At 37.6% G+C, this 72,089-nt stretch overlaps 1 protein-coding gene across 3 annotated transcripts; it reads left to right on the top strand.

Annotated features, from left to right (window-relative positions):
• Positions 1 to 42,082: 42,082 nt before the first annotated feature.
• On the top strand, positions 42,083 to 49,485 carry Sec61g (SEC61 translocon subunit gamma). Of its 3 annotated transcripts, none has more exons than XM_090332852.1 (4): positions 42,083 to 42,188; positions 43,997 to 44,099; positions 46,289 to 46,391; positions 49,301 to 49,485. In XM_090332852.1, exons 2-4 carry the CDS (start codon positions 44,006 to 44,008, stop codon positions 49,308 to 49,310), a joined length of 207 nt encoding a protein of 68 aa, XP_090188978.1. In that variant the 5' UTR covers positions 42,083 to 42,188; positions 43,997 to 44,005; the 3' UTR covers positions 49,311 to 49,485. The 3 variants fall into 3 exon arrangements, with proteins under 3 accessions (XP_090188978.1, XP_090188977.1, XP_090188979.1); XM_090332851.1 differs by having other exon boundaries at positions 42,087 to 42,188; positions 44,000 to 44,099; XM_090332853.1 differs by lacking the exon at positions 49,301 to 49,485 and having other exon boundaries at positions 42,087 to 42,188; positions 44,000 to 44,099; positions 46,289 to 46,395.
• The last annotated feature ends 22,604 nt before the right edge of the window (positions 49,486 to 72,089 follow it).

Here is a 72,089-nt window from a genome sequence, read left to right as displayed (position 1 = left end):
CCTTCAAAATAAGCTCAATTTTATAGGTATTTTTAGACAGTAAAAGATCACTTTGCATAGTAACAGAAATTTTTCATAATGTCTTAATGTTTGTGTGTGTGTGTGTGTGTGTGTGTGTGTGTGTGTGTGTGTGTGTGTCTGTGTGTGTACTGATCCTGGGGCTTGAACTATGGGCCTGGGTGCTAGCATTTTACTGCTTAAGCCACAGCTCTACTTTGGCTTTTTGCTGGTTAACTGCAGTGGAGGTAAGAGTCTCATGGACTTTCCTGCCAAGGATGGCTTTGAACCTGACTCTGACTACAATCTACAATGGTGGATTAATGTTTGGGATTTTTTTTTGCCAATCCTGGGCTTGAGCTCAGGGCCTGAACACTGTCCTTGGACTTTCTCAAGGCTAGAACTCTACTATTTGAGCTTCAGCACCACTTCCAGCTTTTTTCTATGTATGTGGTACTGAGGAATCGAACCCGGGTCTTTGTGCATGCTAGGCAAGCACTCTACCAAACTCCTGGCCCTGGGATTTTTTTTTTAAGGAATAACTCTGAAAAAGCACATACAACCTTTGAAGAAATGGTTTCTTTTTAAAGAAAACATTGAGTATGCGTTTTCATTTATTTAAAAACTAAGCATCATCCTGCCCATACTGGCCTTTACTTTTGGCCAATAGGGAAATGTGGCTTGTGATATTGCCACAGGAAGCAGGAAAGGAGCAGTAGAGACAGTTGGAAAAGCAATGAGGTGTGCTCAAATTGCTTACAGAGCTATGGTAAAACAGACCTTTCCAGAAGTCACTCCCAGAGATTCTGAATCAGGAGGTTTGTGGCAAACCCAGGAATCTGTATGTTCAAGTTTTCTCCACACATTTCTACTCTGCTGAAATTTTTCCAAAGAGATGAATGCCTAAACACTCATTCTCCTGTTGAAAGATCTTTATGGAACAAGCTGTTTCCAAGAGTTATTTCTGGCTTTGTGAAAAGAGAAGCTCTCACATTTTTCTTTAGGCCTTTTAAAAAACGTCTAGGATCAAATGAGGATTTGATCTACATACATTCACTTGTTCATCCAACAATGATTTATCTAGCAAGTATTTTAAAATAGATATTATTGTGATCACTTCTTTTATGAAGTTTGTATTTGAACAAGGGAAAAATAGAAACAGAAGTAAAGAAGGGATAAAAGAGGAGAAAAAGAAAAGGTCACAGGAGACACAAGGCTCAGAAGGACTTCTCTTCAAAGAAAGTACAAGAACACATGCAAAGTTGCTACATTGTCTCTGAGTAGAAGGCTGGACATTCTTCCCCCTTATAGGCCTGCAGGAATGAGGATGGAGAGTGGCTCATTGACTGAAGGAAACAAAGTTCTGTACAGTTAGCTGCTTGTATTGGAGTAGTGATCCAATGTAAATGGAGACAGCAATAAAAACTAGAGAAAATACTCAGCACAAGTATCAAAGCTGAGTATGGTATTGTAGGCCATATTCCCATGGAAAGAAAGCTGCTAATTTCAGGCCAATCTTGGAACACCTTAAGGAATATTTCAATAAGTGAAATGCAAACCAAAGGGCTAGAGCCATGGATGAAGTGATAGAGTTCTTTCTTAGAATGTTTGAGGCCTTAGAATCAATACAAAGCTCCCCAAAGGAAAAAAAAATCAAGGAATTCTTAAGACTCAATAATTTTGAGTAGTAATTTTACCAATAATGTGATGAAATATAGCCTAATAAAATATGTCAAAATATTTAGCCATTAGGTATGCATACAATACATTCAATATTAATACTTTTTGGACAAATGCAAATTAAGTCCTCACTTGATCACTGGGATGGCTGTCGTTTTACATTGACATTACCAAATAATAACAAGGATATGAAACAAGGAGAATCATCCCATACATGGATGTTAAAGATGTGAAATGGTAAAATTATAACTTAGAAAACATTGGGAAATCCTTATAAAGTTATGTAAATTGTTCTTCATCATATATTTACTATCCAACCTTCAACAGAAAACTGTGTAGAAAACACTTTATTTGAATGTTCATAGTAGTTTTATGAATCAAAGACTGAACACAATGTAGATGCTGAGCAACTCCTGAGTAAATAAATCAACTATAGCAAAGACACTATAATAATACAAGCCCATAAGGAAAGGAGAAGAAAATACTTATTAATACACGAGATTAATTTTTACTTGGGTGAGTAAAAAGTCCAGACAGAGAAAAAGCCTTTAAGTGGAAATTTAATCCACATGATGAAGAATATCTTAAAGGGAAATGATGTAGCTAGAGAAGAAAAGGAGTCCAATACTAACTCTAAAGCCATCCCCTTCAACTATTTTTGTTTCAGGTTAAGCAGAACAAAGATGACCTGAGAAATGAATTTGATAAGGAATGGCATCCAGGTAGAGTGAAAACCAGGAAAGTGGCCTTGAAATCAAGAGGAGTGTGTTTTAATAAGGAATGATGGTAGCCTGGTGCATGTGGTTCACACCTGTAACCTTAGTTCCTCAGGAGGCTGAGCTCTAAGAATCATGATTTGAAGCCAGCCTGAACAGATAAACCCAAGGGATGTGTGAGTAGTGAAACATTTGAAGGAAAGAAATGAAAAATATTAACAATACTTAATGATGATATGACAGGTAAATTGATTGTACTATTACATTTTGTAGAAGGGTGGCTTTAAAATTATAAAAAGAACAAAATGATAAATTATATTAAAATGCAAGGTCTAGGTAAATACTATGAATAGTAATAAGTAATAAAATATAATTCTAAATCTGCAAAAATAAGATATATGGAAAGACAATTTAAACATTATATACTAAGCACTAGATCAACAATTTCTTAATAGTATTTTTGTGAGTATGAAATTATAGACAATCTCAATGGTCTTTTCTTTTCCTGTTGTGGCACTGAGGATTGAACTGATGATTTCAAACTGCTAGGAAAGCACTCAACAACTTGGAGCAAGCCCCAGCTCTTTTGTTTATTACTTTGCTCTTGAGACAGGGTCTCAGTAATTTTGCCCAGGCTGGCCTCAAACAACTCTCTGCCTCCTCCTAATTAGCTATAGTTGCAATCATTCACAACTATGCTCACTTTAAAATGTCTTTCCCCCCTAGCCCCCCCTTGGGCTGACTTTGAACCACAATCCTCAGATCTCAGCCTCCTGAGGAGCTAGGATTAGTGGCGTGAGCCACTGGCTCCTAACTCAGAACTATTTTCTAAATTGAAATGCCTTGCAGGGTAAAAGGGTTACTCCTAATACTAATATCAGAAGATGAGGTGCAATCTGGCGTATCAAAACAAATGGTTGCCATATCAAGACTGGATCTTTCACAATTAAAAAAAAAGCTGTAATAGAAATAAATGGATCTTTTCCAATTAAAAAATAGCTGAAATAGGAATAAAATTAACCCCTCCCCCCAAACAAAAGTTGTAAAAGAAATGAGAAGACCTACTACAAAAGAAACAGCAAATCAGTGACAAATAAGCTGTTACAGATGATGAATGTTATCTAGAAAATCTCCTGTCTTAGGTGTGTGTCTTCAGAAGATGCAGAAAACGGAACTTGCATACGATGAATACACCGGAGCACACAGGCCAGGCTGAGGCAGATATAAAAAATGAGTGAAATGTTTCAACCTCTTTGATAGAAGTTGCTTCCTGCTTGGCATCAGAGTTGAAAATGGATACCCCATTGTTCAACACTGTTTTCTGTCCTATAAACACAGCTACACATTCTTTGGCAGCTAAGTTTATGAATGGATGGGAGCTTGTTAACTTTACACACACACACACACACACACACACACACACACACACACACACACACACACACGGAATAGCCAATAGTTAGGGTGGTGATGTAACACAGAGACTAAAAGCAGAGCAATACTTTATGGAAGTTCGATCCAACTCAGAATCAAACTGTTCAGTGTCTCAGCAGGGTTCTTGGACGTTCTAACCTCTCCTCTGTAAAGAGAGAATCTCATCCCTACTAATGAAAGTTCCTTCATGGAAACAATCCATTAAATAAGACAGGAAAAGTATGTGATTAGAGCCAAGATGACTTGTCCAGAATGACTACATAAAAGATACTGCTTATAGCTGGGCACTAGTGGCTCACACCAGGAGGCTACTCAAAGCCATCCCAGGGGGAAAAAAGTTCTTACGAGGCTTATCTTCAATTAACCATTCAAAAGCCAAAGTGGTGCTGTGCTGTGGCCCAAAATGGTAGATTGCCTGCCGTGTAGAAAAAGAGCTCAGTGACAGTGCCTGAGTTCAAGACCCATGGGCCACCAAAACAAAAACAAAAAACCGCCAAAACTTACTAATTCTCATGCAAGGAAATTGCAAAGAGATGTACAGTCAAATCCTAGAATAAATAATTAAGTTGGCCTTGGCCTATAGTTGGTGAAAACAGTAATAAGAGTAATTATATTAACAGCAATAAAATATCCTATATTAAGCTTATAATATAAGAAACACTATATTAAGAACTCTGCTGTTTGTGTGACATTGCTCACAACAATGATGAGAAGGCATGCTATCTGTATTACTCGAATGAGGAGACACGAAATAACCTGCCCAGATTTGAACTGCCAGTGAATTGGAGAGCTTTGGATAAAATCCAAGTACAGTCTATCAGAAGGCCACATTTTTGATTATCATGCCAAACTCTTGAAGCTTTTTAACCTTAGACAATTATCTAAATAGAAATGTTTTTGAACTCATAGTTTGAAGCAGTCCCACAAGTATACAACTATTATCTAAGTCTGCAATATATATGAAAATATCATAAATGTATGCAATATAATACATAATTCTATAATTTTGATATCAAATATAAAATATTCATATACACAATATAAATACATAAGTGTAGCATATACAAATGTCTATTTGAATACACACTTGCAGGTGCATACACACATATCAAGTGTCATAAATGTCACATGTATGGTATCATATATTTATGACATCAGGGAGATGGACTGAGAAAAAATTCCTTTATGGATATAGTTCTGAAAACAATGTTCTTTTTATACCAATAAATTAATTAGAATATAATTTATAGTAAATATAATTACCTTCTGAATATTCATTGTGCACTGGCTTCTTGCAAAAAAAACCAAAGGCAAAAAACAAAAAAACAACAAAATAATATCCTGACATTTTGAGATCCTTTTTCTCATAAATATACTTTATTTTTCTCAGGAACTTATATCTAAGATTAAAATACATTTAAACAACTGCAAGTAGTAAGTCAATTTCTTAATTCAGGAGAAAGAGCAAAATTTCTTGGTATTTGACATGCATAAAGCAATTTTCAAATTCTGCATGGAATATGGCTATCCACAGTTGGCAGTGAACATAGAACCAATTAGAAAACACACCATGTATTGCTATTTACATACTAGCAAAAGCTAAGCTTTAAAACTCCAGTCCATGAAATGTGTATAATGTTCTCATTCTGTCAACTTAATAAATAAAAGGTGTATGATTCTGATTGTAACATATATTCCCAGCAATGTATTTACATAAAGAAACATATGGCCTGCCAGGGGTCACTCGGCAGTGTAGCTTTGTCCTTTCTCTGGTGATGGGAGCCTGCAAGAGTCAAAATTCTCACGAGCAGCAGGAGCAGGGCAAATCTCATTGGATGTACAGACCAAAAGCAGATGTGGCACAAGTCTTCTGCTTGATGGGGGGATTTCCTGAGCTGACAAGATCTTGTGGCAAAACAAACAGGTATCTATTTTTTTTCAACTTATTAAACAAAGTGTGTAACTTGATAGAGTATATGCAAAGTCAAAGCCATTCTCTTTTCTAAAATGCACCCTTTTCAAAGTGAAGGTGATTATGAACATCTGGAAATATTTTGGGGAATAAATCACGACTCAACTGAACCATTAAATGGCAAGTCTTTTGGCAAGTATTCTATCTTCGCATTACTTAGAAATGATCTTCTGGCAAACCATGAACGACTGCTCTCCTATGAGATCAGCACATAATTTGTTGTATTCTTAGGATTATTTTGCTCAAACTATTTCAAGAGCTTTGCCCAGCAGGAAATGAGTTTAGTGAGAAGTGGAGATGACAGGCCCCACAGTTTCTCAGAGTAGATTTATCAATTGATACTCATGTGAGTAACTGTGCCAAGTCATAAAACTTTACAGGAAATTGTCTTTACATACTTGGTTAGGAATCATTTTCCCACAACAGCAGAGTCAAAGTAAAAAATATGTGAAAAAAAGAGTATTTGATGGAAGCAGAGCAACTCTACCAAGGACAACATGAAAGCAGTAGAATGGGATTAAATATTACTAGCATATTTACCTCAAAGAAAATAGAATAACTGTATCTAGGTCTCTGATAAAGGAACCACATCTTTGTGTCAAGCAGAAAAGGAGAGAGAAGGGAAAAAGAAAAAAAAGTTTCCTGTTTGGGTGCCCACACAAAAACTAGTAATATAGCAAAAGGTGTGTGTGTGTGTAAAGGTAAGAGAAATCTTAAAGAAAGCAATAATTATTATAATTATAATGATGCAAGGAAGAATGTACCAGTAAAAGAAGTGCTTATAAACAAATGAGCCCAAAGACCAATAAGTAATCCATAGAAGGAATCTTTATTAACTTGATTTTCTTTATGTTTTCTTTCATTAATAGTCCTTTAGAAGGCCTAAAGAGCACTCTTTCAACTAACATGTATTTTGGGGCTTCCTCTGAAAAAGAACTCTGATCAGCAAAATTTACAGGGATTTTCTTCAGTGTGGGAGCATTTCTTCAATGATTCATGGGGTTGTTTGGGCAGCCTTGCTTAATTGGTAAGAAAATATTTAAGATGGATAGAAACTCATTTTCTTAGGAAGAAAGGAACTTTTCCCAAAGCTTGGACACAACCACTGGGCATGGGTCAGGAAGTGAAATAGTCTTTAATCACACATATACATGATGAAAGGACAAAATGACATTCTATTCTTAGCTACAAAAGGTACAAGCACCGTTCCTATATTACCTATGAAAACATATCTCATAATCTATGAAGAATTCAGATACATACTAGCTATATGACAATCTTCATGTGTCTTGAAAGATGTCCTTATTTTTTAAAAATTCAGATACTATTTTAAGAACATAAATGGCTTTGTTCCATATGGTAGCCAAGATTTTAAGCAAGTTCACTCCTAAGTCTAGAGAATGTATGTCAGTGGTTATTTCATTAACCTTCCTCATCTGCTCTAGATCTTCGGCCAAAGATTTAAAAACAACAAAAATATCTTCTCATGCATTTAATGTATTTTTGTGTTTGAGTTTTATTATTATTATTTGTTTTGGGTGCTAATACTGGAGCTTAACCTTAGGGCCTGGATATTGTCCCTTAGCTTTTTTATTTTTTAACACTTTTTTGTGCCAGTTGTGGGGCTTGAACTCAGAGCCTGGGCACTGTTCCTTGAGCACTTTTGCTCAAGGCTAATACTCTGCCACTTGAGCCACAGCACCACTTCCGGCTTTTTCTGTTTATGTAATACTGAGGAATTGAACCCATGGCTTAATGCGTGCTAGGCAAGCACTCTACCACTCAGCCATACTCCCAGCCCTCTGTTAGCTGTTTTGCTCTAGGTTGGTACCTTACAGTTTGAGCCACAGCTCCATGTCTTTTTGTTGTTGTTGCTGGTTAATTGGAGATAACAGTCTCAAGATTTTCCTGCCCAGGCTGGCTTGGGTCCATGATTCTCAGGTCTCTACCTCTTGAATAGCTAAAACTACAAGAATAAATCAGTGCCTTTTATTTTTTAGCATATGTTCAAAGAGATTTTATTGTGATATAGCTACAATATGTATAATATGCTTTGACGATTTACCCTGTTACTCTTTCCTATCTTCTCATTCTGTGTTATTTTAATTCATTAAAGATATTTTCATTTATTTTCACTTGGGCTGATTTCCTCTTTGTCTCATTATCTGCTAACTCCTTGAAAATCTTAGCCAACAGAAATATTGTAGAACATTTACAGAACACTTCACTAAAGGATAAAACAATTACTATAATTGAGGATCCAGTTTAGTAAAGGTAAAAAAAGATAACACAATAAATTTATACTGCTTATTGTATAGTTAAAAGAATTTTGAAAGAAAAAAACGCGTTTTCCTCACCTTGTCTGTTAGACTAATGTTACATATGAATTTGTCATTCAATGAATATTTGGGTAACTGTTTGATGCTAATTCATTGTGAAGAGAGGTGGCAAGGTGCATCCACAATGAAAATATGGCCAACTAAACAAAGTCTCCCTAGGCCTCCTTCCTGACCTGGAGAATCCATGTTTAACTGCTACTGGACAGCTTCACTGCATACTTCCTCATCTAGTTTTCCAAACTAAAATACTGGATAATTCTTCCAAAATCTGTTGCACTCACACCTTGCCACCTCTCTGTGATAAATATTTTTTCCATGGTCCACATGTTGCTTCCTCTTTGAAAATCTACCTGCAAGACTGAATAGATGAATTTGTAACATACATCCACCAAAAAATGTCCATTTCTTAGCACCTTCAGTGTCACAATGCCTATATTGTTCAAAGACACATAATTATTTTTCTAAGATTTTCCATTTCCTTACAAATGATGAGGCAATGTCATTCTTTCTGATGGAAGCATATAATTCCATTGTGCATATACCAAATTTTCTTGATCTATTAATTCATTAAGGGGCATCTGAGGTGATCCCATACCTTAGCTATGGTATACAATGATACAATGAATATGGTTTTGCTGTTGGCTTTAGTGTGGCCTAGTTTGTAGTCATTTGGATAAATACCCAGGAATAGGATTTCAGGGTCATAGGAAAGCTCTATGTTTATTTCTTTTTGTCACTATTTTTAATTTCTGTAATCTTTGTCTTGCATATAGGTTTATCTGATTTGGGGAAAGGAAGAGGAATCAGGGAAATGGTGAGACAAAAGGTGAACCAATTCTGCAGCTCTATTCACAAGACACTGTGTTGGAAATGAACTGTACAACTTGGGGGTGAGGAAGGAAGTTGGGAGGGAAAACAGAGAAAATGAGAGTGAGGATGACACTATTCAAAAAGGAATGCACTAATTATTTGATTTATGTAACTCTAACTCCTCTATGTATCACCTTAACAATAAAATTTAACTATAAAAAATGTGCTAAGGATTAGTCAAGGAAGTTTATCAGGAATATTTCCTTCCTTCCTACTCATTTATCTTCTGTATCTCCAACATATAAATTCTTCATAGTTGGATCATAACTAATTCGTGTGTGTGTGTGTGTGTGTGTGTGTGTGTGTGTGTGTGTATGCGGATGTGCACTGGTCATGGGACTTGAACTTAGGGACTGGGTGATTGTCCCTGAGCTTTGGTGCTCAAAGTTAGCATTCTATCACTTGAAGCAGAGCTTCCACTTCAGAGATTTGGGTGGTTAGAGATAAGAGTCTCACAGGATTTCCTGCCTGGGCTGGCTTTGAACTATGATCCTTATATTTCAGCTTCCTGAATTGCTAGGGTGATAGGAATGAGCCAGCAGTGCCACAACTGATTGAACTTACTAATTCTTACTTTCATTATTTTATGACCATTTTTCTTTTATCTGTAATTATCGACTTAACATAAAATGTCTGATACATAAGCAACGATTCCATTGTCCACTCTAAAAGTGTTTTTAAAGATATGTCTAAATGTTGAAGAACCAAATTAAGAAGGTAAAAGTGGGGGCCAGGAGTTTGGCCTAGTGTTTAAAGTACTTGCCTAGCATGCACAAAGACTTGGGTTCGATTCCTCGGTACCACATACATACAAAAAAAAAAAAAGCTGGAAGTGGTGCTGAGGCTCAAGTGGTAGAGCTCTAGCCTTGAGAAAAGTCCAAGGACAGTGCTCAGGCCCTGAGCTTAAGCCCAGGACTGGCAAAAAAAAAAAAAAAAGAAGGTAAAAGTGTTTCAGTACCCAAATCTGACTTAAGTTACTTGTGTTTTAAGAGATATGGATACATAACATGTAACAGTGTGCTGTGGTGGAGTCCTTCCAGGAAAGGATTTTTGAAGGAATTATTTTCTTAGTAATTACTTTTCAGTTCCTTAACAGAAGTCTGAATGATGTTTAGGAGAGCAATCACTAGCCAAGTTCAGAGTTATGTGGGGGTGGCAAAGAAATATCTGTATTCTACAGCATTCTCATTCCTGGAAATATATAAGAAACTTTTAGAATGCCACACTAAGGTATTAAGGTTTTCCTAATAAGTAAGAAAAAAATACCTGGGTTGGGTAAAAGCTCTGCTATTAAAAATATTTTCCCAATATCTCCTACTTGAAAGCATGTTGCAATTTTATTTCACATTATTTTTTTTTGTATGTGTATGCTGATCCTTGAGTTTGCACTCAGGGTCTGAATGTTTTCCCCGAGCTTTGGATGATCAATAATGCTCTACAATTTGAGCCACAGCTTCAATACCAGCCTTTTGCAGTTTATTGGAGATAAGAGTCAAAACTTTCCTGGCCAAGATGGCTTCATACCTGGATACTGAAGTCTCAGCATTCTAAGCAGCTAGCCTCACAGGTATGAGTCACTAGTGCCTGGCTTGCAAGATTAAAAAACATATGTGAATCTTTACAAGCATGTTTAAACTTGCTATGTCCTAGTTCCACAACCCGTTTATTTGTTTGTTTTTGTGCTGGTCCTCGGGCTTACACTCAGGAGGTGTTATTCTTGAAGTCTATCCTGTGCCGCTTATACCACAGTTCCATGATTGGCTTTTGGGTGCTTAAAGTCTTCTTGACTTTCCTGCCAGGACTTGCTCTAACCTGCCACCCTCAGCCTTCTGAGTAACAAGGATTACAGGTATGAGCAACCAGTGCCCAGGCAGCCCACTGTTTTTTGTTTTTTTCATATATTTTTATTGTAACTAATAGAGGGGTTACATTATATTCACCAGATAGAAGGTGCATTACATACATGCACATACATGGATACCATTTCTCATGTTTTGGTCCCCATTTCCCTCCAACCCACCCCCATCCCTCATCTTGTTTTTTCCCCCTTCCTTCTTCAATTTCAAATAACCAAATATGCATTTATCCAATATATCAGATAATAAAGAGAAATACAGAACAATATGAGATAACCAAGGGACAGCAAAAGAGATGAGCAATAACATAGTACATTAAGGACAACAATCACTCATTATGCGGCTTTTGTTTTTATATCCTAGAGGTCCTTTCATTTAGGGTCATACTGTATGGCCTTATGTATGTAGGTTTTGCTCTACTGCAAATCTCTGCTAGGAGAGCCCAAGGTTTCTTCTGATTATGACAAATCAGGGAAACCATTAAGTCTATGTTCCTTTGAGTCTGGCTTACTTCACTTAATATGATCTTTTCTAAGTCTTTCCACTTCCTAACAAATGGGGCAATGTCATTCTTTCTGACAGCAGCATAGAATTCCATTGTGTACAAATACCACATCTTGTTGATCCACTCATCAACTGAGGGACATCTGGGTTGGTTCCATGTCTTTGCTATGGTAATGCAATGAACATCGCTGTGCTAGTGGATTTAGTATGTCCTTGTTTCTGCATGATTGGGTAAAGGCCAAATAGTGGAATTGCTGGGTCATAGGGGAGTTCTATGTTTAGCCTTTTGAGGAACTGCCATACTGCTTTCCATAGTGGTTGAACCAGTTTGCACTCCCACCAACAGTATAATAGTGATCCCTCCTGGCCACATCCCCTCCAGCATCTGTTATTATTCATTTTCCTAATCCTGGCCATTCTAACTGGAGTGAGGTGGAATCTTAGGGTTGTTTTGATTTGCATTTCTTTTATGACCAGAGATGTTGAGCATTTCTTCATGTGTCTATAGGCCATTTTTTGTTTCTTTTTCAGAGAAGACTCTCTTTAAGTCTTTGGCCCATCTTTTAATGGGATGCTTGTTACTTTGGAGATTAGTTTTGTAGTAATTCAATTTTTTGAGCTGTTGATATATTTTAGATATGAGGCCTTTATAGTGAAGATTTTCTCCCATTCTGTAGGCTTCCTATTTAATTTACTAGCTATGTCCTTTGCCCTACAGAAGCTCTGCAGTTTAATGCAGTCCCATTTATCCAGCCTTTCGCTGATTTGTTGTGTTTCTTGTTTTTTTTTTTTTTTTTTTTGCCAGTCCTGGGCTTCAGCTCAGGGCCTGAGCACTGTCCTTGGACTTTCTCAAGGCTAGAGCTCTACCACTTGAGCCTCAGCACCACTCCTAGCTTTTTTTTTCTATGTATGTGGTACCGAGGAATCGAACCCAGGTCTTCGTGCATACTAGGCAAGCACTCTATCACTAGGCCAAACTCCCGCCCGTGTTTCTTGGTCTTTATTGAGAAAGTTTCGACCTGTGCCAAGGAGGCCTAGTGTGTCTCCTATTCCTTCTTGTAAAGTTTTCAGTGTGTCGGCTTTTACCTGGAGGTCTTTGATCCATTTGGAGTTAATTCTAGTGCAGGGTGACAGAGAAGGATCCAACTTCAGTTTTCTGCAGGTGCTTAACCCGTTCTGCCAGCTCCACTTGTTGAAGAGGCTATCTTTCTCCCATTCTATTTTTTTGACTCCCTCATCAAAGATTAGGTGGCCATAGGTCTGTGGTTTAATATCTGGATCCTCAATTCTATTCCATTGGTCTTCAGGCCTATTCTTGTGCCAGTACCAAGCTGTTTTGATAATTACAGCTCTGTAATAGAGTCTAAAGTTTGGTATTGAAATTCCTCCTGCGCTGTTCTTTTGGATTGCCTCTTCTATTTCTTTAAAGAATGACATTGGGATATTGAGGGGTATTGCGTTGAATTTGTAGATAGCCCCAGGCAAGATTGTCATTTTCATGATGTTGATTCTTCCAATCAAGGAGCATGGGAGGTTTTTCCATTTCCTCAGTTCTGCTTTAATTTCCTTTTTCAGGGTTTTAAAGTTTTCATCAAAAAGGTCCTTTACATTCTTGGTTAAGATAATTCCTAGGTACTTTATTTTCTTTGAAGCTATTGCAAAAGGAGTTGCTTTCCTGATTGTTGCCTCGTTCCTCTCACTGTTGGCATAGAGGAAGGCAGTTGATTTTTGAGGGTTAATTTTATATCCTGCTACCTTTCCGAAGTTTTGAATCAGCTCAAGGAGCTTGGGAGTGGAGTCTATAGGATTCTTTAAATACAGAATCATGTCATCTGCAAAGAGGGAAGGTTTCACTTCTTCTTTCCCTATTTGGATCCCCTTTATGCTTGCTTCTTGCCTTATTGCTCTGGCTAGGAATTCTAATACTATGTTAAAGAGGAGTGGAGAGAATGCAGCTCACTGTTTTTAATCCATAATTTTTGAACCTACAAAAGGATAAAGTTGAAACATCAGAAACCAAAATAGCATTGGATGCTTTACCATCCAAAGATCTCAGTGGCTAGTCTTTAAGTCTTTCACATACATGCCTTGGTTTACCTGGGACAAGAGACATTATACAGCCACCTGCCAACCAAAAAGATCTTGGGTGAGAATTCAAAATTCTAGAATATCATCTTTCTGTACCCACTTTACTTCTGTCTCCAACTTCTCCCTTTTCTTGGTGCCCTGGAGACCTCAGCTTTTGGCCTCCAATCTCTTTGTGACTTAAGTTACATGAAGGGTCAATCACTTCTTGGTCTCTGGGTCAGGGGCAAAAGCAAATCCTGATTCAGTACCACAGCATCCACTGGGGTTGAGTATTTTTTTAATATTTTTTATTGTAATTAATAAAAGGGTTACATGATATTTGCCAGATAGAAGGTGCATTAATTTACATACATTGATACCCTTTCACATGTCTTGGTACCCATTACACTCCCTCCCACACCCGCCCCTCATCTTGTTTTCCACCCTTCCCTATCCAATTTCAAATAACCAAATATAAATATATCCAATATATCAGATATCAAAGTGAGATACGGTAACAATATGATATAACCAAGGGACAGCAAAAGAGATGAGAGATAACATAGTACATTAAGAACAACAATCATTCATTATATGGCTTTTGTTTCAATATCCTGGAGGTCCTTTCAATTAGCTTCATACTAAATGGCCTTATGTATGTAGGTTTTGCTCTATTGCAAATCTCTGCTAGGAGAGCCCAAGGTTTCCACTGATTATGACAAATGAGCCTAAGTTCCTTTGAGTCTGGCTTACTTCACTTAATAAGATTTTTTCTAAGTCTTTCCATTTCCTAACAAATGGGTTGATGTCATTTTTTCTGACAGCAGCATAGAATTCCATTGTGTACAAATACCACATCTTGTTGATTCACTCATCAATTGAGGGACATCTAGGTTGGTTCCATATCTTTGCTATGGTGAATAATGCTGCAATGAACATCGTTGTGCTAGTGGATTTAGTATGCCCTAGTTTCTGGATGGTTGGGTAAATGCCTAGTAGTGGAATTGCTGGGTCATAGGGGAGCTCTATGTTTAGTCCTTTGAGGCACTGCCATACTGCTTTCCATAGAGGTTGAACGAGTTTGCACTCCCACCAACAGTGTAGTAGTGATCGGGGTTGAGTATTCTTATCCTCCCAGTGAACTTGGGCTTTCTTACTTTCTGAAATCTAGCGCATGTCCTGGTGAATTTATTGATATTACATACACTTAGATGAGGTACACTATCAAAATTTCTCTTGGTTAAAAGCTCATTTACACATTCTTTTTGCCTGAATTAATGTTCACCACAGCTTTGTGCTGAACATTTGTTGAGGCCTGGTTCCTGCCTTGGAATGCCTTTTAGGGAACATGGAACATAGTGACAATAAACCGAATTGTGTTTGTGACAGCAGTCCAGTGACAAGGGTGGACCCTGCTGCACCATTCCGAGGGAAAGCACAGGAGTCCACAAGGTGGGATTGAGGAAAGTGGAGTGTGCACTGATTGAGGGAAGGAAATGAGGAGAAATGGGAAATGGAATTTAGATCCCGTTCAACCTCTGGCGCTCGGGATCTCAGGTGGGGAGTTTGGCATCTGTGCTGAAGATGGAGGTAGAATTGAAGCTTCTCTAAATAAAAAAAAAAAGCAGTCATGGATGGAAAATGGAAAAACAGGCTGTGGAATGCCACTTTGGCTTGCCTAAGTCTAGAAAAACAAAACACACTGTTTCCAGAATGGTGCTCTGGCATGTCTTTTTCATAACTCAACTTTGTTGTTGAAGCATTTTTTTTTGCAATATGGCCTAATGCCTAGAGGGAATGAATGCCGAGTGCCTAGAGTGAATGGAGAGTAAATAAATATAGACTAAAACTATTTTATATGATGTCATTGCTGACTATATACATTAATTTACAATGCAGCTCCTATGAGAAATTTTAGTTTTACATCTATCAATTCAAACACAGGATTACCCCCTCTCAGGCATATAAGTTCAAAGTAATATATTCAGGCCCAAGATAAACCTGTTAAAAGAGAATTCTGCAGAAAATTCCACTTCTTCCCTTCTGCCCTGAGCAGTAGCCAACACCTAAAAAAATGTAGACTTACAATTGGTGTTCAGTCTAGACTCAGATTAGGCAGAGTAATAATTCCGTTTTCTGTAGAACAGAGACATTCTTTATGCCCACAGCTTTTCTAGTGGAAGCGATGAAGAGTTGCTTGGGAAAGGTGTTTGTTGGCAATAGTCCTCTTTCTCCACAAACAAACGAGGAGCAGACCTGCCTCCCCAGCCAGCAATTAGTGACCATTTATTACTTGAGCATACCCTAATAACCTGTCAAAGTACTTGTTCCTAGTATATCAGAGCTATTTGGAAAGGTTTCTGATAAGCACAGTTTGGAATCATCTTTTGAGCTGCCCACCAGGATGTATTATTGCTCACTAATGGTTTGGTTACCCAAAGAGATGACACCAAAAATAAATGGTGGCTTATGCCTGTAATCCTAGCCACCCAGGAGGCTGAGAGCTGAGGATCACAGTACAAAGCCAGCTCAACTCAGTGGAGGAAAGCCCATGAAACTCTTATCATCAATTAAGAGTCAAAAAAAAAAAAAAGCCAGAAGTGGAGCTGTGGCTTAAATTGTAGAATGGTAACCTTAAGCAGAGGCTCAGAGACAGCACCCAGGCCTTGAGTTCAAGTTCCAGGTGGGCACCAAAACCAAAATAAAACATATATATTTATATACATATATATATATATCTTATGTAGTTCAAGAACATTTTGATTTGTGCATAGTAGAATCTCAGCAAATATATTCGTTTATTGATCATTGAAAAAGTTATCTCCAGTTTTTTGTTGCTGTTGTTGTTGTTTTGTCAGTAGGGGAGCTTGAAGTCTGGGCTTAAGTGTTGTTCCTGAACTCTTCAGCTCAAGGCTACTGCCCTACTCATGGGCCTGAGCATTGTTCCTGAGCAATTCAACTCAAGGCTACCACTCTACATCTTGAGCCACAGCCCCACTTCCCATTTTCTAATGATTAATTGGAGATAAGAGTCTCTGGTTCTTTAGTGCCTGGGCTGGCTTTGACCGTGATCCTCAGGTCTCAGCCTCCTTGAGTAGCTAGGATTACAGGCGTGAGCCACCACGGCTAGCTAAATGATCTCTAGTTTTAAAAAGAAACTAAGAATTAATCAAGTTAATGCAAAGTTATAAAATAAAATAAAAATTCAAGAAAATGAGAAAGGGGTGACATTGATCTAGATGCATTATACATATGGAATTTTAACCTCCTTACACAACTACATAATAATAAAAATTTAAAGAGAGAAGATTCACTAAGTAATCTGTATAGGGATTGTACAAAGAAATTTAACTTCTGGATTAAAATCTACAAAGGGTAGAGATAGGATCTAAATACTGCTAAAGAAGAACCGAAATCTAGATGTGTCACACACTGATCTCCTGGTACACTGTTACTGGGAATACAGTGAAAATGTGTTGACACCACTGTTGTTGCTGTTGCTTTAGCTATAAGGCACACAGCAGAATCCATTGATAATGGACAAATAATGAAGTCCTAATTGTATTTTCCTCAGTGTTTATGGAGAATTGAAAATGATTGTTTAGAGTACAACTGGAAACATTTCTTTCAATATAAGTACTCTGAAAAAATGCAGAGCCTAGGCTTCCTGCTTATCTGTTTTGTAATAATTTGAATTTTTTTGGTGGGTCATGGGGCTTGCACTTGGCCTGGTACCGTCCTTAAGCTCTTCAGCTCAAAGCTACCACCCTACCCTTGAGCCAAGCCATATTTCCCATTTTCTAGAGGTTAATTGGATATAAGCGTCTCAAGTCCTTTTGTGCCTGGGCTGGCTTTGAACCTTGATCCTCAGATCTCAGCCTCCTGAGAAGCTAGGATTATAGGTGTGAGCTACTGCACACCCAGCTTGAATTTGTTTAAAAAATAAAAATGTCGGGGATGGGAGTTTGGCCTAGTGGTAGAGTACTTGCCTATCATGCATGAAGACCCTGGTTCGATTCCTCAGTACCACATACATAGAAAAAAGCCGGAAGTGGTACTGAGGCTCAAGTGGTAGAGCTCTAGCCTTGAGAAAGTCCGAAGACAGTGCTCAGGCCCTGAGCTCAAGCCCAGGACTGGCAAAAAAAAAAAATATATATATATATATATATATGTATATATCTTCCTGTCTGGGAAGAGGCTGAACTCATTATGAATTCATTTATCTGTTGAGATTTCTCTGAGATTAAAAATAATCTTAATCCTTTTCATATTGGATTTTTATTGAGGTAGTTATCCATAGAAATAAACACTTTCCAAAGCTGTGAACAAAGCACTCATATATAAACATCTTTATCTCCAAAGTCCTAACCCTGAGTCTGCAAAATCAGAGGACACTGCCCAACTGGAGTTCTGAGAATACATGTTTGAGGCTTTGATAGGGTGTCCTGGCTCCATGAAATCCCTAAATTTGTTTACCAAATGTATTATATTTGTGTAAGCATATGTTCCAGGGAGCAGATTCGGTCTCAAAGAGGTACTTGTCTCTAAAACAATCACTTCAGAGAATTTTCTCAAAATGCTATTCCTTTTTTTATAGTTTCCAAAACATCATAGCCTTTTTAAATCTTATGCTTTAAGTCATTTCAAGGAATCCCCTTTTATAGCCGTAACATGAAATCAGATTCCTTCTGCATGATTTTTTTTAACCATGGAATATGCCTCATTTGCACCAAACAAATAATGATCTCTTTTCTTTGATCTCACTGTAGTTTTCTTCTTCAGCTATTGTGATATTGTAGTAGCATTCATATATGTTGAGATTTCTGATGGAATGAGAAGCCCAGCCTCTGACACATTTGTGTATCTCAGTGTTCAGCATGGCTTCTGAAATGGTGCCCAAATATATATAAAATTCAATCAATTCAACGGCTCTCTTTTCCCTTCACTTCTTTTATACACAAAGCACCCCACTTTCTGACTTGTAACATGAAGTTTCCTATCTCCTCAAGCACACATCAACTTTTCCGTAGGCTTTTTAATCTACCACATAGGACAATTTCAAGAAATACAGGTAATAATGGAGAAGTCAACTTTGTGTTTACAGTCTGTTTTTGTTCTTTCTCAATTATTTTGACACAATTGACTAAACAAATAAAGAATTTGGGAGTGTGCAATGATCAAATAGTAATTTAACAGATAATTAGAACACTGTTACTCTTCTGGATGTAGTCAGAAGTTGGTCACTCTGCTGATGTTTGATATTTTAGTAGTATGTCCAAACAAATTAAACTGCTTGCCTTATACGCATGGCTATTTCTTTGTGTGTGTGTGTGTGTGTGTGTGTGTGTGTGTGTGTGTGTGTGTGTGTGTGCTGTTGTTGTTGTTGTATGTATATATGTGTGTTTTGGGACTAGAACCCAAGGCCCGTGTTGAGGCCTCTACCATTGAGCCATGCTCTCACCTTGGATTTCTTGTTAACTCTCTCTTTCAAGTTCATCAAAATCTAGTCAAGGGTTGGAGATAGAGCTTAGTGGCACAGAACTTGGTGAGCATACTTGAGGCCTTGCATGATATTTGCCAGATAGATGGTGCATTAATTCCCATACATTGATACCCTTTCACATGTCTTGGTCCCCATTTCCCTCCCTCTACGCCCAACCCTCATCTTGTTTTACCCCCTTCCCTATCCAATTTCAAATAACCAAATACAAATATATCCGATATATCAGGTAGCAAAGTGAGATAGTGTAACAATATGAAATAACCAAGGGACAGCAAAAGAGATGAGAGATAACATAGTACCTTAAGAACAACAATCATTCATTATATGGCTTATGTTTCTATATCCTAGAGATCCTTTCATTTAGCGTCATACTATATGGCCTTTTGTATCAAGGTTTTGCCCTATTGCAGATCTCTGCTAGGAGAGCCCAAGGTTTCTTCTGATTATGACAAATGAGGGAAACCATTGAGCCTAAGTTCCTTTGAGTCTGGCTTACTTCACTTAATAGGATTTTTTCTAAGTCTTTCCATTTCCTTACAAATAGGTCGATGTCATTCTTTCTGACAGCAGCATAGAATTCCATTGTGTACAAATACCACATCTTGTTGATCCACCCATCAACTGAGGGACATCTAGGTTGGTTCCATATCTTTGCTATGGTAAATAGTGCTGCAATGAACATTGTTGTGCTGGTGGATTTAGTATGTCCTTGTTTCTGGATAATTGGGTAAACGCATGACTATTTCTATATATTTCCTTTTGACTGAAAAGGTGTCACATATAAAGCTTGATCCTAAAGGAAGATCTGCAGTGACATTTACTTTCCTGACCCTCAGAGCCAAATTAAAGTTTATGTAGATTCTTTCCTTGAAGCGGAAAGAAATATAGGTTTGAGTCAAAATTGCTTTTATGATTCCCATGTGAAAAGGCTAGGCTGAGTTCATGAAGGCTAGGAAGTGCCAGAGGGCACTGCTCTTATATATAGATAATGTATTTCTTTATCCTGAGCCAGCATTCAGCTACAATAAGATCATACCAAGTCAGGAGACAAAGAATGAACCTGCAAAATCTTCAGGATGAGAATATTATTCCTAGGACTGTAGTTTTTAATGCCTGGATATGAAGTTCTAAAAAATAGAGGTGAGTGTGTGTGTGTGTGTGTGTGTGTGTGTGTGTGTGTGGTTGTGTGGTGTGTGTAGGGGAAGGTGATAAACGAACGTGATTTTGACATTAGAAAGAATTTTAAGTAACTTGGGTCCCAGAAAGTTAAAGTTTTCAGGCATAAAATGAAATCCCTGGGCAACTTGGGTTCAGACTTGAGCCAGGAATCTTTCACAGAATGGTTGTAACCCCTGAGCCTGGCTGGAAGTCAACCTGGCATTAGCAGTCAACTGAAGAAATGACTCACTTGGCTGTGAGAAGAATGCTTTGGGTAAGAGCCTGTGCACAATGGGTACCTCTGGCATTCAATGGGAAAATGAAGTACAAGAGTCCTCGCATCCCTTAGTGAAAAGCAGTGTGGAGGCCCCCACAGGTGCCACTGCAGAGGAAAACTTTTGAACTTGAGAAGACAAAGACAATTTGTGGAACAACTCGAGCATGCAAACTTCTCTGAAAAGCATTACCTCGATTCTCCCATGTATAACATCCAGTCAAAGTTAATGTTTTCATACAAGAGTTTGAAACATTAACTTAAAAATAAGCATCTTCAATTACCTTCAAGGATATTTTGCTAAATCTAATACATAGAATTGTCCTATATGTTTGCCAAAATTTACTTTAAACTTTTTCTAGGAAGTTCTTACACAAAATGTTCTTGAAATGGGAGGGGCATATGGCCTAGCAGTGGAGTGCTTGCCTAGAATACATGAAGCCCTGGATTTCATTCCTTGGTACTACATAAACAGAGAAAGCCAGAAGTGGTGCTATAGTTCAAGTGGTAGAGCTCTAGCCTTGAAAAAGCCCAAGGATAGTGCCCAGGCCCTGAGTTCAAGCCCCGGGATGAGCAAAAAAAAAAATTCTTGACAAGTTTTAAGATCAAGTTCATTTGATGCATTTGCAAGGAATCTTTAGGGCTGCACTGTTGTGAAGGTTGTCAGATGATAATTGCCTAATGGCTCGCTGATGAATGAATAGGGAAATATTCTCTACAAAAAAGGAGAGATTTTAGTTGGGTACTGGTGCCTCACATCTATAATCTTAGCTGTTTTGAAGGCCGAGATCTGAGGATCACGGTTCAAAACCAACTAGGGCTGAAAAGTTCATGAGACTCCTATCTCCAATTAGTCACCTAAAAAGAGGTGGAAGTAAAGCGGTGGCTCAAGTGGTAACACACAAGTCTTGAGCAAATAAGCTCAGAGGCAACATCCAGAGCCTAAATTCAAACATTTTGCTTTTTTAAATTTTTCTATGAACAGGAACAAGAGGAGCCCTCCATGACACCTGTCTCAAGGAGACTGCTTCTGTTAAGTTTTGTTTCTTAAAGGCTAGTCTGTGATGGACAGGAGAGTTGAGACACATGGTAAGAGATGAGGCTTGACTCGGAACTTGATGACCCCATTCTCGCCTAATCATCCGGACATTTTAAACAATGGAGATGACATTAGCCTTTTACAAGGAGAGTTGACAGGGAGAAGGTAAGAGGTTTGTGGTGAGGCAAGAGTCAAACAATCCAGAAGAGTCACTATGTGACCTGGAGGAGAACGGCAAGAAAGGGTGAGGAGCGGAGAAACTGTGAAGAGAAAATGACCTCAGGGCTATTGCTGGTTTCTGATGTCCAAAGTGACAGAAAACCTGGGGCCTAGAAGAGAGGGCTGCGCCAACTGAGTTCATGAGATGCGTAGGCAAGGTAGGTAGATGACAAACCTGAGGATCAGATGTGAAGAAGTGGCAGCCGCATTCATTCAAAAGCTTTGCCTTTCCAAAGTTCTGCAAGTGTTGTATTCACTTTCCACTTGTTTATGAGAACACCATAAAGTCATGTTAAAGCAGAGAGAGGACGCGATTTCATGAACCCATCTGAGATGGATTATTGCCCTCACAGTTAATAAGTATGATTTCCTTACATGGTCCAGTTCACATTTTGAGCTTTAGTGCCCTCTTCTGTGAGTCAGGATCATTACTGCTGTGAATGATTTTTATCAAGCTTAGAAAAGGATAAAAATGTAGGAGTTGTAATATACGCTTTCAGTGAGAAAGTAAACTAGAGCAACCACTATGGAAATCACTATGAATGGTTCTCAAAATACTAAAAATAGACCTTCCTTATAATTTTTCATACTATTATTGGACGTATATCTCAAGGAATAGACATCTGCCTAAGTGTGTTTATTGCAGGATGGGTCACAATAGCCAAACGATGGTCTACTAAGGTGTCCAACAAAAAATGAATAAAAGAGAGACAGAAATGAATAACATATATATCACAAAAATTTAGGAGGAGAGATGGGTAGGCAAATATAGAAGGTGATAATTTGAAATACATTTTCAAAGAGGAATGAGTGTGATCCAAACAAATTGCATCTACGAGAAGTAGGTAAGTAATCCACCTACAATTGTTTTCCATAGGGGAGAATGAAAAAAGAAGGAAAGAAAAAAGAGAGGATGAGATTGATAGCAATGTATTATAAATGTGTAAAAATGCAACAATGCAATCACCACCACCCCCATATAAGCAATTAAGCTCGTAAAAAGCACAAGTAAATACTGAGATGGCCATTTCTTTTTGAGACAAGAATCCTCAAGCATCTGTTTTTTTCTCCTCTGCGTTACTATCCCTTCCCTGTGCATTTTTCCTTACTTTGTTAATAAACATTTCTCTTAAAACCAGGACGTTTACTCTTACATGCTGTTCTCCTACTTTGCCTATCTGATCTCTTAGTTGACATGTGATTTTCCTTTGTTATCCATTCTAGAAAATTTAAACTGACTATAGTGATGTTGTAGATTAAGGAATAATATATTGCCACATCTAGTTTTCTACCAAATTCGCACAAACCTTAAAAGCTCAATAAACAATTCATCATAATGTCAATGATCATTTCTGTCCTTTATTTTTGGGCCAGTCTTGAGGCTCAGATTCAGGGCCTCGGCGCTGACCCTGAGCTTTTGAGCTCAAGGCTCAGCAGTTGAGCAGCAGTTCCACTTCTGACTTTTTTTGGTGGTTAATTGGAGATAAGCATCTCATGGACTTTCCTGCCTGTGAGGGCTTCAAACCACAATCCTCAGATCTCAGTCCTCTGAGTAGCTGGGGTCACAGGTATGAGCCATGGCACTTAGCTTTGCCATTTCTACCTAGTCACACTAAGAAGTTGAGGAGGGCAAAGAGCGAAAAATAGATTCCTCTAAACTTGGAAATTGAAAAACTGGAATGTTGGTTAGGATCATTCTAGAGTGACTAATGACTTTACTCAGCTGCGCTGATAAGGAAAGATGTGAGGAACTAGGAAAACATACAGCTGTTGGAAACAACAGCATTACTTAAAGAAAAGAGAAGAGAAGGCAAAGGGAACAAAAGCTAGATGCAGTGGGATTTGGGCTTCTTAGTGAGAAGTGATGCGTGGTCGTAGTGCTTGCTTAGCTTAAAGTAAGAAGAATATTTTGTGGAAAATTATGAGGAATAAGTACTGGCCTTTGATATCAAAACATACTGTAAAGTAATAGAAAATAAATATTAATTTTAAAACAGAATCAGCATGAAAAGACCTCAGAAATTGATCTAAGGTAATATAGGTTAATGAAACATCAATAAAATATCAAGAAAGAGGCCGGGAGTTTGGCCTAGTGGTAGAGTGCCTGCCTAGCAAGCATAAAGACCAGGGTTTGATTCCTCAGTACCACGTACATAGAGTACCACTTATATAGAAAAAACCAGAAATGGTACTGTGGTTCAAGTGGTAGAGCTCTAGCCTTGAGAAAGTCCAAGGATAGCATTCAGGTCATGATCTCAAGCCCCAGGACTGGCAAAAAAATAGCAAGAAAGTAGGGATTATTGGGGTGAAGAAGTGGAGGAGAAGGAGAACAGGAAGGAGAGGAAAGGAGAGAGGACAGGAGAGGAGAAGAGAAGAGGAGGTAGGAAAACAGGGAAGGAGGAGAGTGGGGACTAAGAGAAGAGAGAAGAGGAGGGGAGAGGAGAGGGGAAGGAAGGAGATAATGGGAAAAAGGAGAGTAGTATTTTAGGGGAAAAAATGAACAAGCCTATTAAAACATTTGGCATAATCAGGCTCTGAGATCAAGCTCCATGACCGCCAAAAAAATAATCTCGGCATGTATCATAAACTAAATATCAGGAAAATCATAAATTAGCCTACAGAAGCACAGGATTAGTTACAACTTTAAAGCAATAGTGATATTCTAAGTATTAAAACCATATAAAGAAAGAAACGACAGATCTAAATACACTAAATAGAAAAAGTAAACGATCACAAAGTTATGTAACAACTTTGCTAACCTTTCGCAATTTATCCTAAGAAACAGAAGAAATCTGTTTTTAAAGAAAAGGCTAGGTTCATGAAAACATTAATTATAACATGATTGTAATTAAAGAATAATAAAAACAAAAATTAGTAACTAATCATCACTAAGTGGTATCTTTAGCTATTATCATGGCAGTCTGAAATACTATGAAATAATAAAAATGTTAGAGATAGTAATTACAGTTACAGGTATTTCTGTGGTCAAGGTGAAGTGGTACATAGAAAAGGTAAAACAATTCTCTGAGTGAATCAGGAATATAAGTGAGTTTCCCCCTACAATTTTATATAAGAGTTTAAAATACTCTTTTTCAGTACAGATATGGAAGGTTGAAGCCAAAGAAATGAACAAGGAATGAAGCATAACATAGTCTCTAAGTCAGAATGACAGGCCACTCAGCTTAAAGCACAGCCTAAAATTTCTAGGTTGAGTCTGAGCCCCAAAGAACATTTCCCTTGCACCTTAATTCCCCAACTAGCACCAAAGTTAATTTGTGTTACTCACAGGAAGTAGATTTGCTTAGATGACTGACTGAATTACATCAGATGGGTCCTCTCCCTTATGTTTTGCCCCTCCTTGTAACTACATGCCACCATCATTTCCAGGCAATTATCATTGAAGACAATCAACCTAAGCTTCTTAAATAGATTGAAACTGTTATTTCAAAGTTTGAAAAATAGTTTTGAATCTTCTTAGGACAAAATGGTCTCATAGCACAGCACCCATAACAAACAATTCTACCGATACACTATCTTCTCCCCTCTCCCCTTCTCTCCTCTCTCCTTCCATCTCCTTCCCCTCCCCCTCCTCCTTCTCTTCCACCACTTCTTCTCCTTCTGCTTCTCCTTCTCCCTTCTCATCTTTCTCCCCTTGCCCCCTTTCTCCCGCTACCCTTCTTCATTTTAGTCTTTGTCTTCTTTCTCTCTCTCTTTCAATGTGAATTGCACATTTCTTCCAGCATATGACTAATAGCTGTTTTTTCCAATCATGAATAAACCAAAAAGAAAACATGAAAAATAGAGAAGAACTAGAATTGAGAAACTAGAGAGGAAGAAAGAATGGTGGGAAAGAAAAAGAGATTGTCCAATAACAAAATAAAACTGGAATAGAATAGATAAGAGAGTACCTCAAAGAGGAGCTCTGGAATTTCCACAAATAATCACCAAGAGTTTGGAACAGAGGGAAGGAACTTTGGAGAAATATCCTCGGTTTGAGATTGATAGGTCAGATTTTTAAGTGTACTCAACACACACACACACACACACACACACACACACACACAAATGATGGGTGATGATAGATGTGGTAATTAATTTGACTGTGGTAATTATTACACAATATATATATACATATATTAAATCATCACATTATGCACCTAGATTGGAATGTCTTTCAAACTGGTCTGGCAGCTAAAAGTATATTTCTTTGACATGCAATTGATTAATTTAATAAAAATAAGCCATATAGGCTAAAGGAATTTGACTACCATTCTTCTATTCCATAAGTACCCTGCATTCTAATGTCACTTTGGAAAAGAGGCTCAGGCCTTACAGTATCTCTCATCCTAAAAAGGTAGAACACCAAAATATCAAGACCTTACTGAATGAGAGAAGGAAATTTAAGTTGAAAATTTATTGCTGGGAGTTTCAGCCAAGCAAAGAAAAAGTGGAATTTCACTGTGGAAAACTCCATGAAGAATGACTTCAAGAAGATTAGTGTTTCCGTACAAGACAGGTTGTACCTCATAGAACAATGAGACACAGCTAGAAGTCTCAACTTCTACCAGCTTCCCAGCATTCATTCTCCTTAGAGATCATATTTAAATTTCTCACAAACTAGTTAGGGCCTAATTAATCTGAATGAAGCCAAAGGTAGCACTGACCTGTGCAGAAAAGTCTGCTTGCTGTCTAGCCTAGATTCATGTTCAATGCAAATGTTGTAGCTGGAGCTTTAGTAGGAACAAGAAGGCATGGGTATGCAATGATGCTTCAGAAGCCAAAGAAGAAGTCTTCCTTGCAGATGGTACTGTGGAGTGGTTGTGCCAGTCCTTGACTAGCTGCATTCAGGCTGCTTCCACATGTGAGGAAAAGAAATTCCTATACAGCAAACTATAGTTTGCTATAAAGTAAACTATTGTTTGTGTGATATTGTCAGAAATGTAAACTAATGTAACTACTTTGGAACACAGTATAGGTGTTCCTCAAAAAAAAACAACTATCCAAATAACCATAGAACTATGGTTCTATCTATCCTATGATCCAGCAATCCCACTCCTGGGCATTTATCCAAAAGAGTACAAAGCAGAATACAGTAAAGACACCACCAGCACAGCCATGTACACGACAGCACTATTCACCAAAGCCAAGGTGTGGAATCAGCCAGCTTGCTCCTCAATGGTTGAATGGATAAAGAAAATGTGGTATACACACATACAAACTCAGACACACACATACACACACACACACTCACAGGAATTATTTTGCTCATCCATTAGAAAGAATGATTTTGCATCATTTGTAAAGAAAAGAAATGACCTGGAAATGATCTTAAGTGAAGTAACTCAGTCACAGAGAGATGACGGCTGCATGCGTTCTGTCATATAGGGCAGCTAGAATTAGTTTATAAGTATAGAACTAGACGCTTTCATAGGGAGACAAGTGTACATAAATGTACTAAATGAAATATGATAGATTTGGGGGAGAACTCAAACAGTGCTGTTCCTTAGAAAGGGTAAATCAAAGGCTAACAAAATAAATATCAGAAGTATGTACTTGAAAGGGATGGAATAGGGTGTGTGTGGGGAAACAAACGAAGAGAAGAAAGGGAGGAAATGAAATTCACTGTATATCATACAAATGAAGAAAAGTGAAGGAAGGTTAGGTTGAAAGGAGGGGTAAGAATGCTCAAAATGTAATTTACAATTACATTTGTAAATTGTTTTGTTAAATAACTTCTTCGCACAATTACGTGAAGATAAAAAATTAAAAAATAAAAATTCTTTCTTGTACTTTCTATTAGCTAAGGTTCACTCTTCCTCTGTTGCATTCTTGTCCTTACTCACAGATGGGCTCTGATTCAACACGAAAATGAGGCTCCATCCAGCTCTACAACATCTTCATTTCTGAATGCCTGACCTGCTCTGCCACACTCACTGTGTCTATGACAAGTCCCCAGGAATCCAAAGACCAGGCGTTTAGAGACAGATGACATACTGTTTTTCTAAAGGTACAATGATCACAGTCTGCCTAGAGGAGAAGAGGTGTTGTATGGAATTCAAGGCCTTTCAGCTCTTCCCACACTGTCTTTTCTTTTCGCTTCCTCCTTCCCTCTCTCCCTTCCTTCCTTCCTTTTTTTCTTTCTTTCCTTCTTTCTTTCTTTCTTTCTTTCTTTCTTTCTTTCTTTCTTTCTTTCTTTCTTTCCTTCCTTCCTTCCTTTTTTCTTTTTTTTTCCAGTCCTGCAACTTGAACTCATGGACCAAGCACTGTCCTTGAGTTTTCTCAAGGCTAGAGCTCTACCACTTGAGCCCTATGTGGTACCAAGGAATTGAACACAGGTTTCCTGCATGCTAGGTAAACACTCTACCACTAGGCCAAACTCCCAACTCCCCACTCTGTCTTTTTATACTGTCTCTTCTCCAGGTCCTTTCTTGTACATTATATTCCAAACCCACTAATGATTTGTCCTCTGTGATCCCTATGAGCCTCCGACAGTTTCTTCTGTCAAGAGCATCCTCTCATCTACATGTCCAGCCATGTAGCTGCTTTTATACTTCTGCTTATATGGCATCTTTTCCTCACATACCTCACATACTGCAGAAGATGAAGTTCCATACCAGTCTGCTATATTCATTTCTTGATTTCATCTTATTCCCTTCACAGCATTTATCAGACTGCATTGCAATTACATGTTTACTTGTTTGGCAACTCTTCTAGACAGCAGCAATATTCCCAGAACCCAATAGAACACCATGATTTCCATTGGTAATTGATAAACAACGAACTATATGAAGATATATGCAGATCACGGTTCATTTCAGTGGGTGACCTCTATCATTTCTAGCTTCTCAAAGCTTCAACAAGCTTTTGTGAGACCACCCAGATTCCCACTGGGCCCCAGCTGCAGGTCGTTTCATAGCAACGAATTTGCTGGACTAGATCCCAAATTAAGGGTGGGAATCAGGAAGACTTTCCTGTGGACCACTGGTTTCATTCTTTGTATCCTGTTTGTGTCATCCACCAAATGGAGTAGACATGCTACTCCCTCCCATTCAAGCTGTAAGGAAAAACAATTTTAAAAAGACAAGAGTTCCAACGTCATAAGTTGCAACAAAGGAAAAATAATGGTGCTTTGGAAGAGATTGATGATTTTGACATCTCCAATCCACACTCATTTACTCAGTAGAGCAAACCCTTCTTAGTAAAGTAACACAAAGCACACAAAACATTTGCATTTGAAAAGTCCAAGTCCAAAACCTCAGCCCTGTAAAGAAGCAGCTGTGGTGTAGAAGAAAAAGAAAAGGTTTGGACTAAGATTCTAGAGATCTGGGCTTGAGGCCTGGCTTTGCTTTTCAGTAGATCTGTGACTTTGTTCCCTTCAGCCAGTCTGGGCTTGGGCTTCCTCTTTCGTAAATGAAATGGTGAATTAAATGATTGCTAAAACCTCAAAGCAAGTTAAAAATCTCCTTTTAAGATCTACAGTAGATCCAAGTGGCAGTTTTTAGCCACCTGCAAGCTCCCCCACCTGCTCACATCTACTTGTGTCTGGTGGCAGAACAGTGGGCCACAGGGAAGCATTTTTCATTTGTTTTCTCTATGCTTATCTCAGAGGAAAGAGTGGCTGGAAGCATTTTCAGATCTAGAAATCACTGAAAATAGGTGAGAGGCAAGTCTTAGACTTGGTCCAAAACAGTACAAAAATCTCAGAAGTTCCTCTTGTTTTATGCAACAAAATTGTCTTTCTCAAGAGCACTCGTAAGTCAGACAAATTTTGGTGTGGTCCCTTGCTCACCTATGTGTAACTTCTCTTCATTCCAGTCATTTTGGGGTTCTGTAAGAATGGTCACTAGTGCAGTCCCTTGGTAAATAAGCTGTGCTTCTTCATAGAATTCCTATTATTATTTCCTTAGAATGTTAGGGAAGGCTGTTATTATATTTCAGTTATCAAGTATGAGCTCCTAACAATAGTTAGGTACCTAAATAGCTCCTAAATCCTAACAATAGTTAAAGTTCAATTATATCCTATTCTGTAAACAATGGAAACTTTGTATATAGTATTATTTAATGCCCCGTAGAATCCTTTACAGATTAGCAAAGTAAAGCTAAAATAAAGGAAATAACTTGCCCAAGGAGAAACAGTGGTGGAGCAAAAGCCTGAAGTTAGTGACTGTGACTTTGGTTTGTTACTGGCTCTCCATCCTGCAGGAATCATTTTCATGACTTTTATGTTCTTCATACAAAGAACAAGATTTGTAATGAGGATAGTCTTTATAATTTGAGTCTAGTGAATTCAGAGCCACCTTAGTGGTGGAGGAGTCATATCTTATTCAAGAGGCCTTGAGGTAAGCCCTGCTGATAGAAGATTCTGTCCCCAGCTGTTGTAAACTCTGTTTACCTACTGAGCATTAGAGAGACTGGACAGTGGTAAGATAATTCTGGTTAAAACACAGAGGAAAGAAGCAGTATGGGTCCTATGAAACTATATTCAACTAAGATATAGAAAGTGGTGATCTAGAAAGTGTGGGATAAAGAAAGGCTTCTATACTCAGAGATTGAAAGAAAAGATGATAGTCATCAGAATATTGAAATGAAAAATAAACACAGGGACTGGGTTGTTGGAGCTTAAAGGATATGGATGAGTTGAATCTGAAGAACTTGTAGAGCAGATAAATGGAGCTGTAACAAAGATTTTTCAAAAATGTGAATTATACTGGCATACTGTATATACATTACTTGTTTATTTGAAATAGGGAAGGGAAAGGGGGACAAAAACATGAGAAAGGGTATCAAGGTATGAGAAGCAATGTATCTAGTACCTAATGAATATAATTATAACCCCTCTACACATTATTCTGAGAATAAAATACAATTAAAAATTGAATTAGATTCTATACTTAAGTGAAATTTGAAGCTATGTGAGCAGATGACATTAAAATGATCATGTAAAAATAAATACACAAATAAATAACCAACTTTGGGTAATATGGAATGAAAAATGTTAAGCTGAATGCAAATAAAAATACAAAATAACAGACAAACAAACAACAATAATGTAAAGTATAAAAGAGGCAAGCGATTGAAGTGGGGGATATTAATGTTCTGCAGGTATTTGAATAAACACAAAGAAATCATTACAAATCAAAGATGGAAGAGGAGAAGGGCAAAATAAAACTTGAGCCAGATGTTGCCAAAGAGAATTTTAAGAAAGAGTAGTCACAAATATAAGATTTCTGTTTGTCCCCAACTATCTATTAGTTGATGAGAGTTACTCTAAAATTATTACAACAAAATGTGACTTCAAGAAATTTATAGTGAAATAATTTGTGTAATTTATTTATTATGAGTAATTTTTTTTACTTCCTAAGAGACTGGAAGTAGACATAGTACTTTGGTGGAGGAAAATTATTCCAGCAATAAACCATGCATGATAGTGGCTGCTAAAGAATTATTTTTCTTATTTTCTTATTTTAATGACATACTGAAAATACATCCGACCAATTTTGCAAGTCAATATTCTCTATTCTAAGGGTTATAATTGTGAAATAAGAGCAACTGGGATGTCGACCTAAACTCCAGAGAGCTTTCTTATAATGAGAGATGCTTAAGGGATTAACTTGATAAGTACTTGATTGATGTTTCTGATTGTAGTGTTAGTCATTCTCTTCAGGAGTTAGCTCATTATACACTTTTCCCTCATTTGAGACTTTATTTTTTATTTTTCTAATTTATAACCATCCCCCAAATTGATCATGATGCTGTGAGCATCACAAATATTGACCTTCTAAGAGTGAGAATGACCTTGCTATCATTTGCATTGCCAGAATCATTCAGAACAGATTGTGATCTTGGCTTGTAATAAACAAAATGGAGTGAACATTTCCCTTGGTATCCAGAGGAACTGAATCATGCTTCTCAAAGAATCTTAATATATTCCTCTGACAAAAGTAAAGACAAAGCATGGGTTCTGGTATCAGAAAAGTCCAAGAACCAGTGCACATCAACTTGGCAGATACAATCTGTAAGCAGAGGTGGGGAAGCACAAGGTTTGCTTATAATTCGAAAGTCATGGGAAGAACCCCTCAACCTTACAGGCCTTCAGAAATGGTGCTCAACTTTTAGTTTCTGCTCTCAGAGACAGACCCTGCAAGGAATTTAGACACCCTTTAACTTACTCATTCTACCAAGATTGAATTTCAGGTAAATATAGTTTTTCCTCCCACCCCAAGTTTCAGTTCCTTTTTACTCATTTACTTCTTCAATACCGATTCATTCAGCAGGATGTAACTGACTTAGGAGAGTCAGAGAAGATCTTGCTAATAGAAACAGAAATCATAAAGAACTAGCAGCTGAGTAAAGAAAACAGCAATATGGAATCCTGGATGCAAGGACAGGCATGATACATTTCAGGAAGAGGGAAACACAGGCCAGGACCACAGTGAATGAGCACAACACAATTAGGACTGACCAAAAAGAGGCAATAAGAAGATCCAGCTGGGCACAGTGGCTTACACCTGAAATCCTAGCTGCTCAGGAGGCTGAGATCTGAGATCACAGTTCAATGTCAGCCCAGGTGCTAAAGACCGTGAGACTCTTATCTCCAATTAACCACTAGAAAATGGGGAATGTGGTGAGAACTAAGGGGTAGGGTAGTAGCTGTGAGCTGAAGAGCTTCAGGGACAGAGCCCAGGCCCAGAGTTCGAGCCCCGTACCAGAAGAAGAAGGAGGAGGAGGAGGAGGAGGAGGAGGAGGAGGAGGAGGAGGAGGAGGAGGAGGAGAAGAAGAAGAAGAAGAAGAAGAAGAAGAAGAAGAAGAAGAAGAAGAAGAAGAAAGAAAGAAGATCCACATGAGATTTGACTTTATTGTACCTGTAGAAGAAGTCATAAGAGATATTAAAGTGTAGGACTAACATGACTAACATATTTTGAAGTTTAATGTTGGAGAAGAATGTCACACCAGAGTATTCATTGGTGCCTTGAAAGCAATAGAGAGGCTACCATAGTGATATAGCCAGAATGGAGGAGGCATTACTTTGGAAGCATCAAGTGACTTCTGGACACAGTATGCTAGTTTTTCTGGTACAATAACAAAATGGTGAACATACAAAGAATAAAACATTTGTTTTGCCTCCACTTTTAGAGATCGTAGTCCATCGTCCACTGGCATTGGCCTATAGTAAGGCAGCACACCAGGATGGGAGCATATAAGGGAGTACAACCATTCACTTCATGGCCAGGAGAAAGAAAGGAAGAGGCAGAGATGACAATTCTCAATAAGGGTGCCGCCAGTGACCTACCATCCTCCTGGCAGGCCCCACATACTAAATGTTCAACAACCATTTTTATCACCACTGGGGGAAGCATGGGCATCTAGAGGGGACATTCAAGGACCAGTTAGCTCTTCAAATAACCTGTGTTTGTAACATAAAGGCAACCAGAAATAGAAGACAGACAGACAGAGAGAGACAGGGAGAGAGAGAGCATTAGGAAATGAAGATTGACAAAGACTAGTGCCTCATGCAAATATGAATTTGGAAAGGCAATGTTGGAGAAAGGCAAGTACTTGTGAAATACTCCTGGTAAATTAGTAGTACCCAGTTTCAGTCATTTAGAATCTCCTTTTGGTGAAGTATTACAAACTAGTGCTCACTACAAAAAGGGGATGGAAAATTTTTCACAGCAGGATTTAAAAGAGAATGTTCACAGAGAAAATAAAGCTTATGAAAAGCAAACCCACAATCATTTATTTGCGTTTGTGCCAGTACTGACATTTGAATTCAGGACCTAGGTGCCTTCTACAAGTTTTACTCGACTGGCTTTTTTCCACTTGACCTTCAGTTCCATTTCTGACTTTTTGTTGGTTAACTGGAGACAAGAGGCTTTCCACTATCCCTTCTCAATCTCTTGAGTAGCTAGGATTACAAGTGTGAACCACTGGTGTCTGGCTTTCTCAGCCATTTTATCAATGTTCAAGCCCAAATCCTAAGCTGATGTAGAGGTCCCAAGCCACTAGAATTTACCTCCAAAATTAAAAATCAATCACAAAGATGCAGGTAAATAACACAAAAGAGATGGGGACAAACAATAGCTATTGTAAGGGCCAACCACTTTTCACACAGGACTATTAATCCCTTCTCTCCTGGAAAAACAACTAAAGCATGGAGATTTAGTGGCAAATTAATGGCATTAGGATAAAAGTCAGAGAAGAAAAGAATTGAAGCCTAGAGATACCTGATTCCAGATTCCATTTTCATCTGCCACATTACAGAGAATCTTGGTGAAGCATCAAGCAAGGAGGCAAAGAGCTATTAAGTGAGTAGCCATTGCAGCTCCTTACCTCTCATATATGTGAAGTAGAGGGACCAGTGAGGGAGTTAAGCCCATACAAAGAAGCTGGGATTGCATTATCTTTCTGATTCTTTCCATCTCCTCCTTACATTTAAATTTGTATGGCTGTTCTGAAGTCTTGTCACTTGTTTTGATTCAGTAAGATAAGCCCACTGAGCTTTTCCCTGAGAGCAAACATCATAAAAATGGGAAGCCCAGATACTCTTTCCTGCCTCCATAGGGTTATTTTATTTGTTGTGAATTCAGCAATTATAGCTATTTTCAGCTATGGTTACACATAGCACACACAGCTATGGTGTCTTTCTACAAGATTTGGCCAGTAACTGGCTCTAAGGCTCATCACCAATTCCAGGATGATTTTCCATGTCAAAGCTATGTGAGGTAAGATGTATGTTTCTGCACTGCCCTCTAATGGGTGACCGCTGGAAATGCAAACTAAAGTATCCCAGAGAAATGTCAGACACTCTTCTCAAGATGTTTCTCAGACAGTTCAGTTGAAGAGTAACGAATTTTAGTACACATAAATATCTCATACACCATATATCTTACCAATCCAAATTATTTACCTTCCGACTTTTCTTAACAATTACAAAAAACAAAAGCTCTTGAGATATTTAAAGATGCTAAATGGTATATAATGCAATAAAGCCAATACTTATGATATTAGATAAGATTTACCAAGCTCTTTGGGAAAGAAAGCTTTGAGGAGATTGCTATCAGCAATTTATCAATATCAGATGAAAATGCTACTTAAACTCATTGACATGTATGTCTTCTTTCTTGCAGTAATAACGCCATCTTGTGTTTATTTGAGAATATAGACCTGCATTTTGCAATCTTTTTTTTCTTTTGTAATTTTATTCCAAAACTTCATGCCTGAAAACATATTATAAGATAAAATAAATCTTAATGACTGGTTACCAATTGTATTCAAATCAGTTCCAGGTATTCATGTTAGTGTCCCTTCATGATTTTTCTTTTTTTTCATATTTTTTATTGTAATTAATAGAAGGGTTACATTATATTTGCCAGATAGAAGATGCATTACCTCACATACATCGATACCCTTTCTCATGTCTTGGTCCCCATTTCTCTCCCCCCACCCCAGCCCCTCATCTTGTTTTCCCCCCTTCCCTATCTGATTTCAAATAACCAAATACGCATATATACAATATATCAGATAACCATGAGAAATACTGTAACTATATGAGATAACCAAGGGACAGCAAAAGAGATGAGAGATAACATAGTACATTAAGGACAACAATCACTCATTATATGGCTTTTGTTTCTATATCCTGGAAGTCCTTTCATTTAGCATCATACTATATGGCCTTATGAATCTATGTTTTGTTCTATTGTAAATCTCTGCTAGGAGAGCCCAAGGTTTCTATGATTATAACAAATGAGGGAAACCATTGAGCCTATGTTCCTTTGAGTCTAGCTTACTTCACTTAATATTTTTTCTAAGTCTTTCCATTTCTTTACAAATGGGGCAATGTCATTCTTTCTGACAGCAGCATAGAATTCCATTGTGTATAAATACCACATCTTGTTGATCCACTCAAACTTAAAAGTACTGTACTGTACTGTAGTTCAACACATAGGGATTTTAACTTTCGTTTAATGGTTCAAATACAAAAATACACTTACACATACATAGACAAGTTTTAAAGAGATAACTATTGTAGTATAATGAACATTCAATAAAATGCATGTTCCCCAAATTTTATCAAGGAGTTGCAACAACGATATACACCATCCCCCAACCACCAACACAACGAAGAAATAGAATACTCTCATCACCTTCCAAAACTTCCTTCGTGCCTACTTTTATGTATAGTTCCTGCCCCAAGCATCCACTAATCTGTTCTCTGACCCAATAGTTCAACTTTGCCTTTTCCACATTTCATAGAAATGGAATTATATGGCCTATACCTTTTTTGTTTTTTGTGGGCCATGTGCCTTGAACTCGGCCTGGGTGCTATCCCTGAGCTCTTCAGTTCAAGTCTATCACCCTACCCTTGAGCCAAGCCCCACCTCCCATTTTCTACAGATAAGAGTCTCAGGTCTTTTTGTGCTTGGGCTGGCTTTGAACCTTGATCTTCAGATCTCAGCCTCCTGAGTAGCTAGGATTACAGGTGGGAGCTACCACACCAGGCTTGGCCTACACTGTTTTATGACTCTGTATTACCTTTTGTCATTTAACATGACAGTTTTGAGATGTAGGCATGAAATTGCTATCTACCCATACTTCACTTATTCACTACATAATACTATTATCTTGTATCGATAAATCCCTTAGTATTATCCATTGTCTTGGCATATATCTTTGGATTGTTCTAGTTCTTAGCTATTAGGAGCAAGATTGCTATGAGAGCGTTAGGTGGGTGATAGAGAAACAATTGAGTATACACAAGGCCCCGAATTCAATCCTCAGCAATGTCGGGAAAAGAATATTGTAATAAAATATATGTTATATAAGTATGTTCAAGTTTCCTAATTTCTCTTGGAGAATGCGTAGAGATACACTGATATGATAGAAACATATAAGCACACAATATGTCATATACAAATTAAAGTTAGTAGCTTTGTTTTCAAAACAAAGGAAGTGGACTTTACATTTCTGTTTTACTTGTCTTCACCAGCTACACTACCCTAAGGTTTTCAGTGCAATGCTGAGTAGAACAAGTGAAAGCAGAGCCTTTTCCCAATTGTTATGATATTTACAGGTGAGGTTTGTTCAAAAAGATGATTTCAAAAAATGGTGGAGAGGGGCTGGGAGTTTGGCCTAGTGGTAGAGTGCTTGCCTACCATGCACAAAGACCCAGGTTCGATTCCTCGGTACCACATACATAGAAAAAAGCCAGAAGTGGTTCTGAGGCTCAAGTGGTAGAGCTCTAGCCTTGAGAAAACCCAAGGATAGTGCTTAGGCCCTGAGCTCAAGCCCAGAATTGGCAAAAAAAAATGGTGGAGAGGGAGTTGGGAGTTTGGCCTAGCAGTAGAGTGCTCACCTAGCATACATGAAGACCCAGGTTCGATTCCTTGGTACCACATATGTAGAAAAAGGCCTGAACTGGTGCTAAGGCTCAAGTGGTAGAGCTCTAGCCCAGGACTGGCAAAAAAATAATGGTGGAGAAAATAGGCTGGGACAAAAATCAGAAGGCACAAAGGAGTCTTGTAGAATTTGTGAATTCTTATCTCTATAAAAGATAAAACTTAAAAGGCTTATGCATATGGGATTAAGTTGCCTATAAGTTAATAATCACCTTATGTTCCCAGGTCAAAATTTAAGGTACTGGCCCTGTTCCTGTAATTAACTACTGGTTCATGTTGTAATCCTAGCTACTCAGGAGGCTAAGATCTGAGGATAGTGGTTCAAAGCCAGCCCAGGGACAAAAGACCATGAGGTTTATCTCCAATCATTTACCAGAAAACCAGAAGCGGCACTGCAACTCAAGAGGTAGAATACTAACCTTAAGCTGAAGAGCTCAGGGACAGTGCCCAGGCCAAGAGTTCAAGCACCACGACTAACAACAACAAAAAATTAATGTACTGATACAAAATTAAAACCTGATTTTCTATGTCTATTATAACTAAGTTAAGAATATTGTTTGGACTTTGTGTAACATTTGCAAAAAAACTAGCGTAAGGGTAGTACACTATATTTTTATTAGTGGAAGTGCTAACATTTTAAATGGAACCTTATCTGAACCAGAGCTCATCTATGCAAATCTCTCTGAATGATCCACTTACAAATGTTGTGAAACAAGCAATTATTATTTTGAGCAATTCTAATACAATTAGTGTCCTAGATGCCTGTGTATAGAACTGTGTCTTAACTCTAGCTGACTGCAATGCAAATGTGCAGAGTAAAAATAACCAAGTTAGCATGACTAAAATAACCAGATAATGCTTCTTTTTTCCCCAAAATGTGTGTCTCACCTACAACATGTAGAGTGGTTAATGTAATGTTAGTAATTAATACCATACAAGTCACAAGTTTGTTATTTGGGCAGCCCTACTATTTAACATCCAGCCCACAACTGCACTGGGACTGATTATATGAGACACACTTGTCCATTAGGAAATGAGATTCTTTGTGGTCACTAACATTATTCCCTAACTTGTAAGATACCTAAAGTTTTTATTTTTGTGGTGTTGAACATGTATTATCTTATCTAGCCAAAGTCTATAAATTTCACTTAAAGAATAAAAGATAGCTGGATGTTGGTGGCTTAGACCTGCATAAATACAAGCTACTCAGGAAGCTAATCGCTGAGGATTGTAGAGTGAAGACAGCCCTGGTAGAAAAGTTAGAAAAGTTAGTGAGACCTTTATTTCCAATAAACTATTCACAAACTGTGGGAAGCGACACTGTGTCTCAAGGAATAGAGTGCATGCTTTGAGCAAAAGAAGCTAAGGTACAGTGCCCAGGCCCCATGAGTTTACCCTCTAATGTGTACTAAGAAAAAAAAAGATAAATGTGTTCGTATAACATCTGTATAGATGTGATAATGCTTATGCTTGGTTTGTTGACACCATTATATATTTAATGTCTTTATTTATGTTTTCTAAATGTGTAAAATGTAAAGCTTAGGAAAACACCTTACCCCACAGATGTGCTCAAACTTAAAATTGCCTTGTGTTTGTTTTTGCAGGCTTATGTCTATATAGTCCTCATAACAGGAGAGTTTTATGAGGTTGACATAATTATTATACCAACTGATGTATTCTATATAAATAATTCAATAATTTATAAATCTGTTCTTTTAATCTTTAAAATATTAATCAGAGCACTTTTGGTTCTTTAGAATATTTGTAGGCAAACCCATGGAAAATTACTCTATAAGTAGTTATTGGTTAAATGAGACAATGTTTTGTCAATATTTGCTTTTATTGTAAAACTTTAACCTGTCATATATTCGTCCTCTGCCAGAAGTATACAATACAAATCTGAGCAGAATTTTTAAAATACTAGAGCACCACTTTTAAGACAGAATTCGATTTAATAAAAATTCCAGGTTAGCCCAATCTAAGAGCTATTCCTTAGAATCTCTTGTGGCTTAAATTTGACCACAAGGCGCTTATTGGCACTGATTACTGTTTCACCTCTTCATTTACTGATATGAGAGAGAAGATCAGATCATCTAGGGGGCGGCTAATCTCAAGGATAATGTTCTTTCATTAACAAGGTGATTAGCCAGTAAGATCAGAAAAAAGTGTTCAGAAATAAACAGTTGGAAGAACAAACACAGGAAAAAGTGAGGAAGCTGCCAAAATCCAAAATGGAGTAGTCACACGTTCCATTTCTTTCAAGAAAGAGAGGTGTTATGCACATATGGTTATCTGACATTAAAAGCCCTCCCAGCTGCCTCTAAAAGCAGGCAAACTCATATTTTTGACAAGATCTTCTACTTAGGTAGAAACAGGAATGATTGATTGATTCTGCTGGCTCCCGATGTAACTCTTTTGTAGTCTGTGCTCATAGAGTTATTTGAAAGATAATCTCCTATGCAGTTCATTTTATTGGCCCACCTCTGACTTTCACTACCCCCATATACTGCTCTATCGTGATGTTTCCACTTTTAGGCTTGAACGACAAGTACATTTCTGCTATTTGGCCCCTTCTTGTGTAAAGCCAAACTTGCTTAATTTGTTGAAGGTTGAGGAACCTTCCAATGTAAGGGAGAAATTAAAAGAGTTACTTAAAACATTCCTTTTTGCTGAGTGTAGTGACTCCTTCCCTGGACCCATGAGTTTACCAGAAGAAGCAATTTGAAACGTATGCATTCAGTTTGCAATTATCTTACTTACGTGAAACTTTATTTAAACTTTAGTAATAGGCACAGACTTTTTTGTATTCTATAAAATTTTCAGAGTAAAACTATTTTGTAAACATACACTCACATCTAAAAGTTGTCATCAAACGTTTTTTTTCATAATGAATGATTGTTATCCTTAATGTTCTATGTTGTCTCTCATCTCCTTTGCTGTCCCTTGGTTATCTCATATTGGTATAGTATCTCACTTTGTTATCTGATATATTGAATTTATTTGTATTTGGATATTTGAAATTTGATAGGGAAGGGGGGAAAACCAAGACGGGTGGGGGTGTGGGGGGGGAGGGAAACGGGTACCAAGACATGTGAAAGGGTATCAATGTATGTGAATTAATGCACCTTCTATCTGGCAAATATCATGTAACCCTTTTACTAATTACAATAAAAAAAGATTTTAAAAAAAAGTTGTCATCAATTCCATCATTTATTAGTACATTCTTCTGTCCATGAAGTTACTTTTAAACCAAATGAAGTTGTAGATACCTATAAACTTTATTCCAAAATAGGTCAGCAGTTTCATTTAACTAGAGTTCAGATTTGGCTCACAATGTTTTATTTTTGTGAGGTGTAATGTACAGAATGGAAAAGTCGCATTTGCTGTGAATGGATGTCTTTCCCCCAAATTTCCATGTTGAACCTTACCATATTTGCAGTTGAGTTGTTTCATCAGTAAAGGCAGCAGGATCAGGATGATGAAGTCCTCATGATGAGGCTTTTTGTACTTGCAAGAGGAACATAGTTAGAATACATTCATTTTTACCATGTGAGGATAAAATCTGGCTCAGAGTCTGTGCCAAGACTCCACCCAGGTGGGTACTCTGATCTACCAACTTTCAGCCTTCAAAACTATGAGAAATAAGCATATTTTATGTGTCCACTTTTATAGCAGCCCATAGTTATTCAAGTCCCTGAATAATCTTGGTCCCTGTCAAATTACAGAATATGGCTTTTACTTCCAAGGCTTGCTATACCCCTATCCTCTTCATGTCCCAGAGGTAAGCTCTGCTATCATTTAGGATTATTTTTGTCACTTTGCATGTGCTTTGATAGAACTGCCTATGAATGGAATAGTGCAGTGTGAACTTTTGTGAAGGCTCCCTCCATTCAGTCTTTCCTTCCTTTCTTCCTTTCTCCCTCCCTCCCTTGTTTCCTTCCTTCCTCCCTCCCCCCTCCTTTCCTCCCTCCTTCCCTCCCTCCCTTCCTTCTTTCCTTATTCCTTCATTCTTTTCCTTCTTTCTCTTCCTCTCCCTTGCTTCCCTCTCCCTCTCCCTCTATTCTCTCTCACAAACACACACACAGGAAACAAAAGGTGAATCAACTTGTTTTCCCCTGTGTTAGTGGTCCTGGGGCTTGAACTCAGGGCCTTAGGACTGTTCCTAAGCTTTTGTGTTTAAGATTAGTGCTTGAGCAATTGAGCCACAGTTTTACTTCCAGCTTTTTGGTGGTTAATTGGAGAAAGAATCTCAAGGCCTTTCCTGCTCAGGCTGGCTTTGAACCACTATCCTCATATCTCAGCCTCCTAACTAGGATTATAGGCAGGAGCTGCTAGCACTATGCTCAGTGATGGTTTAAATAGCTCTTTTTGCTCCCCTCCTAACCATGGAGTGGTATTCCACTTACATGTTTACCAATTGATTAGTGGATTCCTACTGTTTAAGATTTTTTTTTGCTACTATGAATGAAAGCTGCTATAAGCATTGCTGTACATTTTTTGTTCTTTTTTTAGTAAATAATCAGAACTGAATTGTCATAAGGTTTAATGCTTTATGACAAACTGGGGAACCTTTTTAAGGGTAGTATATTCTACACTTCCAACTATGCATGGGGTTCTAGTTACACTCTCTCTCTCTCTCTCTCTCTCTCTCTCTCTCTCTCTCTCTCTCTCTCTATCTCTCTCTCTCTCTCTCTCTCTCTCACACACACACACACACACACACACACGCACACACACAGGATCCAAAATGAGGTTTGTAGGAAACAAAATTGAAGAGAAATCCATCATTTCTTCAAGTGGAGTCCATTGTGAACAGAGATTACTCAGATGGGGTCGAATACACACAGACTTGGCTAAGGCCACAGAAAAGAGGATGGGGGTCTGTCTACAAAAAGCCTGAAATCCAAGAAAGAGGGACAGTCTTGCTAAGACGCCCCGACGCCCCGCCTACAGCCTTCGCAGCCCCGCCCACAACCTTCGACGCTCCGCCCCCGAAAGCCTGGCTGACAAGCAAGCTGTTCGCGCCTGCGCGCTGAGGACTCCGCGTACCCGCCCAATCCGGCGAGGGCGGGCGGGGGGTAACGCCTGCATTTCCGCTTCCGGCGGGCCTCCAGCGCTTCAGTGCTACGTGTCTCTGGAGTGAGGAGTGTCCCCACCCGTAGGTGAGTGTCCTTTCTGGGGGCTGGCTGGTGGGGCAGTGGTCAGAGTGGCCGCGCATTCCAGCTGGCACCCGGATCCAGTCGGGCCCACCTTCGGCCCCACGCTGCCGGATAAAACCGTCCGGGGGCCGCCGCGCCCATAGCCGGAGCGGGGTGTGCTGCCTGCGGCGCTCCGGGGATTGGAGTCTCGGGGCGGAGGTACCCGTGTGTGTGTGTTGGCGGGAGGGGTGTCTAGGAATTGAACTCAGGACCTGGTGGCAGCTGTGTTTTAGGTTGTTCCCCCCGGAGGCGGACGCTCTGCCATTTGAGCCACAGCTCCACTTCTCGGTACGAGCTCTTTACGGGGGTGGTGGTGGGGGGGGGGGATTCCAGGGCCTCGCAGTCGCTGTGGGGCTGCAGGGCGCCCACCCCTCCCCGCCCTGCCTCCACCAGTGCTCTGAAGAGTTGATCTCCTCCTCAGTGTCCAATGTGGATTTTAAAGACCACTAGCTCTCCAGCACAAAATTAAGTGAAATACTGAAACAACAACAACAACAAAAAACAGGCACGTGTTTTTATTCCAGGACGTTTTAAGGAATCCTCTGTGCCTCCTGAGTCTTCCCTCCCCCCCCCCCAACTTAGATTATGTTTTGTAGCCAGGGATTTGAACCGCCAACCTACTACTTGTACCAAGCACTTGGCCTGGTTAGCTGTCATACCAGTCGCTCTCAAAGTTATTTAAATTGGATATTGCTTCTGGGTCATAAGGTCCAAGGAAGGGATGTGGTTAATGTACAAGATGTAGAGCACTGTTTCCTTAACAAGTGTGTCCAGGCCTAAAAGTTTAGTAGCTTCTCAGAATCTGCATTGTGGTTTAGCCAGTCTTTTTTATTTTTTTTAATACCTTTTTGTGTTTTAATTCTGTCATACTTTAGATCACAAAGACAGTGAAACAGTATTTTAAATCCATGGTTGTTTAGAATTAAAGGAGAGGGGAAAACACTGTATTCATAGATCAGGCAAGGATTACATTTGGTTTAGCCAGTCTTTGGTTTTTGGAAATTTCTTGTCTCTTGTCATCCCTCATAATTGTATTTTTCCTTAAATTCATTGTATAAACTTTGTATGCTTTATGATAATTAAATTGCAACTTAGGTTTGCTCTCATTTTAGATTCCTGCAGCACTGTAGTTGGCATTCATGCAGGAGCGTCAGTGACTCCTGCATAGCTTAAAACTCAAAAGAGGAGCTGTGAGGAATGCACACTGTGTAAGGGATGAGTGTGTTCTTGGTTCCTTGACCCTGTAATAGAGGCATCCGTTTTATATTACATGTGTCCCTTGTAAATGAGAACATGCATAAGACTGTGCTTTTCTTACTATCTGACATTTTCCTGGAATTTACACACGTAGTGTAAATTTTAAGTTTTACAGTCTTGGTTGTGTCACATAAGATGGAATGAACTCTTGGTTATGAATTCATGGTTGGTCTCATATTACTTTGTCATTAATACTAGTGAGTATCTTGCTGATTTTTTTTTTACAACACTCATTAAAAGTTTCAAGATTGTTATCTTTAGTAATACAAAGGCGATTCAGTTCAGCCTGTCAGTTCAAGAGCACAACATATCTTGATCATCATCACCCTGCAGTCATTCTCTCATCTGCAGCCATCTCCAAACCCCTCCCATTTCTCCCAGCCCCAACCACATCCTGATTTTTCTAGTTTTATTTTCACACACACAAACGCACGCACACACACACACACGTATATATGTATATTGAACATTTCTTTCTCATTTTGTGTGTTTTATTTCCCCTTAAATTTTTTAAGCAGGTAATCATGGATCAAGTAATGCAGTTTGTTGAGCCAAGTCGGCAATTTGTAAAGGATTCTATTCGACTGGTTAAAAGATGCACCAAACCGGATAGAAAAGGTAATCACATATTAAACATCTTCCTGTTTAGTAACCTTTCTCAGCAGTAATTGTAATGGTTCCATTGGAATATACCTTGATGATAAAATTACCTGATTCTGTCTTCAGCACACACACAATAGCCATTTCATTACTTTTTTTTTTTTTTTTGCCAGTCCTGTGCTTGAGCTCAGGGCTCGAGCACTGTACTTGGACTTTCTCAACGCTAGAGCTCCACCACTTGAGCCACAGCACCACTTCTGACTTTTTGCTATGTATGTGGGGTACCGAGGAATCGAACCCGGGTCTTCATGCATGCTAGGCAAGCACTCTACCACTAGGCCAAACTCCCGGCCCCCATTTCATTACTTTTGTCAACACTTTCATTGATTTGTTTTATTTTACTTAATTATTTTAGAACATTGTCATTTCTTAGATTATGTACAATGTCTACATTTTTCTGTTTTGTACTTAAAAATGTTCTACACGGCCCTGTCATAGGAAAGTTAGTTGTCATATTTTATGACTGGACTATTTAATGTTTTCCATGTTACCATTCTGGAAAAATCTTTGGAGTCCTCTCTGAACTGGCTTGAATCAGGAACAGAAAGCTAATATGAATCCAACAGTATATTTGTTGCCACTCTTGAAAATTTATTATTTAATATGGTTGGTGCAAGTGTTAGCAGAGTGGCACAGCAGAAGCGTGCTGGGCCCATAACATGATTGGTGCTTCTACTTTTGTTCATGTTTGCCGGGGCCAGCCGGCAGCAAACCAGGGTTCGCAGATTGGGGTTCCTGAAATAGGGGGCAAGGACTAGGAAGAAATAGAGAGACAGACACACCGGGTCCGGGATGTCTGCAGTCCAGGTAAAGACTGCCCCGTTTATTTTCCACTCCACCTCTTCCCTTCTCCAGACCCAGGGAACTTCCAGGTGTTACATTCATATGGTAAATCTCAGGTTATTTAAACAGAATAAGGCCAGAAAACAATAAGACAATAAAGCCATTGTCTGATGCAAATCAAGGTACAGTTTGATTCCACTCTGGCTCCCAACACATGTTAGAATATAATATAGTAGTACATACAATTCATAAATAAAGGTTAGAGAATAGGTCTTGTTCCGCTTGAGGCTTAGAGTCATCATTGAAGACTCATTAAATAATTACTGCCTTTATAAGTAATAGGGAAGATTAGAAGGTTTGATACCACATAGAAAGAGGACTAATCCAGGTAGGAGGTGAAGGGAAGCTTCCCTGAAGAAATAGATTAAAAATGAAATATACCAGTGTTGAAACCTTATATGAAGGCATATTTGACTTAATTTGATTCTTTAAGCCTTTTGGCCAGTAGATCAATTATAATATCACTATATATCACTAAGTTTATTATTCTATTTTAATACACTTGTAATAAAATTGTTACATTAAACATTTTGAAGGAAAATGCAATTCATCCTATCTTCTATCTTTTTTTGGTTTTGGTGGGTCATGGGGCTTGAACTAAGCCTGGGCGCTGTCCCTGAGCTCTTCAGCTCACGGCCACCGCCCTACCCTTGAGCCAATCCCCACTTCCCGTTTTCTGGAGGTTAAGTGGAGATAAAAGTCTCAGGTGGGGCCAGGAGTTTGGCCTAGTGGTAGAGTGCTTGCCTAGCATGCACGGAAGACCCGGGTTTGATTCCTCAATACCACATACTTAGAAAAAGCCAGAAATGGTGCTGAGGCTCAAGTGGTAAAGTTCTAGCCTTGAGAAAAATCCAAGGACAGTCCTCAGGCCCTGAGCTCAAGCCCAGGACTGGCAAAAAAAAAAAAAAAAAAAAGTCTAGGTCCTTCTGTGCCCATGCTGGCAGATCCTCAGATCGCAGCCTGCAGAATAGCTAGGATTGATTACAGGCGTGACTCACCCATCTTGAGCCACCACACCCAGCTTTCTCTCCTTTTTCGTTTGATATTTTGATCATTTGCTGAGGTGGACAAATGTTTCCAGGGCCTGTTGATGAATTCGCTATAGCAATCATACACTTTCCTGTGTTACCAAAGTATGGACATTAAACACGTGTCAAATATGTTTGCTATTGTCTCTTATTTTTACTATGTACTACTCGTCAGGAAAAGCATAAACTTGTAAGTTGATGTCACTAAATTTTTCTCCCATACTTGTAATGACAGTGCAAAAAAAATTAATGTGAATTTTGTGTTTTTACATTCAGAATTCCAGAAGATTGCCATGGCAACAGCAATAGGATTCGCAATAATGGGCTTCATTGGCTTCTTTGTAAAATTGATCCATATCCCTATTAATAACATCATCGTGTAAGTAAACTTTATAAAATACACTAGGAACAAAAATGATTTTGGGAGGGAGAGGTCCTGGGGCTTGAACCCAGGGCCTGGGCACTGTCACTGAGCTCTTTAGCTCAAGGCTACCTACCGCCCTACTCCTTGACCCAAGCCCCATTTCCCATTTTCTAGAAGTTAATTGGAGATAAGAGTCTCAGGTCCTTTTGTACTGGGATGGCTTTGAACCTTGATCCTCAGATCTCAGCCTACTGAGTAGCTAGTATTACAGGCGTGAGCCACCGTGCCCTGCTGGTTTTTTATATGATACATATTTACAGCAACTCTGTGAGCTAGGACTTAACTTAGCAGATTTTTGTGTGTGCTTTTGCTGGTCTTGGTATTTCAACTCAGGGTCTGGTTGCTATCCCTGAACTTTTTGCTCAAGCTAATTCTCCACTATTTGAGCCACAACTCTACTTTTAACATATTTGGATAACTGATTAGATAAGATGTCTCATGGCCTGTCCTACTCTGGTTGGCTTTGAACCTCAGATCTCAATTCCCTTGAGTAGGATTATTAGTACTGGTACCTGACTTATGAGTTAAATATTACAGGGTCAAGGAAGTAAGTATTCAGTGACACAACTAGTATTCAAATACAAGTCTTTATTTACTATGCTATTGATTTTTAAGTTGTAAAGAAATACGTTCTACTGGAATATCTATTTTTATATTTCAATCTCTGAACCACATTGCCTACATGCATAGTCTCTTTCTTACTTAATAGTTGTTAGAGTTGTGAATAGTTTTCTTAACCTCTCTATTTCTAGTTTATACCACGAAGGGAATAGTTCTTACTTGGGCTTGATTATTGATTTAATTCAGGTAAGGTCCTGAGTGAGGGATTTCATTAAGAACTTAAATTGAAGTTGTTACTGTAATGAAACATTAGTATTGGGTATTTTTCGCCAGTATTGGTGGTGATTTCATATTCAATGACAAAAGGCCTACTACCAAGCAAGTGAGTTTATATTATTTACTGTAGTTACTAAGCAAAAGTGCCACAACATGATATTTTAGAATCATGAAGCATAAGAACTGAGAAGAAGCAAGGCATTAAAATTTATCTTAGCTCAGAAATCCCTTTTTATGTTATTAATGAGAAATGATAACTCTGGAATTGTGGACTGTTGGAGAGAATATACAGTAGAATTCAGGAACCTGAGACCTATCAATGGTCTAAAATTGCCTAGTCGGTTAAAAAGAAGTAGAATAAAATCTCTTCCAGTAAGCTCTTCTTGCTTCCCACTCCTTATACTTTATTGACAGTGAGTTTGTTTGTGATGTTATTGCTCTCACTTAGGTTTTTTTTTTAATCTTTCTTGCCAAACATCACTGTCTGATTGCCACATTGATTGTGAGTTCTATAATCCATACTTCTAGAATATGTACTCTGATAGAACCTAGTCCACTATCCCCTTGGGTCTGTTAAAACTGAGTATTAATTGAATTAAATGATTGTCTTCATAATCACATTTTTCCTAATGGAGATAATGCAGTAATAATTGACAATCTTTGGAGAGAATATTAAAGTACTAAGCACTTAATCCTAGGCCAGAGAATATTTTTGCTTAATGTAACTCAACTCATTTAGTCCTGAGAAGAAACTGAGGCATAGAGAAATAAGCAATGTGAGTTACATGGTCTATATGTGACAGAACATGAAACATTCATGAAGTTGCTTAGAAAACTTTCTTGTAGGTATACTTTTTATTGCTTAAGAATTGCTTGGTCTGGGAATATGATCTAAATGGTAGAGTGCTTGTCTAGCACGCACGAAGCCCGGTTTTCAATTCCTCAGTTCTGCATGCACAGAAAAAGCTGCAAATGGTGCTGTGGCTTAAGTGGTAGAGCACTAGTCTTGAAAGCTCAAGGACAGAATCCAGGCTCTGAGGACTGGCAAAAAAAAAAAAAAAAAAAAAAAAAGAAAAAGAAAAAAAGAATTGCCTGAAATGAAGGCCAAATCAGACGTTTTGTAAAAAAAAGCTACAGAAAATATATGCTTTCATTATATACTGTAATAGCTGTAAAGTAAAAGAAATCATTTCCTACTTGGCAAAGCATAAATTGCTGTTGAAATAATTTGGAGATGATGGCACAGTCAGTATAACCATAGACTTTATCCTTGTGTTGAATTATATCTTTATGCTTTCCTTTTACAATTATAGAAGTCAAAAATAATACTCATGTAATTTAAAGAGGTTAAGCATTTTCTGGTCTTTTAGTTAGGACCACACAATTTAATAGCAGTTAAAATACTAGCAAGAAAATATATACATTGCCACCTAGCAAAGGGATTTTTTTTTTGCTTATTTAGTATCACAGTGTTAAAATGTATGTACATTTGACAATATCACTTTAGTGTTTAAAATGCAGAAGGTCTGTAGAAAAGCTTGTTTTTTTTTTTCTTAAGATTAGGCTTTTGAGTGACAACATTGAGAACCAGTTTTCTTGTCCTAAATCTTTTTCCTCTGTTTTACCTCAATATCAATCAAAACTATCTTATTGTGCAGTTCACATCATGGTCTGAAAGAAATACCACACCACTTCATGTGAAACCACCAAAGGAGCATTATGAGTTTTAAAATATATCTGCTTCAGAGACTCCATCGTCATTCACTCGGGGCCTTTTCTTTTTTTTTTTTTTTATTGTTCAATGCATTTTTTTTTATTGTAATTAGTAAAAGGGTTACATGATATTTGTCGGGGCCTTTTTTGTTCCAAGATTTAAACATTCACTGTGCCACTCTGATGCTATTTTGGGTGAATGTTGGATATGGTTCTCAAAAAACTAGTTTTGGCTGCATAATATTGCAGCATATTTCATTTACAATCACTACTAAAGTCTCTGCCTCAAATGACAAGTTTTCTTTCTTTTGCAGGGGTGGCTGAGTACACTTTGGAGATTTCCATCATGGGGATTAGTGAATGAGTGAGGGCTCAAGAAACTCACGAAGTAAACATTCATCTAAATACTTAGTGTTTTTCTGGTTTCATCTCTCATCCAAAATATTTTCTATTCCTAAATTAAAATAATTTTGAAATAAATCTTGTTTTTTTAATCACATATGCTTATGGAGTGCTAATCATAGAAAACTGGCTTTTTTTCTTCCTTTTCTTTCTAGGATTTTGGATTATTTATAGGAGATATTAAAATAGCTGAATTTTGGTTGATAGAGGAATTGTGATGTCTGAAATACTGTACTCTGGTAGTGTTTTACTTTGTGCACTGTAACAAATACCCTAGACAAAAATTGGTAGTTTAATAGAGACTCCCTCTTCACAATTTTAGATGACAGTTTGAAATCTAGATGTAAAGTTTGATCAAGCTCAGTGTCTGCTGAGGGCCGGTCTTGTTACATCACTGTGTTCTCATGTGGTCAATGGGGATGGACGGTAAAAGTCCTGGTGCCTGGAACCTTTTCATAGAGGTCCTAATCTCACTCACAAGTGAGGAACTCTCCTGCCTTATTCACTTTCTAAAGTCCCTGCTCGTTGATACTGTTGCCTTGGAGATTTAAGTTTCAGCATGAATTTGGAAGGGAGACATCCAAACTAAATGGCAACTGCTTTTGGATAAATGTCTTTCTATGATGTAAATAGCAAGTGAAGGATGATAAATATTTTGAGTAGAGTATTAGTTTTATTACGAACCTTATGTAAACATGTACTTAAAACAGAAGTTGCAACTTCAGAAAGCATCCTGAAAGTTATGGTTAAAACCTGGGGGTGATACTGAACCCTTCAGAACATGGATTGCCTATGTCCCCAACCCAGGAACCTTTTGAGGAGACTAATTCTTCTCACTTTCTTACTGGCTTAATACTATTGTTGTCTGCCACTTCTTGGGATAATATTAGGAATTAACTTTCATTAGAGAATTGTTCTTTTCTCCCAAAGCTTTTAGATCTTAAAATTTAACATATCTGTATGTAGGATGTCTCCAAATAAAACATGCTGGTTTGGGCAGAAGTAATAACAATTGTTTAAATGTACTATTATTATCTACCATAATTGAATATATCATTCATTATGGGAGGTATTCCACATTAAAAAAATAAGTCAAAAAGTATGAACCATGATCTTAGCAGAAAACTACTGATACTGTTGGACTTGCATATCATCTTCTGTCTTCATTATATTTATGCTTTATTATAAAGGAGTTGTATAGATTTACAAAACTCAATATCAGAAAAAGCAGTGCACAAATATGTAAGACTGCAAGGAAGTACATTAAATTTTAATAAGGCTTTGTGAGGTCGAATTATGGGCAACAGTTTCCGCTTTCTGTAATCCACATGTAAACTAAATAATATACAAAAATAAATGTTGGCTTTTGAGTTTTTTGATGAATCCACTGACAAGTGGGTCTGATTTTTTTTTTTTTAATGGTTATCCTTTTAAAATCAACAAAACTAGTAGTGCTGGGTGCTGAAAGCTCATCCCTGAATCCTAGCTAGTCAGGAGGCTGAAATCCCAGGATTGTGGTTCAAAACTAGCCAGGGCAGGAAAATATGATATGCCCTTGTCTCTAGTTAGCCAGCAAAAACCTGGGACTGGAGCTGTAGCACCAATCTTGAGTGAAAAAGTTAAGGAGCCAACATCAAGGTTCTGAGTTCGAACCCAAAGGTGGCATGCCCACAAAAGCTACTCCAAGAATCAAAAAACACTGTTGCTAGGCATGTTGGCAGTGTTAATCCTAACATTGGAACAATTGATGCAGCCAACCTGGGCCATACATTGAGACCTTTTTCAAGAAAAGTAGTTTAAAATGGAGCAGTATATTCATTTTTTTGCAGTTGTGTAACTTTAATTTTGTTCATTTAAGCTTAAACTTAATTTCTATGTTTAAAGTAGTTCTTTTCACATTGGGTAAAAGTATCCAGTAAATAATTATTAGTTTGAAATGGATGCTAGTATTTTCAATATATATATATGATATGACTAGGAAATACCACCATGAAAACAATCAACAGCAACCAAATATACACATTTTCCAATTAGTTAAAATCAAATGATAGGGAACGCATCTGATACTCTCCTCAGTTATGTTTTCTTCTTTTCCTTTCACACAGAACTTATAATCACTTGCCCCCCATTTTTCTCCAAGTAGTATATGTTAGTATGAACAGCATTCATTTGATTTTGAATTTTATTATGTAGTCAGGTGCTGTTTGTATTCTGTTACTTTCCTTCTCAGTGGGGATTTTTTGATTCATAAATCTTCATGCATCTGTTTAGTTTTTTTGGAGGTTGGAGTATAGTTATTTTCATTTGTAGAAACTATGTAAATTATTCTACAAATGAAAACTGAAGAGTCTGTTGTATCTGATCAACACTTGAAGGATGGACCAAATGTGTGTGTGTGTTTTCCAGTTTTGAGGCTTGAACTCAGGACCTGGGCACTATCTTTGAGCTTTTGCAAAGCTACCTCTACCCTTGAGCCACAGCACCACTTCCGGCTTTTTCTGTGTAAGTGGTACTAAGGACTTGAGGTTTTGTGTAAGCACTCTACCACTAGGCCACACTCTTTGTCCTGCATGTTTATCTTTGAAGCTCTATAATTTCTTTGTATTGTGTTACAACTTCCTTTTGCTGTTTGAGGTAGATGGTGGTGATGGTGGTGGTGTGTGTATGTCCTGGAGCTTGAACTCAATCAAGGGCTGGACACTGTCCCTTAACTTTTTGTTCAAAGCACTATACCACTTGAGCCACTGCTGGCTTTTTGGTTGGTTAATTGGAAATAAAAGTCTCTGGTACTTTTCTGTTTGAGCTTCAAATTGTAATCCTCACATCTCAGCCTTCTGAGTAGGTAGGCTTAACAAGTGTGAGCTATCAGTGCTTAGCTGGTAGATGATTTTTCATAGAATCATTGGATGGAGGAACTCAGTATTCTTGATGTATTAATGTTTTTACTTAACATTTCTAACTTACACAAAGATTATTTACTTATTAGAATTTTATAATTGATGTAATCATACAGGATTAGCCTCCCACGTTCACAGATCAAATGCTTTCCAGACATTCTCACATAGGAAGAGCACTCAGATATTTGTCAAAAATATGCTCTTTGAGATCTTTAAATCTTGAGAATGGCATGAGATCATCAAGAGAGTGAAAGTGGTAAGAGGGAAAAACAGTACAACTTCAGGACTTTAGGAACAGCAGCAAGTCAGAGCATGTGTCAAAAATGTCCTGGGAGTCTCTACCCTAGATCTCAAATCAGTCAGGAGCTGTTGAGCCTCTGATTCTATGCTTGTTAAAATGTTCTTACATGGTGATTCTTAATATCAGTTAGGACCAATAAGCATTGCCCAATTCATCTCTGCAGCTGAAGCCCAAAGTTCAGAAACAGAGGTCAACCAGCTTGGGTTTGGACACGTGCAGTCATTAGGTGTGTGATTGTGTAGTTACCCTAGACCACTCCTCAGTAATAAGGGCAGACACATCCCAATAGAATGCTTATAAAATAATTATGGTTGTACAGTTATCCTACTGCTTAAATCAACTAACCATGAAGAGAAGGACTGAGGTCAGTAAAACAAAAGTCTGGTATTTTATTAGTATTTTTTAAAGGTAACTACCCATGAATTGTCTATTTTAAACCTTTAATGTCTCTATGAGGAATTATTTCCAATGGACAGTATATCTCCTGCTTAAAAAATAAATCTGTTTTACTCTGTATTTTAGTTTCAAAGGAATATGAAGATAGCACTTGAGTCTTTCATAAAGAATGGTAGTTTAAAGCTGGATCAATCTAGATTAAGACAAAAGAAATATATTTTCAGTCTGACAAGTTGTCTAAGGCCACTGAAAATTGATAATACACTGGTGAAGAGAAATATGCACTGTGAGGAAAGTATATGGGAACACCACAGACTGTATGTGTTTGGGGGGGGGGGGGGTGGAAGGGGGAAGGGCTGGTTCCTGAGCTTGCATCAGGGCTTGGATGCTGTCTCTGAACTTCTGTGTTCAAGACCTGCACTCTACAACTTGAGCTACACCTCCACTTTCAGCTTTTTGTAAGTTAAGTGGAGATGAGTCTCACAGACTTTCCTGCCAAGGATGACTTCAAACCGTAATCCTTAGATCTCATCATCCTGAGTAGCTAGGATTGCAGGTGTGAGCACCTGATTCAGATCTTTTTCAAATAAGGAAGAAAAAGAGGTTGAAAGTACATGTCAAAGTGATATAATGATATACTGTGGCAGTTCACCTGGGAAAGGAAAAGGTAAAATTGACTTGGCTCCCGTAGGTTAAAGTACTCAAGAGGCTGAGCTAGGAGGATCATGAGTTTGAGGACATCTTATGCTACATAGTGAATCACCAAAATATGTGAATTGGGGTACGAGGAGGAGTGAAATAGAATCAGTGACTGAAAAGTAGGATGCTGGGATTTAAATTATGAAGGAATTGCAATAACTGGTAATGACTAGTTATAGGACAATGAGAATCAGTAGCTAAGATAGATGAAATGCAAGATCCTTGTAGATGAAGAAAGAAGAGTTAAGAACACCAGCACTGAAAAGGAGTATCTTTGTAGATATTAAAAGCTACTAAGGATTATAGCAGAGGCAGCTTTACTTCTATTAATGTTAACTATCAGTAATAATAATTCCAATACTATTAATATTTAACATGCTCTTATTTAGGTTTATTTCTATTTACTCGGTGTAATTTTGTTTTAAGGAAAATGTATTTTTTTTATGGTTTGACAGAAAGTAATTATTTTAGCTAATTGAGTTTCAACTTAAAGAGTTTCTCTGTGTGTAATGTGTGTATGTGTAGTTGCTTAATGTTTGGTTAATTTAATTCAAGTAAAACTACTTAGTGTGTAGTATAACACTATATTAATAAAGATAAGAACATGTATATAATCACTCATCATTCTTCTGGTGTTATTGTTTAGCATTAAGCAAGTATATTGCTCAAACAAGCCAAGAAAATCAATATTCTATTACACCAATAGTAAACTTTTCTGTATTTGTATCACATAAGAATTTCATTTATGCCATACTTTTATAAGATACAGTTTTTAACATTTAAGATCATTTGAAGTTCATATTTACAGTTGCACTTTTTCTCTCGTTATGTTGATACAGACAGATATTGTAGGATTAAATTTATTTGCTATTTATTTAATAGCCAGTTTCACTTACCATGACCTTTCTTTGATATAAATGAAATAGAACTTCAGTAGATTCTTTTATCAATAGGATTCAATTGTCTAGGTGATGATTTAATGGGAGAATAATGTCAGGAGAATTGTGTTGGAAGAGTTATTTTAAGACCAAAAGAAAGTTTTATGCAAAAAACACACAGAAGCCAAAATTTCATTAGCATGTGCTTAGTAGTAAGCAGCAGTCCTCTTTCTTCTCATTCCTCTTATGCTCAAGTAATCATAAACGTAAGTGATGTGGATCATAAATATGCCTCATGTCTACAGAATAAAAAAGAACATTATGCTTAGAGAAAGCTTTAGTTATGTTTTAGGAAATTTGCAGAAAGACAGCCGCTGCCAATAAGAGAGGGGAGACACAATGTTTGACCCTCCCACCTTGTTCTCGTTCATAAAATCTGAAATATCGGTGGGAAAATTGTGTTGAAATGCATGGGAATGGCTTTATTGCCTTGATCTGGACGTTCATAAAATAAAAATATTACTGTGCTATAATATAAAATGTGTTATTTTATGTTCATCGTAAAATAGGTTAACAATTTAGGATTTGTTCCTTGTTTTTCCTCCACAGCTTACAGTCAGCATTTATGAAATGTCAAAGGCATGGAAAGTTTCACTGTTTGTGGCGATTATTGCTGAAGCCTTTATCTGGCATCAGTTCTAGAGTGGTATCATTTGTTTTATTTTAAAATGCTGGATTTAAAGACTCAGGGGTAAGGAGCTGAATTCATTTGAATGTAAAAAGAAAGCCTTGAGTTAGTTTCCTCAGCTGGAAATCTATAGGTTATTTTCTTGTATTTGAAATTGCTGTTAAAAAAAATCCAACTAAATAGCTGGAAAGTCCTTGAGACTTTTTTTTCTTTTCTTTTTTTGGGGGGGCTTGGACTCTGGGCCTGAACACTGTCCCTGACCACTCACTCTACCTCTGAGCCAGTTTTCTAGTAGTTAATTGGAGATAAGAATCTCACCAACTTTAGTGCCCAGGCTGGCTTTGAACCATGATTCTTAGATCTCAGCCTCCTCAGTAGCTAAGATACAGACATGAGCCACCGCTTCCAGCGAGAAAGTCATTTTTATGTATTTTTAACTTAAATTTTAGTTACTTATAAGATAAATGCCCACTGTTCTTCTGTTTTGCTTTTCAGTAGCATAACAAATTACTGATGATTAGCTGAGTGTTTAAATTATTTACTGTCACATAAGAAAACCATCTTGGAAAAGTACTTCCTTATATTCAAATGACCAAGCTCCAAAAGGATGAAGTTTGGATTACAATTCTTTCTTTCTTTTTTCTTTTTTCTTTTTCTTTTTCTTTCTTTCTTTTTTTTTTTTTTTTTGCCAGTCCTGAGGCTTGAACTAAGGGCCTGAGTCCTGTCCTTGGACTTTTACAAGGGTAGCTCTACCACGTGACCTATATCACCAATTCCAGCTTTTTCTCTGTATGTGGTACCAAGAAATCGAACCCAGAGCTTTGTGCATGCAATAATGCCTTGACAGCTTAGCTGAGTCATAGCATCCTAAAATTAAAAAAAGTACCAAAGGCATGACAGCAGTTATTTTGATCATAGGCTAATTAGGCATTAATCCATCGAGATGTCTTATTTAAGAGGAACGAGTAGGCAATTTTAACTTATATGTCCCTGAGGTAAGAACCAGATGCCAGGTATAGATCCCTTAATAGCTAGTTGCAAGGTTCATGGGCTCAGAGTGAGAAGGATAGGACTAGTGGGCGGGTTGATGGTTTCGCAGAGAATGGTAGATTGAGATAAGAAGTAGAAAGGGATAGTCATGTGGACTAGAGTGAGATTAATAGCATGGTGTATGTACTTATCATGGAAAAATCTAGTCTTTAGGCATTAATGTTTAATAATTTTCATGTTGTTGTGTATTTAATGTGGTAGTAGAATTTTGTGTCTTATGGTCTTTTATATTTAATACCACTAGGCCACACTCCTGACCTGGGAATACAGTTCTTTATGAGACAAAACTTGCAAATCTCAAAATTTGACTTTCACTGTTTTCAATTATAAAAGCAAAGCCACAGGTCAGCTCAGATTCCAGGGTGGAGAATAGATTCCAGTTTTTGATGAGAGGAAGCATGCTTGTGCAGGAGGAGAAAGAACTGATGGCTCTGCTTTCATTAAGCATTGCCAATGTTCTAGGATGCTAAGATTTATCACTGAGTTCTGGGATGAAAGATTCAGATAGAGTTAATACAAAGACTTAGTCCCTATCTTTGTAGAGAAAAATGAAAAAATAATCTTCTGGTAATATAGCAGATTCAACTATAGAGCATACTCAGTAATTTTCAGATAACCTAAGAAGATTCTAACTTAAAGAATGTTAGGTATTGATATATCGGATATATTTGTATTTGGTTATTTGAAATTGGATAGGGAAGGGGGGAAAACAAGATGAGGGGTGGGGGTGGGGGGGACCAAGACATGTGAAAAGGTATCAATGTATGGGAATTAATACACCATCCATCTGGCAAATATCATGTAACCCTTCTATTAATTACAATAAAAATATATGAAAAAAGAATGTTAGGTATACAATAATGCTTCTCTCTCTCCCTTCCTTCTTCCCTTTCTTCCTCCCTCTCCCCCTCTTTCCCTGCTTGCCTGCCTGCCTCCCTGCCTTCCTCTCTCTCTTTTCTTCTCTCTCTCTCTTCCTTCCTTCCTCCCTCCCTCCCTCCCTTCCTTCTTTCCTTCTTCCCTTCCTTCCTTCCTCCTGTCTTTCTTTTCTTCTTTCTTTCTTTGCAATTCTTTGGAGGTTTTTGCATGTGTCATGCAACCTATAAGCTTTAAATACTAGACACTTGTTCTTAATTATGTACATAGGTAGGTAGAAAATAGGAACAGAGACAACTGCATCTTTATACTTTTTATAAAATAAAGATAAAAATTCATTGTTAAACTTTTATAAAATTCTATTAAAATATATAAACTCAAAAAACAACAGATTGTTATAGGCAATGATTGTGAGTGAATGACACAAAGCTGAAAATTAACAGAAAATATTTGTAAAATCTGGAGACCCAGCAGAAAACAATACAAGTCTTCTTTTTAATGACCCTCTAAATATGTAGAGAGCATAAAATGCTCACAGTAAAAACAGTTTCCCTGGAAGTCAGGCTCACAATAAAAAAAAACAACAACAGACATTCTAGGTAGTCATATCTAAAGCTATCCTTATCTGGTAACTGTCAGTGTGGAGACACAGACATTTCTCAGAACATCTAGAACAGCACTCCAGACAGTATGACATAGCCCTACCACCAGAAATGCAAATAGGAAGTGGAATAAAACATTAATAACTGGATCCTGGTGGCTCACAACTGTAACCCTAACTATTCAGGAGGCTGAGCTGAGGATTTCAGTTAAAAACTGGACCAGGCAGGAAAATCCATGAGACTTTTATTTCCAATTAAGCTTCACAAAAATAGGGCTGTGGGTTAAGTGATGGAATACTAGTCTTAAGCAAAATTGCTCACGGACACTGCCCATACCCCAAGTTTAATCCTGAAGATAAGCATAAAAAACAAAAAATATATATCTTGGCCGATACCATGATGAGCTTCTATTAAATGCTGACAGGGAAAGGATGCAGCAAGGGGCATCATACAAAAAATTCTGGTGAAGAAAACCAATCGTGCTCATGGCAGTGTTTCAACGCTGAGTCTTCTTAAACTGCAAAATTCTGGCTTACAGACTAGTACAGGCTGTTCTTGGCAACATGATCATCAAGAAAGATTCAGAAAACAGAACAAGCTATTAGTGAATAATCTATTATAAAACTCTTCTGTGGTGTTCCTTGTAATAGTTCTCAAAGTATTTTGAAAAAAAAAATTGATGGTAGATAGTATGTTAGATACAAAGAGTTTATGGAGTGAATTGGGATAGTGCCTAGTTTGAAAGCCTCATTGTAGAAGAGCCAGATTCTCTTATAATATCTTTACAAGCCAAGCTTCTAGAGTAACAGCCAGAGAGATGTCCACTGGTGAGTTGTTTGGCTTAGGAATGCCCAAATGTTTTGTTTTGTAGGTATTTATACCTCTCTTAGACAACATGTGTATTCCTATGGAAGGAGTTAGTTTTTAACCATGAGCAATACTGCCTAAGTACTAGATGGCATTATGTATTTATCATGTCTCCAAGGGACCCAGTCTAGATTACCTTGGAGTCAATTGCTTATGCACAAAAGGATGCATGATGCCTTATATTAACAGTAATACCAGTCCTATTGTTTAATTGACACTGGGCTTAAAGAAGGAAGTTTTGTTGACTCCAAACTAGATTACAGTTGGAAAAACCTAAATTAAAAGAAAACCTGAAACTAATATTGTCAATAAAACTTATATGCAGTCCCAAACTGCAGCTAATGACATGAACTAAAATTCAGAACCCCAGATTATTAGAGCTCACTACAAACCTTGGGGCACCCCACTCTTCTTCAGGTCCTCTCTCTTCTGGCTCTAAGACATTGACCCATAAGGCAACCAAGACATTAATGGTGTTGTTATAGGTCATTAAGGGTTAATTTTTAATATATACCTATCTTACAGAACACAGTTGTTCTTTTTTTTTTTTGCCAGTCTTGGGCTTGAGCTCAGGGCCTGAGTGCTGTCCTTGGGCTTTCTCAAGACTAAAGCTCTACCACTTGAGCCACAGCACCACTTCTGGCTTTTTTCTATGTATGTGGTACCAAGGAATCAAACACGGATCTTTGTGCATGCTAGGCAAGTACTCTACCACTAGGCCAAACGAGAAAAGGAGCAATCTTCTGAGGGGATAAAGAAAATATTATCACATTGCTGAAATTTCCTTCTATTTATTTGGTAGTTCTGATTCTCACCGATTTCCTTCCAATCTGGATGGAAATAATACGCCCTCTAAACCACTCATCTTTTCTTCTGTCTTATTCCTTAGCAGTAAAGGCACTTTGCAGCAATTTCAGTCGCTTAGTAGTTACATATATGGTTTGTTTACAGAACAATAACAGGATAATGAAGTAGAACATACTATCATTGCATAATTGAGAACACATATGAAGTTTTTGTTAGCAGTCGTGTCCCAATACATCTCAGCTATTGAACCCCTTCCTCCTTGTTGTCCCTCTTTATAAGCAGATGAGCTTAAATGTACTGAAGGCCATGCTTCCTGAGCATTCAATTTAATTTCATTATGTGCATCCACCCATGTAAAGATGACCTAGATTATTTGCTGGCTGTTGGTGACTTATGCTTGTAATTCTAGTTAATAAGGAGGCTGAGATCTGAGGATAATCGTTCAAAACCAATTCAGGCAGGAAAGCCCTGAGACCCTCATGTCCAATTAAACCACCCAGAAGCTACAGGTAAAGGATCAAATGGTAGAGTGCTAGCCATTAGGGAAAAAACTAAGGGAAGACACTCAGGCCATCTGTTCAATGTTCAAGTCCCAGTATGGGCACATGCACATACCCCCCAAATGAACAAATAAAAATATCTATCTATCTCAAGGCATAGAATTTTTCTCTGTCTTTCTGCTCATTTCTCAATATTGTGTATTTGTGTTTATAGCTACATACTATCCCCATATGACCCATGACCAGAGAGAGAGAGAGAGCGAGAGAGAGAAAGAGAGAGAGAGAGAGAGAGAGAGAGAGAGAGAGAGAGAGAGAGAGAGAGAGAGAGAGAGAGAGAGAGAGGAACATAAACAAAGTCATGGAGAGAAACAGAGAGACAGAGACAGCAATAGAGACAGAGAGAGATACAGAGACTGAGGCAGAGACAGAGAGAGGAAGAGAGGAGAGTCATCTTTGAACATGAAAATCAGTGATACATTTGGAAGATAATCACATAATAAATAGTGTGGTCACTGTCACATGGTGGGGTTCCACATGGTAGGAGGGGATTTGGGGGAACATGTGAATGCACACCAAAGATCATACACAAATATCATTGTTGTGTGAAGGAAAGGCATATGAAAATATCAGTGCTGTTAGAGAATGTGTCTTTTTCTATTATAATCCAAGGCCCTAGCCTGCATTCAAATTCAGCATTATGAAAGGACAAAATAGTGGTAAAATTCTGGATGTCTTACAAAAACAATGCCAGGGGCAGAACTAAAGTGATTGAATTATGGTTTCGGCAATATAATGTGATATAATCACCCTAGCAATGGACAGAGGTATGGTGGTTTTTCTTTTCTTTTCTTTTCTTTTTTGTCATGGGGCTTGAACTCTGAGCCTGGGTGCTGTCCCTGAGCTCTTCAGCTCAAGGCTACCACCCTACCCATCGAGTCACAGCACCACTTCTCATTTTCTTTTTTTTAAATATTTTTTTATTGTAATTAATAAAAGGGTTACATGATATTTGCCAGATAGAAGGTGCATTAATTCACGTACATTGATACCCTTTCACATGTCTTGGTACCCATTACCCTCCCCCCTCCCCCTACCCCCCCACCTGTCTTGGTTTTCCCCCCTTCCCTATCAAATTTCAAATAACCAAATACAAATAAATTCAATATATCAGATAACAAAGTGAGATACTGTAACAATATGAGATACCCAAGGGACAGCAAAGGAGATGAGAGACAACATAGTACATTAAGGACAACAATCATTTGTTATATGGCTTTTATTTCAATATCCTGGAGGTCCTTTCAATTAGCTTCATACTATATGGCCTTATGTATCAAGATTTTGCTCTATTGCAGATCTCTGCTAGTAGAGCCCAAGGTTTCTACTGATTATGACAAATGAGGGAAACCATTGAGCCTAAGTTCCTTTGAGTCTGGCTTATTTCACTTAATATGATTTTTTCTAAGTCTTTCCATTTCTTAACAAATGGGGCGATGTCATTCTTTCTGACAGCAGCATAGAATTCCATTGTGTATAAATACTACATCTTGTTGATCCACTCATCAACTGAGGGACATCTAGGTTGGTTCCATATCTTTGCTATGGTGAATAGTGCTGCAATGAACATTGTTGTGCTAGTGGATTTACCACTTCCCATTTTCTAGTGGATAGTTGGAGATGAGTCTCATGGTCTTTAGTGCCTGGGCTGGCTTTGAACCGTGATTCTCAGATCTCAGCCTCCTGAGTAGTTAGGATTACGGGCATGAGCCACCACGCCTAGCTAGGCATAGTTTTCTAAATTGTACACCAATTTAAGGAATGTATCTGTTGTGGTTTCTCAGATTTCATACATAAATGCATAAATATAGTTGCATCATGAAAACCCCATACTTCTCATCACATCTTGGAAGTTGTCTTATAATTCTTCCTTACTTGAAATATATTTGCATGAACTTTTAGATGAAAACATTCATATACTTTTTCATCTTAATCTGAATTGCTCTGACATGAGAAAGAGATTGATATTTAGGCCTTATTAACTGTCTACTACTGTTTATTACATAATATTCCATCTTTTCTCCACTGGTTGATCAATATCTTCCCTCCTACTTGTTTGGTGTGATTTACTCCTTGCTGTACATGTGCTTGCAGGACACAATTAGTATTTCATCTGTTAAAATCTTTTCCTTCCTGAAATTGAAGAGAATAGCACTTGGAAACAGCCCTCTAAGACAATGGAAATTCGCTAGCTTTCATCATCTACTATTTTCCAAGAACAGGCAATTTGTAATTTGTAACTCTTAATTACAAAGACTTTTAAATGACCTTGAAGTTCTTTTATACTCTGATCATCGATGGGGGTTGTGATGTAGTGAGGGTGATGTATTTTGTGTGTGTGTGTGTGACATAAAGAGCTCAGGTTAAGACTTGTAATAAGCCAACCACGTCTCTGGTAATTTGGCACCAAGCAGCACTAGCCTAGGAAAAAATAGTGATTTATCCAGGTAGGGTACTCTACAGCATCTTCCATATTCTGAATATCCTTTTTTCTTTTCCTGTTTTTTTTTGGGGGGGGGGAGTTGGTTGTGGGACTTGAACTCTGAGCCTGGCCATTTCCTTGAGCCCTTCAAGGCTACTACCCTAACTCTTGGAGCCACAGTGCCACTTCCAGTTTTCTGGTGGTTAACTGGAGATAAATCATGGTCTTTCATGCCTGGCTAGCTTTGAACTGTGATCCTCAGATCTCAGCCTCATAAGCAGCTAGAAAGCTAGGATTACAGGCTTGTGCCACCACAGCCTTGCCTACTTTTTTAACTAGCAATTTTTTATGGCATAAAGCATGGGGTATAGAAGGAAAAATCTTCCTGTAGGGATTTTGCCCTTTATTGCTAATTTTATATTTTATATAATTTATGACATATACAGAAATCCCTTATTAATATACTCTTCCCTTATTTTCAATTGACTCCTAATTGTACATCTTTGTTGGATATGTGAAGCTTGGATTCATGCGTACTTTATGTAGTGATCAAATCCAAATAACAATATATGTACCACCTTATTGGCTTGTTTGGGTAAGAACATTCCACAGACTCTATTTAAAAATGCATATATATATAGGCATTGGAGACTCATGCCTGTAATCCTAGCTACTCAGGAGGCTAAGATCTGAAGATAATGGAGGAAAGTCCATGAGACTCCTATCTCCAATTAATTACATATGAAACTGGATGTAGTGCTGTGGCTTAAGTGGTAGAGTGCTAGTCTTGAGCAGAAAAACCCTCAGGAGCAGTGCCCAGGCCCTGAGCTCAAGCCCCAGGATCAGCAGATAGGAAAAGAAAACAAAAAACAAAATCTTTGTAGTAGATAGTTGTCAGCTTTTCAAGAACATTCTTTTTTTTTAATGAAAGAAGTCTATATTTTTAATATGGCAAAATAGACAGAGCCTTTTCAAGCAAAGGTGAGATTTTTCTGGGATCTCTGTCCTAGCATATTGTAGATAAAAAAATATAACTTGACTTATAAATCTATTTACAGTGTTTTCCTGTATACTCACAATGAAAATTGTAGACATGGAATTTATACTTCAATCTGGATAGTGAGTATTACTTTAGGGACTTAGACACAGCTAAGAATTTGGTAAATGTGATAAAATAAAATCTTGGAATTGTACCACTAAAGTTTTCTTCAGACCTTACTCTTGTGTTTGGATGTAATTATGGAGCCTCGTTTTTTTTTCTATTCAAATTAGGTTTATTGAATGAATTGAATGGTTTGGTGAATATTATAGCTACATTATAAACCAAAAAAACATAAAAATAAATAAATGTACAAACCGTCACACATTTACAGCATCACATATCTCCCTTTGTTCTTCAACCTATGAGTATTAAAACTTACATTCATATGTCTGTATGATTTCTTTTTTTTAAATTTTTTTTATTGTAATTAGTAAAAGGGTTACATGATATTTGCCAGATAGAAGGTGCATTAATTCACATACATTGATACCCTTTCACATGTCTTGGTACCCATTTCCCTCCCTCCCCCACACCCCCCACCCATCTTGGTTTTCCTCCCTTCCCTATCAAATTTCAAATATCCAAATACAAATAAATTCAATATATCAGATAACAAAGTGAGATACTATACCAATATGAGATAACCAAGGGACAGCAAAGGAGATGAGAGACAACATAATACATTAAGGACAACAATCATTCGTTATATGGCTTTTGTTTCAATATCCTGGAGGTCCTTTCAATTAACTTCCCATTATATGGCCTTATGTATCAAGATTTTGCTCTATTGCAAATCTCTGCTAATAGAGCGCAAGGTTTCTACTGATTATGACGAATGAGGGAAACCATTGAGCCTAAGTTCCTTTGAGTCTGGCTTACTTCACTTAATATGATTTTTTCTAAGTCTTTCCATTTCCTAACAAATGGGGCGATGTCATTCTTCTGACAGCAGCACAGAATTCCATTGTGTACAAATACCACAACTTGTTGATCCACTCATCAACTGAGGGACATCTAGGTTGGTTCCATATCTTTGCTATGGTGAATAGTGCTGCAATGAACATTGTTGTGCTAGTGGGTTTAGTATGTCCTTGTTTCTGGATGGTTGGGTAAATGCCAAGTAGTGGAATTGCTGGGTCATAGGGGAGTTCTATGTTTAGCCTTTTGAGGCACTGCCACACTGCTTTCCATAGTGGTTGAACGAGTTTGCACTCCCACCAACAGTGTAGTAGTGATCCCTCCTGGCCACATCCCCTCCAGCATCTGTTGTCATTCGTTTTCCTGATCCTGGCCATTCTAACTGGAGTGAGGTGGAATCTTAGAGTTGTTTTGATTTGCATTTCTTTTATGACCAGAGATGTTGAGCATTTCTTCATGTGTCTATAGGCCATTTTTGTTTCTTCTTCAGAGAAGACTCTCTTTAAGTCTTTGGCCCATTTTTTAATGGGATGGTTGTTACTTTGGAGGTTAGTTTTGGAGTGATTCAATTTTTTGAGTTGTTGATATATTTTAGATATGAGGCTTTGTCCGTTGTTTGGTTGGTGAAGATCTTCTCCCACTCTGTAGGCTTCCTCATTAGTTTACTAGCTATGTCCTTTGCCATACAAAAGCTCTGCAGTTTAATGCAGTTCCACTTAGCCAGCCTTTCTCTGATTTGTTGTGATTCTTGGTCCTTATTAAGAAAGTTCGACCTGTGCCAAGGAGGCCTAGTGTATCTCCTATTCCTTCCTGTAAAGTTTTCAGTGTGTCAGCTTTTATCTCCAGGTCTTTGATCCATTTGGAGTTAATTCTAGTGCAAGGTGACAAAGAAGGATCCAGCTTTAGTTTTCTGCAGGTGCTTAACCAGTTCTGCCAGCACAACTTGTTGAATAGGCTGTCTTTCTTCCATTCTATTTTTTTGGCTCCCTTGTCAAAGATTAGGTGGCCATAGGTCTGTGGTTTAATATCTGGAGCCTGAGTTTTTTAATCTATACTATAATCCTAAACCTTAGTTCATTCTAGATGATGAACATGGTGTTATTTGATTTGGGATCTGGCTGAAAATCTGGATGTTGTGTCAGTTCTAAGGACCTTAATGGTAAATCATATTAACTGCCCTTTACTTTAGACTAGAAACTCAGACATAGACATGAGACCTGTCCTTGGGCCTAATCTTGGGCATGCAAACTGATCATGAAACTTGGATGTGTCATGATCTAATTTCTTGGGCATGACCTAAATCTGAAACTTGGGCCCATACCCTTATTCTTGGACATTGAGCCTGTAACTAGACCTTAGATTTGGATGTGGGATTCTGTACCACAGTTCAATTCAAGTTGAAATGCAAATTTACTACTAACAGTATATACAGTATATAAGGGTGTGATCTCTGGCTTTTGTACCTCTATATTATAGATCAACTTTAACATTTACCTCTACAATATAGATTAACTTTAATTACCTACTTCTATAGTATAAATTAACATCTAGTAAACTTTTGTACCTAGTGAAACATTATGGTCTAAACCTATCCCAGTGCTCAAATTGTGATTATATTTGGGTATCCCAGAAATTTAAATTAGTTATCCTATTCTCGAGGGTCTTTCTAAGTTTAAATCAAATATTAACTACACTCTTGCAGGAATTGCAGGAATTGTAAATGTAAAAGAGAGGAAGCATAAGTATACCTTACTAGCAATCAGAAATATTGCCTTGCTGAAATTCTCCATGGTCATAATGTCAATGGCCTTAAGACACCCCACAGGGGAGAGAAATTACTCATTCAATGAGTAATAAAGTAAATGAATGCTAAATTAATTTAATTGGTAATTTCTTTAATTAGTAATAAGGTAAAACTAGACTAAGTCTTTAGCATTTACATTTACATTTGGCCACTGAAATTTTACTGAAATGAAAGCAATCTTCTTAATAACCTTCTTGCTTTATCCCAAAGACTGGATACTTGACCATCTGATTTACCTCATTTATAGGGGAAAGTAACTTCCCATTGTTTTCAATTCTTTCTTATGAAATCCTAGAGAAAATAATCCATTTCCTATATTAGCTGGTTCCCTGAGAAATCTCCTGAATAAATAAGAAGGGAAGTTTATGTCACAGCACCACTCTTTCAGTACTTACCTCTACTTTGTATTCCCTCACCCTTTGTATTCCCTCACCACTCTCTAATTTTACCTCTACTCACCACCAACTTCTTTTTTTTTTTGCCAGTCCTGGGCTTGAGCTCAGGGCCTGAGCACTGTCCTTGGACTTTCTCAAGGCTAGAGATCTACCACTTGAGCCTCAGCACCACTTCCGGCTTTTTTTTTTTCTATGTATATGGTACTGAGGAATTGAACCCGGTTCTTCGTGCATGCTAGGCAAGCACTCTAGCCACTAGGCCAAACTCCCAGTCCTCACCACCAACTTCTATCCCTCATTCACTATCACTGCTCCAAACACAGTCATTACCTACTTTCTCCTTCACATTTACCTGTTACTTATGCCAAATTTTCTGTGGATAATTGCTTCTTAAATTATTATATGTATTTATGTTTCCATCCATCCATCTATCCATCCATCCACCCATCCTTTTACTTAGCATTTTAATAAACAGTACAGGGAATTTAACTTTGTTAGTTATGGATTAACTTAAACTAAAACCTCTCCTCTGTAGTTATTCATTTTAAGGTACCTATGAATAAACAATAGACATATTTGTATAGAAGAAAGTTTCATATCGCACTCAAAAACTCTTCATCTCTTATGTGAGTCTCAGTATGTACACTCAGCATGTGGACAGAGCTGAGCTCTTATGATTGGCTGGAAATTCACATATGATTCTATTGTGAATTTATCAATAGAAGCTTAATCCATGTTGAAAATTACTTACTAATAGAAAATGTTCTTTGTTAAAGGATGACCTATGTTAAAATCAAATAATGAAGAAAGCTTATTTAGATGATCATTTATCTGTTCTGTCCTAATAGATATTGTTAAGTATTACTAAGAATCACTCAGAGGGTTGAGGCATAGTGAAAGAACCTAAGCTATATCGCTCTTTATACCAGAGATTGATTTTAAAGTGAATTAGCCTGACCCAGATATAAAAACAGATTTACTTTTATTTCCTTTTCCTGGCTAGCTATCCAAGAATAAATTTACTAGTTTCCTATTTATTTTTTTTACCTAAAAGCCCTTTTGCACCATAGTAAATAAAATTTAGACACACTTCCGTTGAGAAGTTCCAAGCTATTAGGCAGTAGTTTATTAGCATAATTGTGTCCAGTAATAGTCCTCTGTGTTCATTCTCTCTTCTTCACAGATAATGCAATTTCAAGCTGGTGGTAGGGCTTTCTTTTGAGAGGATTATTGTATCTTTAAGTTCCATGCATTGGTTTATCTGCAAGCAAAAAGTATAATACTTTAGGCTCATTTAACTTTTGATTTTTATTTACATCATTTGGAATCAAGAATGCATATTTCTAGAAGTGTAATTTAGAAAAATGAGCCGATGTCTCTCAGATATCTCAGAAAATGTTTATAAAATTAGACTTATTCAAAAGATCTGGTCATTTTCAACAGGATTTATCAAGGAAAATCCTAGCATTGGTAACAACAACAAAAAAAGCTAATATAGTTGGGTTAATGGAAGTTGGTGTTCTTTACATGTATTGTAAAAGTTCCTATCTGAATGTGGGTATTAGTGAAGAGGGATGGGCGACATTGTACAAGTATGGAAAAGGAACAATACAGTGTGTTTGAGAATGGCTTGGGAAGAGGGAGAGAGGATGAAGGAGTGTGATGGGGAGAGAAGGTGAGCATAATCAAGATACATTGTAGTGTATATAGGCATGCTAAAATGAAACCCCCTTTTACAGATTGTGGGAATAAAAGGGAAACAAAAAATAAGGGAAGCAAACAAGTGTTTTGAATAACAAGTTCTCACACTTGACAAAATAAATCAGTGTTGGTTCCTTTATCATGCACCTGTTTGGAATTTTCTCAGTGTCTAATAATTGTGCAGTTCAGTGATTCATTCATCCATTTTGCGATTCATTCACAGCACACCTGCCCACCCAATAGCTTTATCCTATATTCTCAATAAACATACCCACTGCAAAGCATAGTCACTGCAGATGTGTCTCAGTTTTTCAACTAGATCCCTACCTACTCTATACTAGAAAAAAAAAGCAGGAGTCTTTGGATGCTGGTATGCTACTGCAAAAATATCTATAGCACACAATACTTATTTTTGTCTTACAACTTATAAAGAATACCCAGATAAATTTCTGACAGTATATACTACCAAACCACACTAGCCAATTGTTGGAAACTGTTTAACACAGTCTGCTTTTATTTGATAAAAGATGAAGAGAATGACTAAATTAAATGCTTTATCAAGCATAACAAATTAAGATTACTTACTTGAATCTAGGGTGTCCCACCTTTCCTGGTACTAAGGGTTTTGGGGTTTCAATGGTAAAACCAGATAATTACTTTCTTCTATCCAACACTTTGTCTCCATACTGTCCTATGCCTGCCAAGCATTGCCACCATGGAATTCATTTTATGATCAAGGTTGGCAAAAGCAGAATGTAAGTACAAGTCTTCACTGCAATCATTAGTGGTATGAAATCTTATTCAAAATCATTGTGTAATTCCTTCCATTAATTCTGTTCAAGGTCTGTGCCTTCCTAGGGATTTTCCTCTTTTGGATGTGGGCTATGAGTTTTGATATGGTTGTACCAATGGTAGAAGGTGTAGTGGCTATTTTTCCTCTATTTTCTGTATTAGTTCTGTCTTCTGAGAGTTCAATTTTGACTGCCTAATAGATTCTTCTGTAGTGGTTCCCAAACTTAGTGAACTCAAGAAACTTCTAGAAACTCTGCTTCTTTTTGCATTTTATGCTGAAATACAGGTAAAAAACACTTAAAATTTGTTGCTGAAAAATTTATCAGCTGAAAAAATGTTTCTAAATATGCTTAACACAATAATTTATTTCCTTGCCCTACACACACACACATACACACACACACACACACAAATGCACACACATTATTTTTGAAATAACTGCCAATACTATTGATAGAAAAATATCAGCTTACCTCTAGTTTTATTGAGGTATAGATGGCAAATAAAATTGTATATATTTAAAATATATAATAAATGTGAGATTTTATATATTGTGGTATGATTACTTCAAGGAAGCTAATTAACACAATCCTATCCTTACGTAGTTAATGTTTATGTGTATGTGTAAAACACTGTAAATTTACTATCTCAACAAATTTCAAGTATACAACTCAGTGTTATTAACTATAGCCACTGTGCTGTTCTTTATATCCCTATAGTGTGTTCATCCTAGAACTGAGGGTTTATGAATGAAACCAACATCCCTTATCTCCCCGCCTAAGTTTTCCAGGCTCTTGCCAGGGATTCTGATTCAACAGATCATTGTAGTTCCCAAATTTACACTTATAACAAACTCTACGGTTAAACTGATGCTCTTATTCCTAGGAACCATTTTGAAACCCTACGATTTGAGTCAAATGTTGCCAGTAGAAGAACTCACTGGTGGATTTCCTGATGCCCTGCACAAATCTCATCTCCTGTCTCTTTCATCAGCTTATCTGGTCTGCCGTGGGGTGGAGGTGAGGGGGGAAGCTGATACCTGTGCTATCCTTTCATAATCTGTTACTTCACATACCAGGATTATATTTCCAAATTTCACTTTTTCTTTATTTTCCAAAGAGAACACATTTATTGGATTAACTCAAAAGCTGAATTTATTTAAATTCCTTGTTCCCTCTATCCTCAATGCTTTTTTTCTGAGACTAGCAAGAGTAAATAGGGCAAAACAGAATTTGTCCCAAGTAGCTTTTGCTCTGAGGTACTCTTGATAGCTCCAGTGGATTGAGTTTAAATTTAATAAAATGCTTATAAGGCTCCTGAAGTGCTTTTATTCTTTTTTCTTTTAAAAAGAATGGCCAGATGATCCCTCAGAAGACTAAATATAGAGCTCCCCTATGACCCAGAAATCCCACTCCTTGGCATTTACCCAAATGTCCAGAAACAAGGGCATACGAAACTTACTCGCACAACAATGTTCATTGCAGCATTATTCACCATAGCTAAGATATGAAACCAACCTGGATGCCCCTCAGTAGATGAATGGATCAAGAAGATGTGGTATTTATACACAATGGAATTCTATGCTGCCATCAGAAAGAATGACATTGCCCCATTCATAAGGAAATGGAAAGACTTGGAAAAAAATCATATTAAGTGAAATAAGCCAGACCTAAAGGAACATAGGCTCCATGGTTTCCCTTCTTTGTAATAATTAGTACACATGTAGAACTCTCCTAGCAGAGGATCAAAATAATTCAAAAGCTATGTACATAAGGTCGTATAGGATGAGACTACACAAAATGAACTCTAGGACATGGAAACAAGAGCTTTATTTTTGTGATTGTTGTTCTCAATGTATTATGTGAAGTTATTTCTTTTCTCTTTTTTTTCCCCTTATGGTTAATCTCATGTGGTTCTGTATCTGACTTTATTACCTGATATGTTGTATATCCATTTGTTTATTTGAAATAGGAAAGAGAAAGGGAGAAAAAATGATCGTGAGGAGTTGGGGGAGGATAGGGGGACACAAATATGAGAAGGGGTATCAAGGTTTGAGACGTAATATACCCACTACCTGAAGAGTATAACTGTAACCTCTCTATACATTACCCTGACAATAAAAACAAAAAGATTGGCCAGAGTATGAATAAGAGAAAATACTGTTAAGCTAACCATAAGGAATGATAGTATATCTCTCTAAACAAGGTCTTGGTACCTTATTGGTAAAATTATGAGCCATTGGGAACTTTCTCAGGATCCTCACGTACCGGGAAAACAGGAAATAGTTATGGGGTTTGCCAAGGTAGGATTTCTCATATTTCTTTCAGCAGAGATACATAAGGACTTTGATGACTTGGAATTTTTCTTTCATGGTTCATATGGTAGGAAATGCAAACATAGAACAGCTGAAAAAAGGCTTAAAATTAGAAAAGAGGGTGATTTATTTACTGATTCACATTTTTATGCAAAATAATAATAAAAAGTTAGAAATAGCTCTTAGACCAGAGTGAAAATTACAAACGTATCTATAGCCTGGTGAGAAAATAAAATTAATGAGAAGGCTATTTAAATATTTATGGGATTTAGTCAAACTCCAAAGCCTGCAATGTACTTGTTTTAAACTAAGAGATGAACTAAATGAACCAAGTAGTCAATTTAATATATTAGAATAAGAAAGCAGATTCTGGGAAAAATAGAATATTAAGTTCATGCTTTGGTGGCTCCCACACCCACATCCCCAAAGAGAAATAGCTAAAACATGAAAAGAGAACACAGAACACAGGAATAAGGGTGACAAAGTTGCAGGGCTATGAATGGACTGTGGTCGAGTACTGCTCCAGGGCTTAGCGCGTATGTGAAGGGGGAATTATATATAGCACCTGCTAATACCACTGATTCTCAAGACAGGTTCACAACTTGAACCAAGAGAGAAAAGCCAACTTCCTTGCTAATGAAAAACAACAACAATAACAACAACAACAAATCAAGCCTGGTTAAAATATTTAAGAGAAG

Source organism: Megascapheus bottae, chromosome 5 (assembly GCF_031878675.1).
Source record: "Megascapheus bottae isolate mThoBot1 chromosome 5, mThoBot2.hap1, whole genome shotgun sequence".
Taxonomy (NCBI): Eukaryota; Metazoa; Chordata; class Mammalia; order Rodentia; family Geomyidae; genus Megascapheus; species Megascapheus bottae.
Note: the sequence above shows the minus strand (reverse complement) of the source record. Positions and strands in the feature narration are given on the sequence as shown.

What these genes read in the sequence shown, in the direction of transcription:
- Sec61g (XM_090332852.1), top strand. Translation starts at nt 44,006, where the DNA reads ATGGATCAAGTAATGCAGTTTGTTGAGCCAAGTCGGCAATTTGTAAAG. An exon ending in CACCAAACCGGATAGAAAAG is followed by an intron (nt 44,100 to 46,288) that starts GTAATCACATAT and finishes TTTTACATTCAG; the next exon opens with AATTCCAGAAGATTGCCATG.